Consider the following 72,089-nt stretch of genomic DNA (forward strand, 5'->3'; position numbering starts at 1 on the left):
TTCATTCCCTCTATGTACTAAAACGTGCACGATTACTTTTACATTTCATTGATTTGCTAAATCGTATGCACAATTTACTAATTCGTTCTCTTGATGTATAAATAGTGAACACGTTTTAGCAAATCGAGGGAATGAAATAGAAAATCGTGTGCATGAATTAGCCTAAATTTTTTTCTGCATGTCGTGTTATTAAAGCACATCACCACCAGACATTTATACCAGGAGCCTAATATATGACGCTCACAGTTTTACTTTGTGCAGTATCTCTGTGCAGTATCTGCTGAATTGTTTCATATCTATTTATCATGTATTTTTCGTTGCACTAAATTATGTTGTATCAATAAGTTTACTGATAATTATTTTTAATTTTCACTAATAACGTCATTAACCATCTCCCCCCTTCTTTAAGACAAAAATGTTCTATTGTTTATATTGTGTAATCTATGAATTGATGTGTTTAGTTTTCTGTGCTCATAACTTAGTAACATTTTGCATGGTTAAAGAACAGGTGCGATGTTCAAAATGTTTTGGCTTCGTATTTGTACAAAGTAGTGCTGAATAAATATTGATTTGTGAATGAATGCAGTGTTTTTGTCTATTTTATTTTAGAATGTAATGTTTTTGTATTTGTTTGCATTGCATGTATGTAATTAATGTATTAACTATGAATCCCCTATAATTAGATTACAATTAGATTTCATAAGGTTTATTTTTTGCACCAGAGATGGATTGAGTTTATTAGTTCTTTATGTATTTCAAGGTAATGGTGAGGTGAAAATATGAATTACCAATATGATCCTGTAATGTCACGTCCTCATAACGTGCCAGTTTGGTCGTCAGGACATACTCATCACGTTCCAGCGACGTTCCACTAAAACGTTGCCACGACGGATATGGGAATCACAAAGTTACGTCACTGTTACGTTATATGGTACGTCGCTGCCACCAATATGGTACTTTATAGTAACGTTCTCATAACGTGGCAGTTTGGTCGCTGGGACGTACTCCTCACGTTCCAGCGACGTTCCACTATAACGTCGCCACGACGGATATGGGAATCACAAAGTTACGTCACTGGAACGTTATATGGTACGTCGCTGCGACCAATATGGTCTGGTCCAGTTACGTCGTCACAACGTAACTGTGTTAGCTGGGCGGTTCTTGTCTCAAGAACGAGAACTGCTCCAGCAGTGGGCGTGTTTGTTCATTATCTGGCTCGGCTCGGTGTTCATCTTCAGTTCGGTCTTCACAGCATTTCATTCAGTGTACTGTTTGAGTAAATGGATTACCCCGGGACATTGGTTTATTCTGACTCAGAGGGAGTGTCAGTCACGTTAAAAAAGTTAACAGCTTAAGTAATTTGTGGATTTATGCTTATTGGAGACGTGAACCGTTTCAAACGATTCAGTTCGATTTGGTGAACTGGTTCAACCGGTTCACTAAGAAGAACCGGTTAAATTGAACGATTCGTTCACGAATCGGCCATCACTAAAACACATTCAGCCTACAGAATGTTCAGAAATATGACTGTTACGTAACACAGAGACAGGATGTAATCGCAAGGCGTGTTTATTGACAAATGACACAAAAGTCAGATAAGCACGACAAGTTCACAGGGAAACACAGGTGGGCGGACACAAGGCTGATGGCACGTTGACACAGGGAACTCGGTGGACAACAGATGATGGTGCTTGCTCCAGTGAAGATCCCTCGAATCCCGGTGAGTGTGTAATCCTCGTGATGGTGAACGGTAATCCAGTGCTAGGTGAAGATCCAGGAACAACAACAATAAGGAAGACTCAGGCAGGAACTAGGGACACAGGTACGGGAGCACACCGGGGAGAAACAACGATCTGACAACATGAAACACCAGTTACCGGACTTATATAGGAGACAAACAATTGAAACCAGCTGGTGCTGCTGATCATCGCTGATACGCTGATCACGCCCATAGACACACACACAACACCACGCTAGACGAGAGAGAGAGAGAGAGTGAATTCATGAACCGTGACTTTATGGTTCAGAAGAAGTTAATACAATTAGAAGTTTTTATTATTATTTTTATTTTAATCTTAACAATTTTATAAACATTGTTGAATTATTTTGATGGTATGTGTACAGAGTTTCATACTAATGCCTTTTTGAACAGATAAAAAATATTTTCACGTAATTTAATTTATGTCTTTGTAAATCCCAGTTTGTTCCTCACTTTTAGGATGAATCCTACATCATTTAGAATTCGATCATTCTTGCATTTTAAAAATGAAGCTTGTGAAAAATTAAAAAAAGGCAAAAATTAGTGGAAGACATATTGTTTTATTGCTGAATTGATTAAATAATATCCAGTATAGTTGAAACAGCTGTTCAGTTTTAATTTTTAGATTTAACTGTACTTTTATTTTGACTTCTCTTAATATTAATCAGATTAATAATGAAACCCTTTTCAGTCCTAAACACCTCAAGATCAGAACATTTACCTCTTAAAAATATGTTTAGAAAGCAGATGATAAGCCTGTAAAATAATTAAAGACTCACTGTAGAGAGTGTCCGTCTGATTTATAAAGCTCATTATCATCATAAAGTATTAAATCTTTTATTGTTTTGTGAATAGATCTGAGTCTGACAGCTGTCTGTTCTGTGTTTGAAGAGTATTTACATACAGAGACACTTTGCATGAGAGTGTTTATAGAGCTGTGAGTTTAACACTTCATGACTGAGAGCAGAACATAACACAATCTTCATCATCACACTAGACACAACAACAACAATGAACAACATCCTCATCCTCATCTGGACTCTGATGCTCTGCATTCACGGTAAATATCTTATAATAAATCACAAACTATACTAAAACATCTCATATTCTATGCACAAGTATGATATATTAGAAGGATAATAGTTCATCAAAATATTCAATAAACAACTAAAATGTCTTATTTCAGAGATCTGGGGACAAGTGACTGTGACTCAGAATCCAGCAATAAAATCCATCAATCAAGGAGAAACTGTTACGATCAACTGTAAAACCAGTCAGACACTTACTGGCTGTGGTAGCTGTGTGTCTTGGTATCAGCAGAAACCTGGAGAAGCTCCTAAACTCCTCATATATCAGATATCAAACCGTTACACTGGAACTCCTTCTAGATTCAGTGGCAGTGGATCTGGCAGTGATTTCTCTCTGACCATCAGTGGAGTCCAGACTGAAGATACAGGAGACTATTACTGTATGAGTGAACACTGTCCTAGTAGCTGTGTGTTCACACAGTGATAAAGAGTCGTACAAAAACCTCCGTCAGTCAGAGTCACAGTGACTGCACTGATACAGCTGAGAGACACTGCAGCTTGAGGAGATACAGTTTGTAACAAACAGCAGTTTCATCACAATACAATATAACATTGATTCTTGTTTTTTTTATGATATGATTTGACATTTGCTATTATAGCAAAAAATGCCATGATAAGATTAAGGCTTGATTAATACAGCACACATTAAAGCCATATACAAGAAGATGACATCCCTCAACGAATGTTTCCTTCTGGTATTTTTGAACATCAGAAAACAAATCACCTAAAGACAGATGCTTCATATAATGACTATAACACGACATGTTTCCATGTAGGACTGTAAAGGGTTCCTTCTTTTGAAAAAGCCATTGACAGTTTCTTTAAAGTACCTGAACATTGATGGAAAAAGAGGCTCTTTGTGGATTCTTTTATTGCTGAAAATAAAATAAAAAATAAATATTATTGAATATAGATCTACCAGGGACACACTATGTCTGATCCGGATGGATAACCTGACCCAACACTCCAGCCAATCTGTTACCCAATGCCTTAGAAAGTATTTTATAGTCGCTACAGAGAAGCGAGACAGGGCGCCAGCTCTTAATATCTGTAAGGTCCCCTTTTTTTGGAAGAAGAGTGATCACCGCTCTTCGGCAACTCAACGGCAACCCGCCCTTTGACAAGCTGTCCTTCAGTACCTCCAGCAGATCTACACCCAACTCCAACCAAAAAGCCTTATAGAAGTCAATCAGGAGGCCATCCACTCCTGGTGCCCTCCCAGACTCCATGCTTTGCAGGGCCTTATAGAGCTCTTCCAGGGTCAGCACTCCTTCAAGATCATTATTATCCTCCTCTGAAACCTTTGGTAGGCTGTCAAGGAAAATGCTGTCCACACAACACTCTGACTTGAGCTCACTCCTATACAGATTTTGATAAAACTGTACTGCCCTTCCCCGAATATCAGCAGGATCCAACAATAACACTCCATCTTCCGAGCGCAATCCATGAATAAACCGTTTCTGCCCGTTCTTTTTTTCCAGATTGAAAAAGTATTGGGATGGTGCATCCATCTGGTCTACGCTTTGAAAATGTGAACGGACCAGAACCCCCGGTACTTTATGCACCAGTAGATCAGCTACCTGAGCTTTCTTCTTTGAGCAGGCTTCTAAATAATGAATCTCACCTGTAGATTGAGCCAAATTTTGAAATTCAATTATCTTTCTTTCCAAAAACTCTAAAGAACGAGTCAGCTCCTTAGTAACGTTATGAGTATACTGTTGAGTAAATTGTCTCATTTTTACCTTACCAACATCCTACCACTGTTGCAATGAATGAAAAGAAGACTTCTTTGTTCTGTGAGTTTCCCAGAAATACTTAAATGATTCCTTAAAAAAATTATCATTTAACAAATTAGTATTAAAATGCCAGTATGCGCTTTTTGTTTTTATTGAGCTTAAAATAACCTTACAGTGCACCATACTGTGATCTGTAAAACTTACTGGTGTTATATAACATTTATTGAAAATACTAAGATGGTGATTAAAACTGTAAAATCTGTCCAGCCTAGCTAATGACATAACTTATCACGTGTGTGAACCCCAGTGTACTGTCTCTCATTATTATTTAAAGATCTCCAAACATCACATAAATCATACTTTTTAATGATATGAATAAGACGTTTACGTGAAGCCAAATGAGGCTCAATGTGATTTCGATCTAAATTATGCTCAGTACAATTGAAATCACCACCTAGGAACAAGAAGTCTTCAGGGCAACAGTTTTGTAGAGTTGAACACAGTATGTCTAAAAAAAACATTCTTTCAACTGGTGCAGTTGGAACATAAACACAAATAAAAATAAACACATAACTTTCAATAACAGCTCTAACTTTTAAAGCCTACCTTTTACTATTTCTTCAACATCATAAGAAATAGGACTAAAATTCTTTGTGAATAAAATGGCAACTTCCCCACTTATTGAAGTGTTATGGCTTAACACAGAGATGCCATCATACAAAAAAAGTCACTGCGATTTCTTGCAACAAAACAACATCAATATCTTTCTGTTTAAGTACTTCATATATCGTAGCTCTTTTTCTAGAATCTCTTGCACTGTTAACATTCAAAGTAGCTACATGAACTTCACTCATAGAAAAGAAAAAACACCCAAAAGCCAAAAAAAACATCAGCCATTCTACTTTTACAATTAACAGACATCATTGTTTATAGCAGTATTCAGATTCCTCAGAATTTTCTTAAGTCGATAGACTTCTTTGTTTGTAAAACAACTCTCTGCCATTAGGCTTCTTGCTTTTTCAGCAAACTGTTTGGTATCAGGAAAATATTCCTGCACGTGCACACCTCTTTTATTTTTTGTTGATCTAAGGAATAACTTAATATCATCAAGTCCTTAATCCTGACCAATGAACTACCCCTGAGAAAGCGTCATACTAGAGTCAGAAGACCCACCATCACTTTCTGTATCCTGATCCACATCGTCTTGCACTTCGCTCGTTTTACTTATTTTGGCATCAAATATTTTTTTAACCCCTTACTAGTAACCCCCGTTTTTTGGCATGGAGACAGAAATGACCCAAAATAAAAAGGTTTCTGCTCATGATTCTTTTTGACTTCAGGTTTGTCTCATTGATTTTTGTCCCAATAAAGATGCCACAGCCACAATGTCCTTCAATTCAGATCCAGCCACTTTAATCATGTGACCAAGCTTTACAGTTTCAGTGTCACACAATCTATGAAATAGATTTGGTACTTGATCTGTAATATCCAAACGAGCCCCCTTAATTAGCGGCTCTTCTAACAACCAGAACAGAGAAGTAGCATTTTCTGGTCTTTTAATAATGAAATATCCCCACACTTTAAGCAATCCTTAGTAGAATGAAGATAGCCCACTCAATTGTAGCTTTTTGGTATCAGTGAGGAACAAACCAGTATCTAGTCCAAGTCCATCCACTCTGTGAAGAATGTTTTTCACTTCTCTCCATATCACATCCAAAGAGCCTGTTAAAAACTTCTGAACGAACTGGAACCGGAATGTTGCATATCTGCTTGACAGAGACACCAAACCTTGTCCTCCCTCCTCCACTGGCAAAAAAGCACACTTTGAGGGACCCAGTGCAGCCTGTCCCAAAAGAAGTCCACTAATATTGTTTGTAAACGTGATAATAATCCTGTTGGAGGTTCCACACATGAGATCTTATGCCACATATTTGAAGCTATTAAATTGTTCAGTATTAGTACTCTCCCTCTAAAAGATAGTTGAGAGTGAATCCATTTCTTCAGTCTGCCCTCCATTGTTTCTATAATCCCAACCCAGTTTTTCTGCTGCACTGATTCATCTCCAAGATGCACACCTAAATACTTAAGCAGGGGGGGCCCTTTTCCAATTCAACCCACCAGGTAAAATTGGTAAACCATTCTTCCATTTGCCTTTTATCAGTGCATCACTCTTCTCCCAATTTACTCTTGCAGCAGAAATTAGACCAAGTTCACTAACAGTTGATGCCAAATTAATAATATCTTTATTTCCATTAATTAAGATCATGACATCATCTGCATATGCAGATATTTGGTATTGGGCACTGTGATTCCTTAGCTTAGAACCTTGAATACAAGAATGCAACTTGTTTAACATTGGATCTATTGCCAAGGAATATAACATTCCAGAAAGTGCACATCCCTGCCTTATACCTCTCCCAATTTTAAAAGGGGCACTCAAACCACCATTGATCTTCAGTACGCTCTCAATGTCTTTGTACAATACCTTAATCATTCCACTAAAATTAGACCCAAAACCAAAAGCATCAAGCTTATTCCAAAGATATTGATGCTCTATTCGATCAAAGGCTTTTTCTTGATCAATTGAAATAAAACCTATACCAAGATCAAGATAGCCAGAGACATCCAAAATATCTCTGATAAGTTCAAGTTCAAGTTCATTTATTTATATAGCACATTTAAACAGCCACTAGACAGACCAAAGTGCTTTACAGAACAAGCATATAAAAATAAAAGCAGCAAAACACACTTAAGCACATAGAGAACAACTAAGCTAAGATTTATTATAAAATCAAGAAGCAAATGTAAAATAATAAGAACAGTCTAAGATAAGTAATCAATATGCTAACGAGAATAGATGAGTTTTGACCAGAGACTTAAAAACAGAGAGGTTGGGAGCAGTTCTGATCTCTAGAGGCATGGTGTTCCACAGACAAGGCCCTGCCACCGCAAAAGCATGCTCCCCTCTACGCTTAAGTCTGACACGAGGGACAACCAGCAGCGCCTGGTGGTGGGATCTGAGACTTCTGGACGGAATGTACGGATGAATAAGTTCAGAGAGATAAACTGGTGCTAGGTTGTGTAAAGATTTGAAGACAAAGAGAAGAATTTTGAAATCTATTCTCTGCCGGACTTAGGCTTGGGTGGTATCCAAATTTTGATACCGTCAAACCTTTTACCTCGGTATACGGTATTACCGTGAATAATTTAAAAAAATATGACATAAGGCTGAGACAGCATCACCAAACTGTTGGCTTGTGCCTAAACCATTCAGAAACTGAATACCAAACACTAATACTGAAACAATAACAAAATGACATGCACAACAATATTAACAACTTTTATTAGCAACAAATAGCAATAGTCAAACATAATTAAATTAACATAAACATACAGAACAGTTTTTGCGCAGAGATGCGCACACAAATCAATAAAATCACTTGGGGTGTGCACAGATATTATTATTATATTCGTTCGGCTCTAATTATTCGATAAACATCAAATCATCAAATATGCCGTGGAGAATCACAGAAAGTGACCGCATTCAAGAACATTTTTCCGGCGTCTCTCAAGCAACAAATAAACACAGCTAACTTGGAGAATGCAGGGAAAACTCCTCTTCTCGCATCTGCCCTAGACCCTCGGCCCAAAGATCTCAGGTTTCTCGATGAAAACATGAGAGAAGTAAGAAAAAAAAACTTTTTGGAACATTATCAGAACATTTTCCTTGATGCGAGTGGTGCGTCACCAATGATGAAGAGGATGCAATGCCCACTCGTCGGAAAAGATCTTCTTCTTCTCCAGTTCTTCAGTGAAGATTACAGAGAGTCCAGCTGAGACGAGTGGGAACAGTTCTTGCTGGAGCCATGTATTCCACCAGATGAGGATCCCATTCAGTGGTGAAACGAAAACACGAAGCGCTTCACAAAACTTATTCGCTTAGCACACCGTTATTTGTGAGTCCCGCCAACGTCTGTGCCGTCAAAGCGCGTTTTCTCCGCGGCCGGCCTTATTTTTAACAGACTAAGGAGCCGACTTTCCCCCGATCATGTTTACATGCCCGTGTTTCTTAACAAGAACATGTAAAACAATAGAAAAAAAAAGCAAAAAAGATTTGCAGACAGTTTCAAAGTTACGTGTAAGCTACATTCTGTACAATGGCATAATTGCTGCAGGCTGCTTTACATTTTTTCTTTGTTCTTTTTTTTTTTTTTTTTTTTTTTTGCTTTTAATCTGTAGGCTACTTTTGTTTGTTTGAGTTGTTAAAATTTTTCAGCTACAAAACACGATGTGTAATGTTCAAGCTTATTGTGTGTAAGCTTGTTCCAAAATGACAGAAACAATAAATGTTGCTGAAAAATAACGTCTGTCTCATTAAACTTAATTTAAATAAACGAATATTCGAATATTTGTTTTTTGTGAGCTCAAAATTATTCGAATGTGATATTTGCGGAAAAACGCCCATCCATAAAAATCACACTGCACGAACAACTTTTAATAACAAAGAGCAGCTTATAAAAAAAGAGCGAATAGACCCACAACACTCAACCAGAGTTGAAAAAAAAAAAATATATATATAAAATAAAAAGTTATTGAAAAGCAATATGTTTAAATAAAAACAACTTCTTTCCAGTCTTCTTTCCAAAATAGTTTTTTGATGAAAACCAAATAAAAATACCCGAATCCATTAAATAAATTAATAATAAACAGTGCTAATAGGAACGAATGGCAAGTGGCATACAATCTAGTCAAGATTTTTCGCTAGGGCACGTTGTGGGCCGACAACTTCACCTGCGGTGCTGAAAACCTGCTTCGATGGTGTGCTTGTGGCACAGACGCACAGGTACTTTGGTGCCACTCGCGACATCTGGGGAAAACACCAGTCAGCATTTTTCCATGAATGAAGTGGGTCCTCGTCTCCTTGACTAACTGGCTCTAAACAGTAGGCTGTTATTTCCGCTCAGATTCGGTCCTCTACGTTGCCGATGCCGACAGGACCTGCCATTGCATTGGCCATTTCCAGAGTTATTGGAGTGAGAAAGCCTTTGATTTTAGATAGTAATCGAAGTTGGTAGAAACCAGAACTGACTACAGATGAGATGTGTTTATCAAACTTTAAAGACTGGTCAACAAGAACACCTAAGTTCCGCACTTCTGTAGATTTAAAGGGAGATAGACCTCCCAAATCTGGGCATGTGCACTGGGACCTTTCACTCGGGCTGAAAACAATGACCTCGGTCTTATCATCATTAAGGGATAGGAAATTTTGAGCTAGCCATGCCTTCACCTCCTCTAAGCATAGATGAAGAGAGTTTAGTGCTGCAGGATTATTGCGCTTGATAGGAATGTAAATTTGGGGGTCGTCTGCATAAAAGTGAAACGATACACAGTGTTTCCTAAAAATTGTGCCCAGCGGTAGCATGTAAAGAGAAAATAGAGAGGGAGCGAAAATAGAGCCCTGTGGAAGACCTCATCTCAGGGGTGCCATGGAGCTGGAAAAGTTACCCATTTTTACGAAAAACTTTCTGTCAGTAAGGTAAGACTGGAACCATGACAGGACAGAGCCTTTTATGCCCACCCACGTCTCCAGTCTAGCTAACAGAGTAGGGTGGTCAACGGTGTCAAAAGCCACCGACAGATCTAGGAGAACTAGAACCACAGTGTCTCCACAGTCAGTGGAGAGATGAATGTCATTTAGCACTCGCAGGAGAGCGGACTCAGTGCTGTGGGCAGTCCTAAACCCAGATTGAAAGACCTCATATATACAGTTATTTGACAAAAAGTGTTGGAACTGATCCAACACTATTTTCTCCTAACTTGGAAATGAAAGGTAGGACAGAGATGGGCCAGTAATTTTTTTAAAACAGAAGGATCCAGTGAAGGCTTCTTGAGCAAAGGAGTGACCGTAGCCACTTTAAGATTGGCCTGAACAGATCCAGTGCTTAGACACTTGTTAATATGCGATACCATACCTGGACCCACCGTGTTGGTGATTAATTTTAAAAATCTCGGGTGAATGATATCATTTGGGCAGAATGAAGGTTTGAGCTTAGCGCTCACATCCTTCAGTGTCTGGAGGTTAAGCGGAACAAAAGCCTCCCAAACACAGGAGGTACGCGGCATAATAGGGGGGAGAGTTAATTTAGGGCAGATACTGGTCCTTAATTTAGTAATTTTGTTAAAAAAAATCTCTGGAAGTCTTCACATAGAGCATCTGAGGCAACAGACAATTTAGCAGATGGGTTTAAAACAGAATGAATGACAGAAAACAAGACCTTAGGGTTAGAGTGATTGGATTCAATTAAGTTTGAGAAGTATGCGGCTTTAGCTGATTTAGCAGTGTTCTGGTAAGCTGTAAGTGAGTCTTTGAACATGCGGAAGGAGACACTTAGCCTGTCCCGTTTCCATTTGCGTTCGGCCTTTCTACATATTTGTCTTTGGAGACGAGTGTCAGAATTTTGCCACATATCTGATTTTGGTTTGGGTTTGTGAGGCTTAAGAGGAGCAGTCACGTAGAATCGTCCACTGCACTATTTTCAGTCTCATCACTCTTTCCAGCTTGTTTATCCGTCACCATTTCATCGCTTTTTTTCTCGGGGATTTCCTAGCACGTTTTCTCTTACTAGAGGGTGTTTTAGGCCGGTGACACACTGGCTGCGTGGCGTGAGCGGCGCGTGTCTGAGGCCGGTGACACACTGGCTGCGTGGCGTGAGTGCCGCGTGTCTGAAGCGTCCCAGAAGCGTGGTGGATTCTGTGTCTTTACACACCAGAAGCGTGCCTGACGCGGCGCTGGCGCGCTGCTGCTATAGAGGGAGACCGTTGAAAGACCAGGCTCTTGTCTGCATGACAACAATATCAACTTTTTTTTACACACCTACACCTACTGATAAAGGACACTGTCAAAAGTATTGACGGCGAAATAGATTATGTTTGACAGGTGCAATATTTGAAAATCGATAATTATTTATTTATTTTTTAAATTACATTTATATCTGAATTTATGTCAACCTATAGACTTTCAAATATCAAAATATCATGAATTCATATGTATTTGTGTACAAAATGACATAAAAACACATTTTCCTATTATATTTTGCCTGGAAACGCTTCCAACACGCGTGCGTGTCGTGGTAAAAATAGGCGTCAGTTCTATTTCTAGCATGCACGCGTTTGCCGTGCGGTTTGAGCCGCACCTGAGACACACGTCTCACGCAGGCGGTCTGTATGCTCTAACCTGTTAACATGGGAGCCGAATGTTAACAGGTTAGAGCATACAGACCGCCTGCGAGAGACGGTCTGTTATTTTCCCCCCCGAAGAAAATATTTGACACATGGCACTGACAATTTAACCAAATACAAAGTGTTTATTCAATTTCCATTTAAAAATGTTTGTGTGTGTGTGTGTGTGTGTGTTTGAGTTGCGAGTGTTTGTGAGAGAGAGAGAGATTATAACAGGTGTTGTTTGTTGTAAGTGTTTCTTGCCTTTTTGGACTCCTTTATCATTTGTGGTGTTGGCTCCCATTTGAAACAGTTCGGCTCAAGCCCAGCCATTTTCAGGGTCATGATTGAGGACAATGTCCCGTCCAGAGACAAACTGTTTCGTGTTGAGGATTTGTTCAAACCAACCATCGAAAATACCCTCTCAGCATCAGCATTAGAATGTGGAAGCACTAAAACCAAGGCTGCGATCTTTGATAGCCTCCCAAATTGGTTCAAGCCAGTCACCTTTGAAAAAAGGAACCAGGGGCCTCTATTTCTCAAATGTTTTCCCTTCATCGTAATTACTAATGGGCAAGTCATATTGTGTGCAAAATATTTCTTACCTTGTTCTTTGTTGTGGACATTCTTCCCCAAAACTCCTCAACATCAAAGACTGTTGGGTCCTGGGGCAAGGCAATGTCCATGAGTTGGTACTCCATAAACTCCTCAATTACTTGGTCTTGTTCCTTTGGGTCTTGAAAAGGAAGGAGTTCCTGAATTCTTAAAAAGGGCACATGTGTACAAGACTGATTAGAATACAGTGAGAGACAGATTTATTTTGTGATCATGACCATTAAACTTAAAAATATATAATCAGTATGTAAAAACCCTTGCCTGTCTACAAAGTATAGGGCATCTTCAACCCCACACTCAGCTCTTAGCTGCACATCAATAAATCTGGCATGCTTCTGGAGAGCATCTTTCAACGGGAGTTTATCCATGGCATACTCCACAGCTCCGACCAAAAAGGCCAGTGCTGCCTGCTGGAATTGTTGAGCCTTCTGTGATGTGACCTCTCCAGCCTCAAGGAGCCTGTTTAGCGTAGCTCTGTTGGTGAAACCCACATTGAGTTTTTCTCCTATCAGTGAGACAGAAGACATAGAGAAAGCTAGTCAAATACAGGCTTCTTATAGGATATGTCTGGGTTATACAAGTTTCAAGATTATTGTCATATACACATAAATAACATTTATCAGTCATGAAATTTGTTGTGCTCAAAGTAATTTTAACTTTACAGATAAAAAAAAAAAAATAGAAAGTAGATAAATAGAAGAGGTAAAATAAAAAAGGATTAATTTAGGTTGAAGGATTAATTCTAAAAAGTGACAAGTGTGCCATTTAGGAGAGTGAAGATGGTTGAGTAAAGTTCAGGATTCTGATGGCTTGAGGATAGAAGCGGTCTCTGAATCTACTAGAGCTGTTTCTGATGCTGTTATATCTTCTACCAAATGGCAGAGGGGTGAATATATTGTTATTGGGATACCATACTTTAAAAAAATTGTGTATACATATTCCATCATCAGAAAGACCACTCAATCCATAGAAAAGGTGTATTTGTTGTGAATAAGCATACAGGTTTATCTCCCTATGTGACTTCAAAGCATTACCTGGCAGTTGGTGCAGTGAGTCCTTGAAGGGGATGTCATGGACTTCTCCTCCTCGTAATGCTGCTGGTGTCATGAACCTCGAATGGAGTTTCTTGATGAATTTTGTCATTTGCAAAATGTAATGTCAAAAACATTAAAATGCATTATTAATGCAATTGGTACTCAGTTCAACGACTATGAGTAGATTTAAGTTTAGATAATTAAGTTATTTTTTCACTGTGTACAATAATTTATCAAGGGACACATGTATGTGTCATGATGTTGTCAGTGAACAGGCTGTAAAACTGTTGGCTAAGTAACAGACACTCATGAAAAACTGATGCTAATTATCTGGGAAACATTTTCTAACAGCAGTCAAGTTGTCATTGTTTGTGTCAAAAAAGTTGTGAATTTGTTGTAACGGGAGATCATTACTTACTTTGTGCTCAAAGTGATGCTCGGAGCTCAGTGGTTTCCTCTGTGTGGGTGAACGAGGAAGATGGTGAACAATTCCAGGATGCTTTTTTTTCATTGGTTGTTGCGTTAAATCTTACCCAGATACAATAGTGTTATTTTCTGATTGGCTATTGTGTAGCCTATTTCCTTTTTTTTTTTTTTTTTTTTTGATTGGCTGATAAGTGGCAGACTCGATTAAGAACTCCAGGGGAGACGCGCTTGATTACTTCCGGTTTCCATAGGGAGAGCGGCGCGACCAGATAACTTTTGGGCGCTGCGGCATATTAAATATATTATAAATCGTTTTTTCTGCATGAGAAATACAATGTGTGGCGGGAGTGCGTGACAAAAGACCGAAATGAGTGACTGTCACGCTCAATGCGTGACACTTGAGAGCCCTGAAAGATACACTTTTATTTCAATGGCAATTAAATGGCTTTTTTTTTATTACCATTTGTGAAATAACTGAACATTAATATACAAGCTTGATCAACTTAATTATACATTTTTGCCAAAACTTGATTTTAATTTTTTATATTTTAATTTTTCCTATAATTCTAGGAGAAAATTTCAATTGACACTTAAAGGCTTTTACATCTGATGTCTTCATTATATTTATAATATATAAACACAAACATATTTTCAAATACACCATGCATAAGAAATGGATTGTATACATATAAATACAAACATACTATATTTATAAATAAGCCAACACAAGAAACAAGTATCTTGTTAATTAAAGTTGTATTCTAAAATAAAACTATATACATGTTTACAGATTGTGAGCCCTACAACCTACTGCCACTTGAATGCTGCTGTGCCAATTCTTCGGCTGTATTTTGAAGATGGAGCTGACCTCCGCCCCAACCTACGACTTTCACGGCAGTCCATCCAGTCCTTGATTGCTGCATTGAAACCTGAATGCGACCATGGCTGGGAAAAGGATGTTGAGGTGCTGGTGTTCCTTTACTGGCTGGCCCATGCAGCATCATACCGGGTAGTGTCACTCGCCTTTGACATCCTAAAGTCTACTGTGCACGACATTGTGCACAGAATGAGCAAGGCAGTCATCGGGATTTTGAGGCAGCTCATCGCTTTCCCCAGTGCGGATGACCTGGAGGTGGTGGGAGCAGGTTTTGCCCAGCTGGCAGGGTCTCCAGCTTTCAAAGTAGTAGCTGGTGCTATAGATGGCTGACACATCGGCATCAAACCACAAGCAAGTGATGTGCAGTGCTACTTTAATCGAAAGCTCTTTAACTCTGTACAGCTGCAGGCCATCACTGACCACCAGGGGAAGTTCCTTGACGTTTTTGTGGGGTATCCTGGGTCTGTGCATGATGCCAGGGTGCTGAAGAACAGCCCTGTGTACACTGGCCGCCTGTTTCCACCTGCAGGAAAATGCATCCTTGGAGATGGTGGGTATCCTTGCCTGAGTGCGCCCATCTGCCTCATGACGCCAATCAGAGAGCCTGTACAGAATGCTGTACAGGCTCGCTACAACAGGAAGCATTCTCGTGCATGGAACATCGTGGAGAGGGCCTTCGGGATGCTGAAAACGTGCTGGCGTTCCATTTTTTTTCAAGGCACTGGAAGTCAGCCCTGCTTTTGTGCCAGAGGTCATTGCATGCTGCACGGTGCTCCACAACCTCTGTCTTATTAATGGGGACATAGTTGATCCAGAAGTTGCAGAGGATGATGAAGGCCCACCTGAACCCTGCAACACAGAAGCCAGCGCAGGAGAGCACGTGCGGGACAATTTAGCTGCAGCGGTGTCTGCACCTGGCAACTGTGTGCCTGCTCTTCATGAGCACGATTACCTGTAGGACACTTAACACAGGTTAAAATCAGTTATTGTTCTTAGACTGACAGTGTTCCAGCTTTTCTATGTTAGTTATTATGTAAATAGTTAGTTGTGTGTGTGTGGGCACAGCCCACAGGGTGCTGTGATGCGTACAGTGCAGTAGTAGTAGTTAGAGAGGTGCATGGCTATCTGTGTGCATCTTTCTGTCTCACAGCTCACTGCCGCTGGACAAAGCCTCTCCATCACCAAGACTCCTGTCGGGCCTCCTCGCGGCTGCACATGGTAACTGGGGATATTGCAGACCCAGGCTAATTGACAGGGGATCTCGGAGCTACAGTGGTCCTTAGAGGTGACACCCACCAACCACTGGCACACTGCCTTAGGCTGAGTGTGAATTTGTTTACCAAATCTTTGACATTATAACTACATATCACATACTTGATCATAATTACAAATTATTTACTTCAAATCCAAATCCAAAATTCCCCAAGTTTTAAAGTCTTCAACTTGTACACATGTTTTGAAAAGAACATACATTGAATTATTTTAAAGCGATGCCCTACAAATGAAATTGCTAGTATCAAAGTCCCTTTAGATCTTTAAGAAACCTGTGAAAATTACCTTACTGAAGCTGCTGAAGTTAATTTTCTTTCCTCATCATGACACTATGATAAAAATGTTTTTAATACTTTTCCTTTTGGTGGTGCTTTAAGCTCTATTATACTACTTTGCCAAAATTATGTGATTTTGTTTTAAGCTTTGTATTGTGTATCCATTTAAAAGTTAAATACACAAAAATAAAACAAATACATTTTACCGGTGTCTGGAGTGTGTGGGCATTTCTCTACAGTGCGGCACTTGTTTCAAAAACATCTGGAATCTGCTACAAAATACACATACAAATCACTTAAAAAATATTAATTACTCAATGACGCATATTAAGCACTTTACAACTGACAATCTAGCTACTGAAAATCCCTGGGAATTAAGTGTTTTGTAATAAAACTTGCAAACCCAGCATGACACAGTGAACTTACTAACAAATAAATGAAAGAGAGTGTGTATCATTTGATTCCTTTATTTTTTTGCAATTATTTCTAACAGCTGAAGAAATCTTTCCTCTCTCTCTTTTGTCTCCCTTTCTCTCTCACACACTTCTCTGTCTCTTCTTTCTTCAATTTATCTGGCCTCCTGTTCTAGTCTCTTCTCATGCTCTCTTCATTCTCTTTCTTTTCTTTCCTTCTTTTCCTCCATCTCTCTCCATCGCCTTTCCTCCCTTTCAATGGCATCTCTTTCTCTTTCAGCTTCCCTCTCCTCCATCTCTCGGATCAGCTCCTCAAAATCTTTCCTTTTCCTCCCTACTCTTTCAAGTTCTAACCTCACTGAGGATGGAGAGGTAACAGCAACATCCTTGAGAGCTTGAGTAGAAATTTTAACATCTACAACTAACTTACCATTGAATCTACACTAGAATAAATTAACATATTAAATTTCTGCCATTTTCAAATGTAACGACGAAAACTCCTCCCCCGTGGCATCATGGGATAGTAAAGTGTCCATCGTATGCGCACTTCGGAATCTCGCCGGAAGTAGTAGGTTATCCGGGTACTTTTCGCCTACTGTTTTTCAAATTCTATGATTTCGGACATACTACTCTGCTCGCGTACTGTTTTTTGCATACTACATAGTAGGGAAGTATTCGATTTCAGACGCAGCTTCAGTAATAGCTCTTTTAGTTTTTAGGAAGGTTTGTGAGGGTTTGGTTCACCAAAAACTTCTGAAAAAGAAGAACAGCATTATCTGCAAACAATCCTGTAAGACATTTTAGATTTTTTTTTCTCTCTCTGTATTACCCCTGTTGACTTGTTTTTTTTTCTGTTGTACATTGTTGTTTTTTTTCTAAAAAAAAAAAAATCCTGTAAACAGAAAGGAAAGAAATATTAAATTACATTCAACTTGTACATTACACTGGGTTTTGTTTAGACCATAAAAGCAGCCTCTGTAAAGATGCTGTATAATTAAATGTTAAATGCATCCATTATTGAAAGCAAGTAATTAATAGCAAGCTATACTCATATGAATTCTTTTGATAGTGTCAGATGAGACAGTCCTGGGGCTTGTACAATATCATTGTTAAACTGAATTATTAAGACTGTGATGTGCAACTGTGTTTAGGGATCATTTTTAAGACTTTGACCCTGTCCAGATACCCACACTTGCAGTCTTGGCCACTTGAGAGTGTGTGTACATGACAGTGTGTGAACGAGACTGTCCCCGGTCTTAATAATGCCAAAGCACAGCGTCCTTAACACACACTAAACCTCTCCAATACTGCTCCAGAGCACTATACAACGCTTAGTGTATCCCATGTTTTGGAATAAATCGTCAGACTTTTTGCCGAGATCTCACAAGGGGTCACGGAAAGCTGTCCAATGTACACTATGTGAAATATTGATAATTAGATATTAAAAATCTCTGTAAACACATAAGGCAGTGGCTCCCAATCCTGGTCCTGGAGAAGCCCAACACTGCACATTTAAGATGTCTCCCTGATCAAACACACCTGATTCAACTCATCAGCTCATCAGTGAAGACTCCAAGACCTCAAAAGTGTGTGTGTTAGATAAGAGAGACACCAAAACCGTGCAGTGCTGGGGTTCTCCAGGACCAGGATTGGGAACCAGAGTCATCAGGTCATGAAAAGTTTGACACACACTTGTGGTCATCATGCTCACTCGAACACTCGGCCAAATACAGGAAATATGTCAAATAAGTAATCAAGTGGTCAAGTGCAAAGATGGCAAGTGTGGGTATTTGGACAGTGCAACAGTTTAAGAAACAACAAATGCTGTTTCAGACTTAGTGCTGCAAATGTCTGCCTCCGCAGCTTTCTGTCTTCTCCATTTCTGAAGGAATACCTCTTCAGAAACACCACTGGACTGACTGCCTTTACGTCTTTTCAGCTAAAAAAAGAAAAATAAAAATAATCAAAAAAGGGAGAGAAAATAAAATTGAATTGTATACAGAATGTTAATAATGGGTACTTCCGGCATGCAGTTGAGTGAGTGAGGCGCGCCCGGGGGTTTCTCCGTAAATTTTATTTCTTTTCAATAGTAAACGGGAACATATTCATAACATATACATATTCATAATAATTTAAGACGGCATATACAACGCTGGAGAGAATTTGATTGTGTGCTGTAGCCCGTTATTTCCGTTGCTATGCCTAAATCTAAACGTGCTTCTCCCGCTCCCGATGAAGCTGACGAAGTAGGCAACATGGCCTCGGCCGCTTCAGGTTTAACGCCTGCTCTTTTAAAAGAGATGCTTACCACAACAATTCGTGAGGAAATCGCGTCTCTAAGGACTGAGCTTCTCACTGAAATACGCGCCTCCACAGTTACCCTCCAAGCTACTATTTCCAGTCATGGCTCCAAAATTAAAGACATTGAAGCATCAATGAACAGCGTGGACGAAAGGCTCGACGTTTTAGAGCGCAAATGTCAGTCCCTGGAAAGAGATAACGAGGAGCTAAAGTGTAATATGGATGATCTCCGAACAAGCTATAGATACAATAACTATAAGGACACCATGGGTGGACAGATCAATCCGTGCAGCAGTAAACAAACGCACTGCTGCTTACAACGCCGGTCTTCTATCGGGAAACATGAGCGAGTACAAAGCATCGTGCTATGCTCTCCGGCGCGCAGTAAGAGCCGCCAAACACAGACACAGGGAACGCATAGAGTCACATCCAGCTAAATGACTCCCGACGCATGTGGCAAGGACTAAGGACCATCTGTGACTTTGGAAATAAATCCTCTGCAGAGGCGAGAGCAGATCCGTCGCTGGCTGACGAGCTAAACACTTTCTACGGCCGCTTTGAAAGCAATCGAAGCAGTGCGAGTCTACCGATCAGCGCGTCAGGAAGCAGCAGTCAGAGCAGCGATCATCATGCGATCACCGTGTCAGAGGACGAGGTTCGGAGGGCACTAAATAGAGTGAATGTAAGGAAAGCAGCTGGACCTGATGGGATTTCTGGCCGTGTTCTGCGGTCCTGCGCTGATCAGCTCGCTGGTTTGTTTACATCCATTTTTAACGAGTCTCTTGCTACATCGGTGGTTCCCACCTCACTCAAAAAATCGGTCATCATCCCTGTGCCTAAAAACAATAAACCCTCTTTTCTGAATTACTATCGTCCAGTTGCCCTCACATCAATAGTCATGAAGGTCTTTGAGGGACTGGTTAAAAACGTCATCTGCTCCTCCATCCCGGATACTTTGGACCCTCTTCAGTTTGCTTATCGCCCAAACAGATCCACAGATGATGCCATCTCGCACTCTTCTCTCACACACATCGACAGCAATAACAGGAACTATGTAAGGCTGCTATTTATTGACTATAGCTCAGCTTTTAATACTATAGTCCCCATAAAGCTAGCTTCCAAACTCATAGAAATTCTTCACTCTGCGACTGGATCCTTGATTTCCTCACCGGCAGACCTCAAGTGGTGAAACTAGGCCAGTACACCTCCAGCTCCATCACCCTGAACGTAGGAGCCCCGCAGGGCTGTGTCCTGAGTCCCCTGCTCTACTCTCTCTACACACATGACTGCGTGTCTTCGCACAGCTCCACATCCATCATCAAATTTGCTGATGATACTGTGGTTCTGGGCCTCATTCACAACAATAATGAGACCGCATACTTGAATGAGATAGAGAAATTGACATCATGGTGCCAGGACAACTGTCTTTCTCTGAATGTGAGCAAAACTAAAGAACTGATTGTGGACTTCCGGAAGAGACAGCAGCAGCCCTATACTCCTCTTATGATCAGCGGGACCCCTGTGGAGAGGGTGAGCAGCTTCAAGTACCTTGGTGTAAACATCTCGGAGGACCTCACTTGGACTACTCACATTCAAACACAGGTTAATAAAGCCAGGCAAAGACTGTACCTTCTGCGACAGCTGAGGAAATTCAAGGTCTCACCAGCAATCCTGAAAACTTTCTATTCTGGGGCTATAGAAAGCGTATTGACTCAGTGTATCTCAGTGTGGTATGGGAACAGCTCCAGTCAAGACTGCAAAGCCCTGCAGAGAGTTGTGCGCTTAGCTGAGCGCATTTCAGGGTCTGCTCTCCCCTCTCTGCAGGACATCTACCTCAAACGCTGCAGAAGTAGAGCTGCAAAAATCATCAAAGACTCCACCCACCCCAGTAATCATATTTTCACTTTGCTGCCATCTGGTAAGCGCTTCCGTAGCCTGATGGCAAAAACTGAGAGACTCAGGAGGAGTTTCTTCCCCCAAGCCATCAGGCTCTTAAACTCTATACCAGCTTCTTAACATCCTCATGCCTCCACTTAATGTTCACTTTATCTTTTTACTATATTCCCTACCTCACATAGACACTACACACTGACAGTGTCGCCCTGTTTTGCACATTTGCTTCTTGTACATTCCTGGGTATCTTAATATTTAAGTTTACAGTAAAATGCATATATGCACATTGTACATCCCTGTACATCTTAATATTTAAGACTACAGTTTACACTCATGCACATTATTTAGCGTTCTATATTTAATTCTACAATATACATTTTTTATATTTTATTCTTATATTTTTATTGTTTACTTTTATTTCATTCTTACATAGCTTTATTTATGTATATTTTCATCTGTGTTGTTTTATTTAGTAATTGCACTGGCCATGGAGCGGACCTGACTCACATTTCACTGCTGGTTATATATGCTATATATAATTTTGTATGTAACGAATAAAAATCTTGAATCTTGAATCTGGAAAACCACTCGCGTCGGAACAATCTTCGTATATTAGGTATCCCCGAGAATGTTGAAACGTCCAAACCCTCTCAGTTCATGGCATCCTTCTTCGCAGAACTTTTCGGGGATAAATTACCTCAGACACCGGAGATTGAACGCGCACATCAGTCCCTCACACCTAAACCACGATCGAACGCACCACCGAGACCAATGATTGTACGCATTCTTCGTTTCCAAACCAAGGAAGAAATTTTATGGTTGTCACGCGAGCATGGAGAGTTGCGCTACAAGGAATGCAAGATTTAGATTTTTCCTGATTTTTCTGTGTAACTCAATAAACGACGTGATCAGTTTAAAGCAGTCACGGTGGAATTACATGAAGCTGATGTCAAATTCAGGATGCTGTATCCCTGCAGACTTCTGCTTTCATTCAACGGCGAATCGCACAGCTTTTACAGGCCCGAGGCTGTGTCTACGTTCATTGTCACCGTTGTTAAACCTAAGCAGTCAACCGAAGTAGCTGCTGTGGATGCAGGTAAATAACCTGTATTGGACAAGGTTCTACTCTGAGTATAAGTCCTATTTGAGCCAGGTATGCGGCCTGATCAGTAGTAGTATTGTAGCACTGCGCTGTAGCAGACTTTATGGACTTTTTGCATTATAAACATGTACAGACCATGCATCTTTTATTATTATTATTTTGCTATGCAGTCTGTGAACCTTTTGTTCCCGTTTTATTTATATATTTACGATATGTTACGGAGCTCTCTCCGAAAGTTCAGCGGAGAGAAGGTTTGTGTTTTGTATTATGGTTGATGTTCGTTCTACTTATGTCTGGGTGGGGTTTTTTTTCTTTTCTTTTTTTTCTTTTCTTTTTTTCTTTTCTTTTTTCTCTTCTTCCTTGTTTTTTTTTCTTTTCTTACACGTTATTTCATATGCGTCAAGACGAAAGCCGTATTCATGTTTTTTTCATTTATATATTTTTGTGGTGGCTATTATAACCAATGACCACTAGGTTAAGCAAGGCTCAGCCTGGGGATTCATGTGTAAAGTTTACCAGTTGGAATGTCAAAGGTTTAAACAATGTAATAAAACTCAACAAGGTCTTATCACATTTAGAACATTTGAATACTCATATTGGTTTTTTGCAAGAAACCCACTTAAAAAACCCAGATCATGCCAGACTTTGTAAGAAATGGATTGGTCAAGTATTTCATTCCAAATTTCTCAGTAAATCTAGAGGGGTGGCAATTTCTCCTTCAAAAACTTTAGTTGATTCCGGTGGTAGATATATTATTGTTTCAGGCCTTCTTTATGGTTTAACAGTGACTCTTGCAAATATATACGCACCAAATCATGATGATGAAAATTTTATCCAGAAAATATTTTCTTTACTCCCCAACTTAAACTCACACTATCTCATTATGGGAGGTGATTTTAATTGTTCTCTGAAACCTTCTCTAGATCGTTCATCTACTAAATCTGCCCAACCCTCTAAAATGGCAATTATGCTCCAATCGCTTTTGACGACTTGTGGTCAGACAGATGTATGGCGTTTTTTATATCCCACAGCACGACAATACTCCTTTTTCTCTCATGTTCACCACAATTACTCCCGTATTGACTACTTTTTCATAGACAAGAAATTGCTGTCTAAAATAAAGGCCTGTTCTTATGCCAGCATTGTTATATCTGATCATGCTCCACTTTTACTTTCTCTTCAGTTTCAGGATAAGATGTCGGGTTCTCGAAGTTGGAAATTTAATTCTTTACTGCTCTCTGATAAGGCTTTTTGTGATACTTTAAAAATTCAATTAGATATATTTTTGGAGATAAACACCATCCCTGAGACCTCACCTTCCATAATTTGGGAATCTTTTAAAGCATATGCTCGGGGTCAAGTTATTTCATACTCAGCCTGTGTAAATAGACAAAGAAGGAAATTATCTGTGGAGATAACTCGGCTTGATTCAGCCTATGCAGCTTCTCCAAATCCTGAAATTTATAAAAAGAGACTCAAACTTCAATCTGATTTTAATATATTATCATCCCATCAGGCTGAAAGGTTATTGCTGAAGGCCAAACATGCATTTTTTGAACATGGTGACAAGCCAAGTAAACTACTTGCACTTCAGTTAAAGGAAAAGTCAGCTCAAAATGTAATATCTAAGATTCGGTCCTCCGATGGCCATTTGATCACTGACCCTGTTAGTATTACTAAACAATTTAAAGATTACTACTCTTTGTTATACAAGTCAGAACCCCCCACAGATAGGTCCCATATGGAAAATTTATTTGAATCATTATACATACCTACAATAACAAACGCAATGAGAAAAGAGCTAGAATTACCTTTGTCCACAGAGGAGGTAGTACTAGCAATTGAGACCATGCAGAATGGCAAGACCCCTGGGCCGGACGGGTTTCCTGTTGAATTTTTTAAGATGTTTTCTCAAACACTTAAAACACCACTCCTAAACATGCTGTTAGATTCACTCAATAACGGTTGCCTGCCTCCAACCCTCCGTCAGTCTTGTATTTCTTTGATTTTGAAGAAAGAAAAAGACCCGCACGAATGTGGTTCATACAGGCCAATTAGTCTTCTGAATGTAGATGTAAAGATTCTGGCTAAAATGCTCGCACGGCGTCTTGAATCAGTTTTACCAGCAGTCATACACGGTGACCAAACTGGGTTTATTAAAAATAGATTACTGTCTCATAACATTAGAAGGGCATTTAATATAATTTATTCCTCTAACTCTCATCCATCAGAGGCTCTTCTTCTGCTTGACGCGGAGAAAGCCTTTGATCGGGTGGAATGGGATTACCTTTTCTATGTATTACAGAAAGATTTTACTCGTTGGTCGGCTCTTCCCCTTTCATTGGCTGGACACGTGAGTTCAGTGAAAATGAACGTTTTACCTAGATTTCTGTATTTATTTCAGTGTGTCCCAATTTTCATACCCAAATCTTTCTTTAAGACTCTAAATCAAAATATCTCATCTTTTATTTGGAACAAAGGACCAGCCAGAATTCGTAGAGAAATACTTCAGAAACCAAAGCATGAAGGCGGGCTTGCCCTTCCTAATTTCCTGTTTTACTACTGGGCAGCAAATATACATTCTACATTATTCTGGTTCCAAAGTCATTTTGGGCTCAGTGATTGGGTCCCGTCTTGGGTCAGTATTGAAGAGGGTTCCTGTTTTCCTGCCTCGCCTGCGGCACTATTGTGCGGCCCTCTTACTGTCATCTCGCGCTGACCTTATGGTAATTCTATTGTCCGGCAATCATTAAGAATTTGGTTCCAATTCCGAACCCATTTTGGTCTTCAGCGCTTACCATTGGTTTCACCTATAAATCGTAACCCCTTATTCCCCCCTTCACTTAATGACAAAGCATTTAACATTTGGCAGAGAGCAGGGATTTCAGTTGTCAATGATATTTACATGGATAATATTTTTCCCTGTTTTTCTCAGTTGACACAAAAATTCTCTCTCCATAGTGCACAATTTTTTAGATATTTGCAACTTCGAAATTTGGTTAAAAACTCATTCCCTGATTTTCCTAATCTTCCCCCAAAATCTACGCTCGATCAGATTCTTGAAGTAGCCTTAAATAAAAGAGGTGTGTTGTCTACGCTATACAAGCTAATTTCCTCCATTTCCACTTCCTCTCTCTCTTTCATTAAACAACAATGGGAGTCGGATCTTTGTCGTACATTTGATGATGACACTTGGAACCAGATTCTATCCCGTGTTCATACCTCCTCTATTTGTGCACGTCATAGTCTTATCCAGTTAAAATTTATTCATTGAATTTACTGGACAAAAGTGAGATTGGCAAAAATCAAGCCTGGTATTGATCCTCTCTGTGACCGTTGCCATCAGGCCCCGGCAGACTTAATGCATATGTTTTGGACATGTCCATCATTAAATTCTTTTTGGCTATCAATCTTTAATTGTTTTTCTTTAGTGACAAAGAAACAGATTGAGCCTTGCCCGTTGGTAGCACTTTTTGGACTTTCGTCAAATGTCACTGATTTGCCTGGAAATACTGCAAAGTCCTTTGCTTTTTTAACATTATTAGCCAGACGGCGCATTCTCCTGCTGTGGAAACAAAAACTCCCTCCATCTTTTTATGTCATGAGTTTCATTCATTTGGAAAAAATTAGGTATACGTTAAAGGGTAACACTGGTATGTTTTCTGAGATCTGGAATCCCTTTATTATGTATTTTTCTGAATTTAATTTTACTTCTAGAATTTCAAATTAAGGATTAAGATTTTATTTTTTTGTGATAATGCTTGACATTTTCTATATTACAGTATGTATTGTGTTTTTGTTTTTTATGTCCTATTTGGTTTAGCTACATTTTAATTTATTTTAGTATTATAACTTTTATCTTAATTTCTTATTATTATTTACTTTTTTCTTTTTTTTTTCTTTTTTTCCTAGGGGGTGGGAAGGGATATAAAAAAGTATATGTATTATTTCAGGATTCTCCTGTATCTTTATCCGCTTATTGTAAAAGTTCAATAAATAAAATAATAATAAAAAAAAAAGAATGTTAATAATGATCTGTGAGCAAAATATTTAGATATAAACTGATATGAATGAACTGCAAGATGGAAAAATACATTGTTTTATTATTTATTTATTTTTAATTAGTTTTTTTTTTTTTTTGGATTTACATTAAAAGGTATTAAAAGCGTGGTACAGAACATATGATTACTGTGATATCTGTCATATAAAAGCACATAAAAACACTAACATTACAGTGATACAAACATAGCTGGTTTGGTGATTATTGTATTGTTGTATTGATTATTAATATACCATAGTAAAACTACAGTTAAAGTTACTAATGTCCTGTTTACTGTGTTTTAACTTCACATTTCATTTATTACTATTGTAAGTGTCGTGATTTCCATGATTTTACTACAAATACAACTTTCATCATTGATCCTGAAATTAATATAAAACGGATCGAAGGCCTATGGCATGTCACGTGACAGATAGAATTTAATCACACTAATTAGCAGCTGTGTTCATTTATTTAAACACAATGAAACTCAAAGACAGCCGCGGTTTAAAGCGATTAAACATATGGCGCTAATCTGATTAATAAAGAAGACAGAATACATTTTATAAAAGGCATTAAAAGAGCATATTTACGACTACTCACCCAAACTGTGGAACTGACAGCAAGTATCGTGATGTGTGCTGAATGAGACTTCTTGAACGTGATTTCATAGCGATAACCATCTCATGTCCTCGCGTCGAAATTCTGATGCCAAAAGTTTCCCACTGAAAGCAATGAAGGTCGTAGTGCGTCGTTATTTCAATGCCGAGAGGCACATTTGGCGTCATAAAAATGACGCTAGGGGCGCTTGACCATGATTCGGTTTTTGACGCCTTTGGAGTGAGAATGGGTTGACTTTATTTACAATGTTCATTTATATTACTTAGTTATCTATCAAGACTTTTTTGTGTGTTATTAGCCTCTCTCTCTCTCTCTCTGTCTCACTTTCCGGTGTGACTGTTGCGCGAGGGTGTGGGTGCAGGTGCAGGTGCGTGGAGGAGAGCGGTTTGCGTGAGTAAATGTGTGGGTGTTTTTGAGCGCTTGTGTGGGGTATTGAGAGTGTGGTGAGTGAAGTGGATTTTTGTGTCTAAAAATCTTTGCTTTTTTCGCCTTTTTTTCTTTGTTTCTTTGTTTGTTTGTGGTTGTTTTTTTTTTTGGTGTGGTTTTGGCCGCGAGCCCAGCTTGACGAGCCCAGCTACACAGGTTTTGTCTACACTCACGCGACGCAATGCGGTCAAAGTGGCGTTGGCGGCGAGTGTAGAGGACATTTGTTTAGCGATCGGCGAAGTTGTAGGACATGGTTGTATTCTATCCGCATCGAGAATGAATAACGCTACGGTGATTTTTCTTAGTAATGTTGAAAAGGTGAATGAAGTAGTTGAGCGTGGGATTGTAATTAGTGGCGAGTTTGTTCCTGTTCTTCCCCTTTCACTACCTTCTAAGAGGGTTACCTTATCTAATGTTCCCCCCTTTCTCAGTGACGAAATAATAACAGAAGCTTTATCACGATATGGAAAATTGGTATCCCCAATTAAAAAAATCCCGATTAGCACGGATTCTCCCCTTTTGAAACATATTGTGTCGTTCAGGAGATTTGCGTACATGATAATTCAGGATGATGAGGAATTGGATCTTAAACTTAGTTTTAAGGCTGATGAATTTGATTACATCATTTTTGTAACAACTGCTAAAACCAGGTGCTTTTCTTGTGGAAAAACGGGTCACCTAATTCGTAACTGCTCAGAAAAGAAAGTCACTGAGAAAGGAGACATGGTCTCCAATCCAAGCACGAGTAGAGAAGCTGGTATAGTTTCACTGAGCTCAGAGGTGCAAGGTGACCACAATAAGGAGACTGATGTGGTGATTTCCAAGAAGTTAGCTGGAATAAAAACTGTTGATGTGACTGGTATAGATTCAGAAAAGAAAGACAAAATTGATATGATATCTGATGTAAAACAATCAAAACTTCCTGAAAAAGAAAGAGAAGGTGGTACTACTGGGACTGATGTTAATCAGGCTAAGAGTGGAATTTATTGTGTGGAAGTGGAGATGGAGACAGGAACAGAATTGTTCAAAACACCTCAAAAAAGAAAAATGAGTGATAAGTCTCAAAATAAGAAAGTTGTGAAGAAAGCTGACTTATTTGGTAGCGATGATAATGAAACAGAAAGTGAAGGTGAATCATCAGATTCTAGTGTGGCGTTGTCTCTGAGTGATTTCTCTGTTCGTAGCTATGATGCTGAAGAGATCAAATTATTCCTTAAGTCAACGAAGAACAAGAGAGGGGTGTGTGTACAAGAGTATTTCCCTAATGTAACACAGTTTGTGGAGAAAACAAGGAATTTAATGGCTGAAGGTTGCTTCACAAATAAAGAAGTTTATCGTTTAAAAAAATTGGTGAGGAATGTAGAGAAACTCAAGAATGATGTTGAATAAGTTAAGCTCATGTTCCACATTAATGAGTGTGGTTTTTTGGGGGGGGTTTTTTCTCCTCTCTGTCATGAGTGAAGTTCGTCTAGCAACCCTGAATGTAAATGGTGCTAGAGACATTAAAAAAAGAGGAATGATAAATGAATTAATGACACAGAAGAATCTTGATATTTTATTGTTACAAGAAACACATAGTGACGGGGGGAATGCAGCAGATTGGGAAAAAGAATTTGAATTTTAAGCCATAACACTTCGATAAGTGCAGGAGTTGCAGTAATTTTTTCTAAGAGTTTTAATCCAATTTCTTACGTTATTGATGAAATTGTGAAAGGAAGACTAATAAAAATCAGAGCTGTCTATGAAAGTTATATTTTAATTATAATCTGTATTTATGCTCCAACAGTCCCTATGGAAAGATTGTTGTTCTTAGACTTATTGGGTACTACTTTACAAAATTGCTCGGAAGAGGAATATTTGTTTTTGGGGGGAGATTTTAATTGCACAGAAAATATGATGGATAGGAACCACGTAGAACCCCATTTGTTGTCTCAGAAACGTCTTATTAATTTCATTAAGAAGTTTGATCTTTGTGATATTTGGAGACAGTCAAACGGAAATATAAGACAATATACATGGGTTCATGTGAGGGAAAACATGGTTTCCCTTGCCAGATTAGATAGGTTGTATGGTTTTACACATCAGTTTAATATTTTCAAGAATTGCTCTATAACCCCAATAGGTTTTTCTGATCATAGTATGGTACAATGTAATTTTATTTTAGATTCTTTCAAACCTAGCAGCGCCTATTGGCATTTCAATATTTCTTTATTGAATGATAGTTTTTTTAGAGATTCTTTTAAATATTTTTGGCAGAATTATAGAAAATCAAAGACTAATTTTAGATCAATACAACAGTGGTGGGACATTGGTAAAGTTAAAATTAGACAGTTTTGTCAACAATACACTCGCAACGTCACTATAGAGTTTAAAAGATCTCTGGAAACTTTGGAGAATGAATTAAGTGAGTGTCAAAAAATAGCTGAATCAACTGGGACAAGTAATCATTGGGAACTATTTTTTAAAAAGAAAGCTCAGTTAGCGGATCTGCTGGAATACAGAACACAGGGCGCATTGGTCAGATCAAGATTCCAAAATATAAATCATATGGATGCACCGTCAAAAAAAATTTTCTGTTTAGAGAAAAAAAATGGGCAGAAGAGATTGGTTAAAGCCTTGCGATCGGAAGAGGGTCAATTTTTGTTGAACCCTAGTGATATTCGAAAGAGAGCAGTTGATTTTTACAAAGATTTGTATAGAAGTGAGTGTGTAATAGAAGGTGATGAGGACAGTAATTTTTTTAATTCCCTACCAAAGATGTCAGAAGAAGGTAATGTGGCTCTTTCAGGTGGGCTTAGTCTGGGAGAGTTATATAAGGCCCTTCATGACATGGAGTCGGGAAAAGCTCCTGGGATTGACGGCCTTCCAATTGACTTTTACAAGTCTTTCTGGGCAGAGATGGGAGCGGATTTGTTACAGGTGCTGAGTGATAGTCTGGCAAAAGGTATGTTGCCGTTGAGCTGCAGGAGAGCAGTGATAACGCTAATACCAAAGAAAGGAGACTTGACAGACATAAAGAACTGGCGCCCTGTATCACTTCTTTGTTGTGATTATAAACTGCTCTCTAAGGCTTTGGCAAACAGATTGGCCGAAGTAATAAGGCAAGTAATACATCCAGACCAGTCTTACTGTATTCCGCGCAGATCCATTGTTGATAACATCTCTTTAGTTCGGGATGCTTTCGAGGTGTCAAAATTGCTGGATTTGGATTTTGGAATGATTACACTGGACCAAGAGAAAGCTTTTGATAGGGTTGAGCACCCCTATTTGTGGAAAACTTTAGCAGCGTTTGGTTTTAAAAAAGATTGTATTATGATGGTCCAGGTACTCTATAGTGAAATTGAAAGTGTATTGAAGATTAATGGCGGTTTATGTGCTCCATTTCAGGTTAAAAGAGGTGTAAGACAAGGGTGCTCTCTATCTGGAATGTTGTATGCCTTGGCCATCGAACCTTTATTACAAAAAATAAGGGAAAAAATCGATGGATTACATTTGCCTAACTGTAGAAAAAATATATGTTTATCTGCTTATGCTGACGATGTAATGGTGTTTGTAAGTGGACAAAAAGATGTGCAAAGTTTATTTAATCTGATTAATGATTTCACTCTTGTATCTTCGGCAAAAGTGAATTGGAAGAAATGTGAAACACTTTTGGTTGGTAAATGGAAAAATGGTAAACCAAAAATACCAGAAGGTTTGGTCTGGGGTGAAGGTGGTTTAAAATATTTGGGAGTTTTTTTAGGTGATGACACGACTCAACAAAAGAATTGGGAAGGAGTTGTTGAAAAAATCAAAGGACGTTTGGAAAAATGGAAGTGGCTGCTCCCTAAAATGTCATATAGAGGACGCATTCTTGTGATCAACAACCTGGTCGCGTCTTCACTGTGGCATAAGTTGGCGTGTGTTGATCCTCCTCCTCAACTTCTAATGAAAATACAAGCGATTATTGTAGACTTTTTCTGGGATAAATTACACTGGATTCAGCAGAGTGTTCTTTATCTACCGAAAGAAGGAGGACAAGGGCTGATTCATTTACAGAGCAGAACTGCTGCTTTTCGTTTGCAGTTTCTGCAGAGACTTATAGACGGTGCATCAGATGTCAGCTGGAGGGTAATGGCCCACATTGTCTTGCAAAGCTTTGGAGGTCTCGGACTAAACAAACACCTGTTTCTACTAAACCCTTTAAAAATGGACTTGTCTGTTTTTCCACCTTTTTATAAGAGTCTTTTTAAAGTTTGGAGTCTCTTTTATATTCAGAAATCTGAAAACCCGTACTCACTTCACTGGCTTCTGGAGGAACCTTTAATTCTTGGGGCTCGGCTCGATGTGAATGACAATAATTGTGGTTTTAAGCTTAAAGAATCAAAAGTGATTATTTTAAGACATTTGCTGGACATAGCTGGAGAGAAATTGGACAATGCTGTTAAAGTAGCTGATTTTTTAGGCATTAGATCTGTTCGATTAGTTGCAATGTTTTTAGCTAAGTTAAAGTCTATCCTCACAACAGAAGAGGTTTTAATGTTGAAAGATTATTTTTCTGGAGTGTCCATTCCTGATGAAAGTGATTTTTTCCCTTGTTTGATGATCTCACCAAAGTTGGATGGTTTTAATGGTTTTCCTTTTAAAACTTGGGACTCCCAGTGGTTGGACGTAATATCTACTAGAGGAAAAATACTGTACACTGTAAAATGTAATAAGTTGAGTTAACTTAAAAAAGTGAGGAAACCGATTGCCTTAAATTTATAAATAAACTAATGTATTACTTTTAAGTTGGCAAAACTAAATAGTATTTGTAAACTAAACTTATTCATTAAGTAAAGTATAGTATTCATTTTAAGTTGGCAAAACTAAATAGTATTTGTAGACTAAACTTAAACATCAAGTACAATTAAGTACTGGTGACTCAAAAGCATTAGTTGAGTTAACTTATTATTAGTGTTCACTTTACTAGTAAATTTAAGGAAACCGTTTGCCTCACATTTTTAAGTAAGCTCAACTAACAAAAACGAGTAAAGCAAAAAACGTTGTCAAAACATTCATTTTAATGTAACAGTGTACAAAATTGTTTTTTAAAGCAAAAAAGGGTTGATGGTGAGTGATTAAAAGAACCAATTAATCAACCCTACAATAAAACATTTGTGTTACTGCAAACACACAGATAACCGATTAAAACATTTTTGTTGTGGGTATAGGGATTTGTCACCCATCAACCTGGATACAACACCCTAAATGCAACAGACACAATACGAAATCTTTGTTATTACTAACCAACATCTTGACTAAAAGTTTTGGTTTTGCATTCAGGTTGGAAGGTGTCCGATTAAAACTATACCAAAAAAATTAAACAACAGACCTAATGCAACACGGTCTTGTTTCTGCCATCAGAAACACAAAGAACACACCTTGACCAAAACATCCAATTTATGCAGCAATTAGAGTTTTGTTTTTGTTCTTGTTTCTGCAAACACTTAAGATTTTAAATAAAACAGATTTGTTTTAATCAGTCATCCATCAACAACATTGCAAAAGTGCAACAACAGACCTACAATCACATGGTCTTTTTCTGCCATCAGAAGCATAAAACAAAAACAGATAAAAACATCAAGGTTAAGTTGCAGGTATTAAGATTTTTAATCAGTCACCCATCAATCTGGATACAACACCCAGAAGGCAACAATAGACTAATTGGTTTCTGCAATTAAAAATATATTGAACAAATTCTTGACTACAAAGCTTTTAGTGACTGGAGTTTTTGTTTTGTATCCAGGTTGGCAGGTGACTGATTAAAAATAAATAAAAAATGCTACAACAGACCTACAGTAACATGGTATTGTTTCTGCCATCAGAAACATACACGCAAAAAACAAACCTACAGTAACCAGACTTGTTTCTGCAATCAGAAACAAAAACAAAAACAAAAAACATTAAAACAGTAGGTTTTTTAGTGATTGCAGTTTTGGCTTGAGAGATTTGTGCCCCAGGGAAAGAAAAACCCTTTGAATGAACTCAAAAGTGTATTTAAGCTGTGAAGGGTACTCCATATTTAAAGCATAGATCAGTCCAAAAACAAAACACATGGCATGTGGAACATTCTCAAGTCCATCCATTGCTATAAGACCCTCCAAAATGATTGCTGTATCAGTGACCTCCAATGGCAAACCTTGTGGAGATATGGGGCTGTCCTCTGGCACCACAGTGAGAATTCCTATTGATACTTGAGGTGTGACAATATCAATATCCTAAGAAAGAAAGAAAGAAAAGCAATATTAAAATACATTCTTATATTGCAAACGCAAACAAGTGCATGTTCCTTTTAAAAATTTAAACTGCTTAAGGCGCTGTTATTAGTTCTGGAAGTAACTATTTGTAACAGGGCTTCAGTGGGAATTGTCAGTGATAATTTGGACCTTTTCAGCAAAAGCATCTTTGAAACATTTAATAACAATATCTTTTTAGTAAAACAGTTACATCCATCCCATGATCGGTTTGGTTTCAAACATTCCTCAAAATGTCCTCGTGTTCATCAGAACAAAAATGTATACAAGTTTGTAACAAAATGAGATCCTTTCCCTATCCTTTTAATGTTTAATTTATTATTTAACAATAATTATTGGTCATCGAAAGGAGTTTGTTTTTGTTGTTACTGCTGAAACCGTATATACCAGCAGAGAGTGAGGCGATAGAGTGGAGAAGGGATGCTGCTAAAACTGTCAAGGGACATAGGGACCACAAGGGACCTCTTTGCGCAGAGTAGTTGGATTGAAATTGAATTGGAAAATTCAAGACACTATTCTATATGAGATTTTATACTTTGAAAACAGTTTCATCCACATTTTAAGATTTGATCAAATGTTATGGAAAACAAAGAATATATTTTACTATTTTTTTATTTATCTTCTATGTACTTTATATAAGATCTCTTAAATAAACGTAATGCTGACACAAAAATTGGGAGATCTTTCTTGTAGCATTTTTTAAAATATATTAAATTAGAATACTTACAAAACATGTTTTGAAGAAGTCTGTAGTGTCTTCTCCAAGAAGGACTGCAAGACCACGGAGAACTGCTGTCCGTCGAGCAGTGACATCAGTGATGTTCTAACAAATAACACTTAAAACATCAAGATCAAGAGTGAAAACGGATCACTTTAAACTTGACAAAAAACACTTACTGCAGACTTCATTTGTATTAGATACTCTGAGAGCTTTTTTCCAGCTGTGCCTTTCAAAAATTCAAAAATCTCCAGAAAACGAGAAGTATTTTTATCAAGGGCTGAGAAGAATTCTTGCTTGAGGTTTTTGCTTGTTATCCGGTTGAACTCAGCAATAATCTATGAAAAGGAGAACAAAAACACATTAAGACTTGAAACATTTTTACATGCCCTAGATAAAATGTGTCTTAATTACCTGACTTTCCCTGAAGAGTGCTGGCCATCTTTGTAAAGTCTCTTTTACTGAAGGCTCCTTTTCAACCAACTCTTTTCTTCTTAGTGAAAAAGTTATGTCCATGTACTGTGCTATCAGTGTAGAACTTGGATGTCGTTTCTTCATTTCCTCCACAATTTCTAATCGTTTTGATTCCATGCTGCTTTCATTTTCACCAGCAGGCATATTGGGTAGAAAATTTATCTCGAATCGTTTGGGTTTCTTGACATTTCTTGGAGAATCTTGGCTCCCTCTTTTCATTGAATTAACAAGAACATCGGTGCATCCAGCTCTCCTTAGTTTGCTCCTGTAATTACCCATTTTAAACTTTATACTGTTTTTCCATCCGTTCCATCCAGTGGAGGAGCCTGGTTCAAAAAGGCATGGATGTTTTTTGACAAGTGCCGATGCAACATCATTGAAATCTTCTTCACGGGGATATGCTTTAAATTTGTACATGGCCTCGGCAAGCTTTTCAAGTACTTCATGTTTCATGTCCCTGGGAACTTGCAAGTACGTCTCATCTCTCATAAACAAAAGGTTTCCCTGGCGCAGTCTGTATTCCACATCCACGGAAAAGCTGGGAATTTCAAATGTTTCTGGCCATGGATCCTGGCGTGTAAGAGGTGACTCTTCTTGAGAGGTAACAGACATAATGTCGGTGTCAGCCTGGCTCGGTGTAAGTGATGTCACAAGAGAGATTACCTTCAAAGTGGGCTTCTCAGGTAAATCTGCAATGTCAGTAAGGTTAACAAGTGCATTGTTAAAATCAGCGTCTTCATACTGAAGAGAGAACGTGTATGGAAGATCGAGGTGCTGCCCAAGCTGTTCAATCAGGGAGTCCAGGGTTTGTGGTTTGCTAGGAAGTGTGACCTTCCGTATATCATTGTCAGTCACAATCACTCTTAAAACAGTTCTTGTCTCCATTATGTCATGTGGACCTAAAAAATAATTTGAGAAAACAAATGATTTAGACACGTTCCACAATTTTCAGTATTAGACCCCAGACAACATTCAGCACAAGATGAAGTGTTTAATTGTAACAAATATCCTGCCTTGTATTTTGTAGGTTGGCAGTGGAAACAAGTCATTCAAATCAGACAGCTTAATGACTGACATAAGTGGTACATGGCTGGACAATTCATAGGAACGCAGATGCTCAGTGTACCACGCTGTCTGTTCTTTGCACACAAACAAAACATCTGTGTTGATGACTACAATTTTAACAATTTGCCTGAAATCAGGAAGACCTGAACAGGAGCCGACAGAAACAACTACATCAGGACAGTACTTAATACCATCAATGCATACTGAGGATGTAACAAGGACAGTGCTTTGAGCACCAAAGTTGTTCTGAAGAACATTCTGAACATTCTCAGGAAAAGATGAAATCAGTGTAACTGCAACTTTTTCCATCTGCACAGAAGGCTTGAAAAAAGAAATTGAATCCATGTGGTACGCCATCATTCTTTGATGTCGGACTGCCAGAGTTTGAGGGACATTTTTGAAATTCTTTGTGTCACAAATTATTTGCTTGAAGAACTTATGTTTGCCTTCAAAACGCATTGTCCAGACATCTCTTAAAGGCCCATACATTCGTATAAGTTGTGGGTAATGCTCAATGTAATGGTGTTTGGGACGGAATGCAAAATGAGGAAATGCTGTTAAAAGCAAACCTCTATGCTCTGAAATTTTATCCCCAAGGAAATCAATAGTTTCCTCAGTGAATCTGAAGGACGTCGCCAGTTCCAAAATGTCTTTCAAAAGCATTAAAATCTCCCATGATGGATTGTTCTCTGGGATATCAAATCCAATCATGAGGGGAAGAAGTCTTAGAAGTGCCCAATTTTCATGGCCATTACCACCAATTGTGCCTCTAGAGGCAAAGGCAACTGGAATAGTTTGAGGCTGATCAGTCTTGTCCATGAATTTGTATGGAAACTGCTTGATTGTTCTGTTTAAGTAGTCAAGAGTAATGTACTTTTTGTTGATCAAATCATTAAGACACATTGCCATTTCAACGGGTATGACACCCTCTAAGAGATCATGCATGAGGTCAGGTGGAAAGCCGCCGATAGTGTGAAAATAGTCTAGCTCTCTGAAGACACAACTACCTTTCACACCATACTGTTTAACCAAACTCTGATCTTTTAAAACTTCCTCAACTTGCCTTTCGTGATTTAGCTTGGTCCTGGATTCAAATGCTCCTGTCCGTACCTCTCTTTGTTGGATTTCGCTCTTCTTCACCATACAGAAGCGACAGGGGTGTTCCACAATGAAACTCTCTTGGAATCCTGCCAAGGAGTGGGCACCAAGGTTATCAGCAGACACACAGAGAACAGTTCCCAATAAACATTCTCCTAACCGCTCTACAAAGACGCCATGTTTCTCTAATGTTTTCAGATCTTGAACAAGAGGGTGTAGGACTTTTTCATATCCACACCGTTTCACTGCACTAGCTTTGCATAAGATTGCCAACTGAATTGCATGAAGAGAAGACAGATACTTAGAGGGAAGATTGGCAAGGACCCAGTAAACACTGAACATCTTGTTTCTTTTTTGAAGTGCCAAGAGGGTTGGCAATTTCAAATTCATCAGTGTAGAGGGTAAGTAAAATCCTACATTTTTCTGTCTTCAGAAAAGGATTCTCAGAGTAGTTAGTGCCATCTCTGTAGGAACTAATTCCACATGCACTTCCATCGGGAGCAAGAACTTTATCAAGGACCTCTGATCGGTTTAAAAGCAGCTGTAACATGTTCAGGATTGGCACATATGCAAAAGACTGTGATTCTTTGTCGAGTTTGTATTCTATTGGCATAACTATTGGAAATTCTTTCTCAAAGTATGATGCTCTTTTACTGATGGTAGATAGAGGCTCACCAGACTCAGTCATTTTTAAGAGCAGATTATTTTCTGTGACAACTTTCACAACTTCTTTCAAAACATTATCACTATAAGTGATTTCATGTTGATTTAAAATCTGTTGAATGCCATTACTCAAAAGTGGCCTTGACAGAAGAAAAATCTGAGTAATTTGTTGTATTACTTCTTGTACTGCTGCATCAGATATATGCAGAATGGTTTGCATCTTAAGGAAAAGCAATCCTAAATTATGCTTTAGTTGTCTCTGTAAATCATCTAGACTTTGATTTGGGTCACCTTCATATTCATCCTGGCCAAACTCTGTAGAATCAATTGAATCATAGCAAGAAGCTGTACTTTGTGTAACATCTTGCTGTAAATCGGCAGCAATATTTTGCAACTCCACTAAAATGTTGGGCTTTAAGTTCCTCTGCATGCTAAACTGGTGTTGCTTACTTTTATGAGCATTAAATGTGGAATAAATTCTGCTTTCAAAATTGCAGTCTTTGTATGGGCACTGAACCATTTCATAATTTTTCAGATGTTGACGCAAATGGCAGAAAAACAAGGATTCTGTGCAGGGTTCTTTAAATTCACAGAGAGGACAATGAAATATCAAAGGTGCTGGTTCTGATCCACTTGTTTGTTTTGCATTTTCAGAGTGATTTCTTGTTAAATGCACTTTTAGAGCATTGAATGATTTAAAAGAACACAAACAGTCTGTGTGAAGACAAGGAATTTGGTTGGTTCTTGTGTAGCTTCCATGTTTAATCCGATAATGCTTCAATAGCAGAGCTCTCTTTTCACAGAAATAAACACAGAACTTACACTTACACTGCATGTCCACTGCACTCTTCAAAGAAACATTCTGCAAAAAAGTTAACAGAGTTAACAAAGTATATGGATTAATAACAAGCAATTTGTAAAAACAATTTTTAGCATCCACTTTAAACACTTGTATAAAATATTGGTTTCTTTGCAGCACCTCTTATTTAACATTCTTTTGCATTTTAAGGCATTAAATTAATGGTTTTCGTGTCGATTCGTTTGAAAAGACAACAGAGAAAGACGATTTAAACTGGCTCACGAATCACTAATTTGTTCAGTATATGGTCTGAAGGCACGTGAGGTGTTTAAAATCAGAATGAGTTTTTAGTCTTAAGAAAAAAAACGTCGCTTAGACACACGTGCTTACAGAATATATAACCTTACACATTATTGTATTTATTTTAGAACACAAGGCAAAAATCATGTATACTATGCTCAAATGTTCAATTGCAGGTATGAGTAACGTTACACGTGTAAAGAGCTTCTCTCGTCCATCCCTAATCTGAAAACCGTTGTTTATATATAAACGACATCAACACTAATTATAAACGTGTTACTTTTCCATTGCATACATTTTACTCAAGTAATTATTAAGACTATAGCTTCAACTAATCATTTACACAGTAACTTGTATTTTACTTAAGTTTTTGTTACTCTATCCACCTCTGAAACTTGTCTGTTGACCTAAAACACGTTTATCTTTAAAGCGAGACGATTACCAATTATTAGATTGCTAAGAGCAATCCAACGTCATCCATCGATTTTATATAAATATTTTAACAAAATATTACTGTTTATGAACTTTGATTGATATATTATTATTTTGTAATGAAAATGTAGCAGTTAAACTATAAAAAATGAGACTCACCTTATCATTCTCTTATCCAGCCACGTGCAAATTAATGAACCTGCTATCTGAACCAAGTAACTAGCATGTGCAGTCTTCTTCTTCTTCGTCCAATTAATGATCTCTCACTCCTTTGGAGTATTATCGCCACCTACTGTATATCTGGTGCATTCACAATACTTAAACTTTTAAGTTGAGCTAAATGAACAAGTTGAGTTTAAGCACTTTGAGTGGGGAAAAAGTTGGAATTACTTAGTTAAACTAAGTAATATCAAAAAACGTAATAAAGTAAGTTAAGTTTACTTAATCATTTTAGTAAGCTCAGCAATTACATTTTACAGTGTATGGAGCCTGTGTAATGGGGTTTAATAAGAATCATTTGGCAAGAAAAACAGATACAACATGGAGATCTTTTTGTGGCTTAAAGGAAAATGAAAAACCAGAATGGAGAGTACTATATAAACCGCCATTATCAAAAAAGGTTGGGGATTTGCAATGGAGAATTCTTCATGGAATTTTAGCGGTTAATTCTTTTGTTTCGATTTTAAATGTGGAAGTTAATGATGATTGACCCTTCTGTTTACAAAGAGAAACAATTTTTCATGCATTCGTACAATGTGCTAGATTAATACCTTTATTTGTTTTTTTAGAAAAATGTTTTTGTGGTTTTAATGAATTGTTTACGGAAACTGTGTTTATTATGGGGTTTAAATATAGTAAAAAAAATAAGTACATTTGTCAGTTACTAAATTTTATAATTGGGTATGCAAAAATGGCAATATATATTACTAGAAGGGATAAAATTGAACAGAAACATGGGCAAAACATCATTGACACTTTTTTAACATTGGTAAAATCAACAGTGCTGATTGATTACAAGTTTTATAAAAATATGAATGATCTGTTTACTTTTGAGAAGATTTGGTGTTGCAAGGGAGTTTTGTGTACCATCTTGAAGATGATTTAATTTTTTTTTCCGTAATTTGTTTTTTTTTCCTGTTGGCAGTTTGTTAATGTTTGTGTGTATGAAGATGATTGTGAATTAAAGTTATTTTTCAAATTCAATTCTCTGTATATATATAAAATGTCCTATGTGTCTGTAATCCATGGGGCAAGAAGTTTCTAAGTCTTACTGGACTGTGAAGTTAAGTGTATTTGTGGTGTATGTTATTGTGGGACAGAAGATGAATTTCCATATGTGTGGAAAATAACATATGTTTAAACATTGATGCGAAACTGATAATCATTGGTTAATTTTATAGATTACTTTCCCTTTCACATGTAGTGTGATAAGGCAGTCTTTAAATTCTACAGTGTCTGAATTCCAAGCTTTCAGCTGCTAACAATCCACTTGTGACAAACTCTTCTGTTTCTCTGTCATTTACAGGCTAAAGTTTGCAAATATGCTGTTCACTTCTGCATTTTATATTTCAGGAACCTGTTTTGATGCTTATATCTGATGATCCATAGTGTTATTTTCAGTAATACAGGTAATGAATGAATGAAATTTTCTACATATGAATAAAAGAGTTCTGCCAAAGCGTTTCACTGATCTTTCATTCATATGTGTTTTAGTCAAACTATTATATATGCTGCTGTACCTTTTTAATGTACTTAGCATTCAATGTTTTTGTTTAATCGTTTATTTTGAATGATTTTTTTTGGACATTTTGTACCATTTTGAATACTGAAAAATGTTTTGTTATTTGAAACATAAATTAATCACATTAAAATTAAGTATTAAAATAATATTTGGTCCATTGTCATACTTGGTGGCTTTAACTACTATGTACTTACAACGAAAAATAAATAAATACAATGCACTTATTGTGTTTGTATTGCAAAGCTCTTTTGCTGATATTGAGGTGGGATTTGGCTAAGGTTAAGGTAAGTTGTATATATATATATATATATATATATATATATATATATATATATATATATATATATATATATATATATATGTGTGTGTTTACACAATAAGAGCATTGTATCAAATTATTAATTTTAAAAGTAAGTACATAATAGTTAAGGGCATCTAATATAAAGTATGATTTAAAAAATATTTTAAATGAATTGTGAAGAAATACAGTTTATCACAACTAATGTATTTAAGCTATGTATTGTAAATAGCGTAAATTTGTACTGTTTATTTATTTATTATATTCTTAAGATATTTATTGATTCAGAATAATAAATTCAATATGCATTTAGTATAACATAATGTAGATATATTAAGTATGTCCAAAAATGCACAATTTAAATATCCTTTTCACCTGGGCTGCAGGACTACAGCAGAAGTGAAACTGGTGTGTTTCAGTCCAGATCATGTAACCAATCAAACAGTGACTCTGGGAGTGTGAGCTGAAAATCTCATTTGCATTGTCAGGGTGGAGTGATTGTGATCCTCTCAGAATAGAGCAGCTCTGTCTCCAGAGACCATGTTCAAACCCCAAGAGCTTTATTTGACTAGATTTACTGCTACTGATCGAGCTTCTGAAAAACACCTGGACAAACACTACATGCATCTTCATCTGTTAGTTGAATGATGTTGTCAGACACAAATGGAGTTTGTTGAGAAGCTTTATTGAATGTTGCAGCAAACACAGCAGATTGAAAGATCAGCCAGTGCTTTGACACTAGAGCTCTCTTTCAGTATTGAGTTGTAAATGACTACAGCTGCAGCACTAGACTCATGTGAATCCTGCCTGACACAGGACACTCAGATACGCTCATCTTCAGGAGAGAGCAGCGCTCACTGGAGAAACATCAGCACTGCGAGCGACTAACAGCGACTCTTGTGGAACGAGGCCTCATGAGGAGCTCCATCATGTGTTACTCTGCAGACGTACTGCTCTCCCGCTTCCCAGCGTGCTTTGCTGAGGGTCAGGACACTACTGCGGCTGTAGCGGCCGTCCTGCTCGCTCTCTGCGCTGGTCACAACCCCCTCGGTGACCTCTGAGCCGTCCAGTGTCCAGCTCACCAGCGCCCCCTGTGGAGAGTAAGAGCTGAGCAGGCAGAGCAGTGCGGCTGAGTCTCCAGAGATCTGCAGAGAAGAGGGCGGCAGCAGAGACACTGAGGGCTTCACTGTGGGACCAGCTGCAGGAGACAAACACAACACATTCACAAACACTGAGAAAACACACTGCAGCTCCAGCACTCTTCTGCCCTGCAGCATTCACAGCATTTCAACAGGACTTTCAGCAGCAGACATGAGGAGTGCAGTCAGAACCATAAACATCTCATCATTCATCTTATTCAACATCACTACAAGTGATTAATACACAATATACAAACTTTATATATAATCACTAGATACATTTAAATGAAACGTCATGAAATGAAATGATGTACATGAACGCTGACACTGTACAAAGACACTGAACGCTTTAATTCCAGTATAGTCTCAAATCTCATCATAAAGTTCTTACATTGTCTTACTTGAACTTAAAATGTTCTTACACTGTTAAATATTTTTTTTACACTTTTCAAAATATAAAAGTTTCAAGCTGCTATTTTATTACTATACCTCACACCAAATGCAAATTATTTAATAATAATAATAATAATAATAATAATAATAATAATAACAACAACAATTTAATCAACTTTACTAAACATTCACATATTTAGTATTTTGTATGTTTTTGAAGCATGGTATATACAAAAGAGATTCAAAATCATTGACTGAACTACAAAAAGTAACTTTATTTACATTTTGATGTTTTCCATGCATAATATCTATAATAAAATATTAACTTTATATGAAGTGTAAACATTAATGAAAATAAATCTGTAAATTAAATGAACTGATAAAACTCAAAGTGAGACACATCATGTAAATGTATTTTGGACAATATTTGTTTCCTGAGAGTTTAATTCAGTTCTTTTGAGACTTTAAATGTGATGATAAAATAAATAAAACGTTACAATCTATACATTTTAAAACTTTTTTTTAACCAAGACAGTTAAAAGAGAAAAACTTACCGAGCACCAGTTTAGTTCCTCCACCGAAAGTGTACCACAGTGATCCAATCTAATGAAACACTCGTACAAAAACCTCTATTCCACTCGAGTGAACACACACTCCAGCAGAGAGAGAAACAACACTTCTACACTCGGTCATTTAGGTTAAAAAATGTTTTTCAAAAAGTAAGAGCAAAGACAAAGTATTTTCAAAATGTTCATTATTAACTGAAAAATAATTTAGTTATTTTCATAATCAGTTAAAGAGTTTATTAATCTCATATATGATAGACATGATTCACTTTGACTTTAAATCCTGTCTGTCTCTACAATCTCTAGCTGTCTGCTGATTTTGAACTTTCTAAAGAAATATACAGTAATTGATGACCTGTGACCTCTGATGTGACCTTTGACCTCTTCTATCATGACAATGTAAAAAAAATCAGCTTTGCATCACAGAAATAAATGATAATTTAAAGTATAATACATTTAAAAACAACTATTTAAATTGTAATAATATATCACAATATAAAAAAAAATTCTGTATTTTTGATCAAATAAATGCAGGCTTGATGAGCAGAAGAAACTTCTTTCAAAAACATTAAAAATAGTAATGTTTCCAAACTTTTGGTCTGTACTGTATATATATAGCGACTGAAATAGCCTATATAGGCCTATATAAAAAAAATATTTATATATATATATATATATATATATATATATATATATATATATATACCGGTAACCAGTAACAATAGTTGCCGGTGGGCAAATATGTTGTATTCACCGCTTCAATGTCAAATTTGAATAGGAGGAGAGCATTTGGCATCTAACTCAAAATAACTCCTTTCAACCAGGGCCGGCGCAAGCTCAAATGCCGCTCTAGACAGAGCACGATTGTGCCGCCTCCACCTCACATTCAAAATTAGGTATCCTTAAGATGCATTTAAAAAAAAAAAAAAAATTATCTATGAAATTACACTAAAATAAATACGTGCAAGCATGTTTTCAGAGTTTTTTTTTATTCTGCAAAAAGGTGAAAAAGGTACACAATGCAACAGCTGCATATCATTTCTGTTTTATAGGCTAATAGATAGTGTACAGAATAAAACTAAACATATGCACACAACTTTTTAGCTCACAAAACTGGAGGTTTCTTTTTTTCTTGACTGATACACACATTCACACACCTACATTTCAGAAGCGTTAACAAATGGCTGCACCTGCTCTTTACATAATTTGGAGAAAATAAAAAAATATTTTTTGAAATCACATAAATAGCTGAATGCTACTCTTTTTTTCTTGGCAACTTCATTATTATCAGATGCTTTCACTTACAGTTTTTTTTACAATTTATGTGACAGTTTTTTCAATACATTTAACAAGTTTCCTAAACTCTTAACGCACCAACACACACACACACACACACACACACACACACACACACACACACACACACAAAAACACAATTAGCAAAACGGTTAATTTTATGCTCAAAATCACACTTTAAAAACTAAACCCCAAAACTAATTTTCTAAATACAATAATAAACTAACTCAATACACTACTGTATGTCTAACAAAACACTGCAAACATGTTTCAAAATCAAATAATTATTCAAAACACTAAAACATGTTCTCTTCCAACAGGAACATTTAGTCAATCATAACATGAAACATAAAAAAACACTATCATCAGCTGAAATTACAGAAACTGCACTATTTTATAATGCATATACTTATTTATATTACATTTTATATATATTATTTTGTGTCAGGTCTGCCCTTATAGACAGTATATTGTTGATCATAGATTGTGTTTTTCACTGTAGTTTCTTTTGAAGCCTCTCTACATTTTGGTTTCATTGGGTTTAGTAAATGCATGCATTGTTTCTTTTGCTGCAGAAATTCAATACAAAAAAAATTATGACCATCTCAGAGTAGCTTTATAAAGTGTACAGTTTATGTAAAAAAAAAAAAAAAAAAAAAAAAAAATCCAGACACAGATTTGCTCCAGTAAAGACTTTATTTACAACAGGACATCAGAAAAGGAAATAAAACAAATGCAAGAAAAAAATGCTATATAGCTAAATAAATAAAGTTTGGCCACGTTCTCATCCACATCACACCTGATATCTTCTCTGGCAAGGCATCTGGGGAAGTATCTTTTGGTATGCCTCATCTTCTTCTGGTATTGTTCAGCTGTAATGCCTTGGCATGCAGCATCCATTGTATCCTGGCATCTCCCTCAGTGGGGTTGAGGAAAAGGGAGTAAGGGCCAAGGAAAAGAGACATCATTGACTGTCTGATCTGGGAATGGTGGGATGCACATTGTTCCATGTGACACATATATTGCCAAATGGTCCCCCACCTGTCCCCTTTCTCTGGCATCAGTCTTTGGTACTGATCCTCTAATATCTCACATTTACGCAGGAGTGCACTTTTCCACACAAGATCAGCCCAAATAGGTTCTCTTTTACTGTATATAGAATGATCATGCGAACACTTGAGTGTGGTTCCTGGATGGGAATCAGCTGTGATTTATATACTTGCATAACTGCAATAAGCTGTTTCTCATTAGCAATGGAATAAAATACAGGGAATATATTTGTGTTTCAATTCACAATATAAACAGCTGTTCACTTTGACTTTAACCTGTAAGTTAGTCTTGGAACATGATGTTATCTGGTCTGGCATACAGTGTGAAAGCATTTGTAAATTTCACTGTAAAATTACATTGTTTTGGTCTTGGTTGAGCTTGTGTGTAAAAGAAGTTCAAGCATTTTAAATTGGTGTTGACTGTATGCATTTTGTATCAAAGCAACAATAAATGTGTTAATTGTAAAGCCTACAAAGACGGATGTTGTGCTAACTGTGTTAAGAGTTTAGGAAACGTGTTAAAGGTATTGAAAAAACTGTCATAATGATTGTAAAAAACTGTAATAGACAAATGAATCATGCATGACTAGATTATATGAATAAGTTATGAATATGTTATTTCTACAGCAGAACTGGAAACTGAAAGTGTTGCATCTACACTGATAGCGGTATAATGTCTAAGACTATATAAATATATATTTATTAGCAGCTCAAGCTGTTGTGAATCCTGCCCACTTCTTTGCATGGTCAGCACATGCTTCAGTGCTCTGAGAGTGTTTATAGAGCTGTGAGTTTAACACTTCATGACTGAGAGCAGAACAGAACACAATCTTCATCATCACACAAGACACAACAACAACAATGAACAACATCATCATCCTCATCTGGACCATTGCAGCTTTTATTCAAGGTAGAATTATCATTTGTGACAATACTATTATGCTGTTGCTGTTTTATAGCATTTTAATATGCCAATATTATGCTATAAGTGAAATTTACATGTTTATTGTTTTTCTTCAGAATCCAGAGGAATCACTGTGACTCAGCCTAAAGTTAAAACTGTCCAGCTCGGTCAAACAGCTACAATAGAGTGTAACATAGATGTAGGAATATATAGCAACGACTTATACTGGTATCAGCAGAAACCTGGAGAAGCTCCTAAACTCCTCATTTATGGCATACAATACCTCCAGTCAGGAACTCCATCTAGATTCAGTGGCAGTGGATCTAACTATGGAAAAGATTTCACTCTGACCATCAGAGGAGTCCAGACTGAAGATACAGGAGATTATTACTGTCAGAGTGTACACCTGATCAGTAGTAGCTGGGTGTTCACACAGTGATAAAGAGTCGTACAAAAACCTCCGTCATTCAGAGTCACAGTGACTGCACTGATACAGCTGAGAGACACTGCAGCTGCTGATGGAGGATGTGATTTAACACATTTACTTTATTTATTAAGTACTTTAAGGTTCTTTAGAGATTCAAAAAGTTCTTGATGTGTCATTATAGGCTCTTCAAATCAGTGCACGGAAAGTATGGACCATGTAATAGCACACTTGAGGAGATACAGTATGTAAAACAAAAACATATTTTCATATATAATTTATTTTCATTATTATGATATGTTTTGACATTTGCCAATAACTTAAAACATGCATTGATAATATTACAATTTGGTTACTACATCTTAGTCATTTGCCATATCACAAGAAGGTGACACACATCCAACATCTTTTTCTTCTGGTACAGCATGTGGTATTTTTGAACTCAAGCACACAAACCACTATTGGACACATGTTTCAATGTAGGACTGAAAAGTGTTCCTTCTGGCACTATTGGTGGTTTTCTCGATGTACCTGTACATTGATGGAGTAAGAGGCTCTTTGAGGATTTTCCAACTCAACCGACTCATTTCAGAGAATAAAGAGTCAAACAGTCAAACTCATATTTGAGTGATTGTGTTCCTCTCAGAATAGAGCAGCTCCATCAGCAGATGTTCAGCGTCCTCACAGGAGCTTCATGATACAGCTGTGTAAAAGCACACATGCACTCTTTTCTGCTGTTGTTGGTGAAAGCAGAGCAGATGTCAGATGAGAGAGAGTAAAGCTCAGTGTGGAGAATGATTGGAGTCTCTCATGTGCTGTTGGTCTCTATGTGAGACATCAGTGAGAATCCAGAGGAGAGAGTGAGTGGATCTGCTCTGAACAATGATCTCTCCTCACTTCTCATCACGAGAGAGTCAGGCTGCTGCTCCAGATGTTCAGACCGTCCTTCTGCAGGACTCCAGCACTGCTGTCCTGAGACCTGATGTTCCCAAACACCTTCAGCTCTGGCTCCAGTCTGAAGAGAAGCTTGAGTTTGTCTCTCACATCAGTTCTACTGATCTTTGTGGAAATCTCTTCACACTTACTGCAGGAGAAATGATGCCTGACAATCAGAGAACACATCATCTCAACACATCAACATTTATATTACATTATTATTTATATTTATATTATAACACATTAATAGTGTTTGGCCTTTACCTCTCTGCTCACAGCAAGTAGCTTAGGAAACAAATAAATGATGTAAATACAAGATTTAATACCTAATTAAAAGTACTATAGCTGTGGAAAACATCATGGTAAACTTTTGAAACGTGTAAAACCAGAAAATCTTACCAAACTGTGCTGCAAGAAACAGCTATTTTGTAAGAATTAGTTACAATATTTGTGTTAATATCTTTTAAAATATATATTTAAAAATGTTTTAAGTTCAAATCAGTTTTCATTCATTTTAAGAAAAAAAGAATTTAATACACGTTTGTAACATAGCTGCAGTTAGATCCATCTTATAAAAGATACACATCTTTCCAGAAGAAATTAAACTGAACCATGCTGTACTGTATTTTATCACCAAAAAAAATCTATATATAAACATATCAATCGTGATAAATTTTCAGCCACTAATAATTGTCAAATGTTTGTCCAACACAGTTGAATGTCCAACAATAGCAAAACCAACATTCCAAACCTTAGCTGCAGTATAAAAACCTCTGCAGCGAGAGGTGCAGCGATTATAACACCCATCCCTAATATATATAATCTGGTTACGTGATTACCGCTAAATTGCCATCACCTGCTTTTAAATTGAGTGACATTTAAAAGCAGATGATGGAGATTTAGCGGTAATCGCGTAAGCAGATTTACTGATGCGCATGGTCATATCGTTGGATATGTTGGATAACCTAACCTCAAGGTTCAAGGTATCTTTATTAGTACCCGAAGGTAAATTATTTATTTATTAAGTTGTCAATTTTTAAAAAAAAATGTTTGGACCCACTTTATATTAAGTGGCCTTAACTACTATGTACTTACATTTTAATTAATGATTTAGTACAATGGACTTATTGTGTACATACATGTTTTTACAATGTACTCATATAAAAAAAAAATGCATGTAATTACATCTGTATTTTATTTCTGTAATTACATTTATAATTACACTGTTGACCCATACTTTACACCTTAACCCACCCTTAAACTTACCCATACTTCCAACCCTCTCCCTAACCTTACCCCTATCCCACCTCAATAGCAGCAAAAGTGTTTTACAATACAAAATGAACACAATAAGTACATTGTACTTATTTTTTATGTAAGTACATAGCAGTTAAGGACACCTTATATAAAGTGGGACCAAAGTTAAGACTGAATCATTTAAATATTAAAATTGATATTAAATCTTGATCAAAACTTTTTCAAACTCTTCCTAACCATAATTTCAGTCATTTGCATATTGTATGTGGGGGAATTTAAATATTATCAAAGTTCAACATGTCGCTGATCTAAAAGAGAGCTGAAGCTTGATCGTTGAATGTGCTTTGCATCGGCGCATGTGCAGATGTTACCTGCTGACCAAAAAGAAGTACTGCAGAAGTAACAAATCAATTTCATTCAATTCACTTAAGTGAGCTTTGTAAATTTGACATATTAATTTTTTCTACTTTTGTCATCACAACTTTTTTTTTTTTTTTACATTTAACACACAAACTAAATTATTCAATTTAAATACATAGTAATATTATTTGGACCAACACCAACCACATTTCATTTTTGTTTTTTTTTTGAGTGTAGGACACACGTGCAAGACACCAGTGTTGAGTACTCGAGACTCGGACTCGGTCTTGGACTCGGTCTCGAGACCGTATTTTAATGGTCTCGGTCTTGTCATGGACTCGTGTGCATTTTGACTCGGTATTGACTCGGACTCGAACATATTAGGAATCGGACTTATGCCCGAGTCCACTCGAGTCCCAATCAAAATATTTCATGTGACATGAGACGTTAGGCCAGCGACACACTGGATGCATGGCGCAAGCGTCTCAACTGCGTGGCGTGTCTGTTTTTAATTCGGCTCCCATGTTAACAGGTTAGAGCTTGCAGACTGCCTGCGTGAGAAGCGCATCCCAGGCGCAGCTCGAGCCGCGCGGAAAATGCGTGCTTGCTAGAAATAGAACCGACGCCTATTTTCACGCGAACACGCGCGTGTTGGAAGCGTTTCCAGGCAAAATAAACTAGGAAAATATGTTTATATGTCACTTGTGTCATTATGTACACAAATACATATTAATTCATGACATTTTGATATTTGAAAGTCTATAGGTTGGCATAAATTCAGATATAAATGTAATTTAAAAAAATAAATAAAAAATAAACGATTTTCAAATATTGCACCTGTCAAACATACTCTATTTTGCAAGAGCCTGGTTTTTCGGCGGCCTCTCTCTATGTCATCTATAGCAGAAGCAGCGCGCCAGCGCTGCATCAGACACGCTTCTGGTGTGTAAAGACACAGAAAACACGAAGCAGACACCACGCTTCTAGCATGCAGCAGAGACGCCACGCAGCCAGTGTGTCACCGGCCTAAATTACCCTCCTGCCATCCGCCTGTAGTGATCCCGCTTTCCAGAAAGCCACATTGCTACATTATTTCTCTCAACTGTGTTATTTTTACAAAGTAGGACAAAATGGTCACAGAAAAAAACTAATATTGTTTAATTAAGTTATATAATGAATACAGACACAGACTGACTGTCTCAACACTAAACATCTCCCCCCAAAAAATTTTCTGACAGAAGGCATTGAACTTATATGGCATTTCATCCAGCTTTCTTCCCCTGGCACATACACACTTTTGCATGAAATTTTCCTGGACAGTCAGTCGGCTCTTGTGTGTATGCCCTCCGTAACTAAAAAAACTTCGACTAGTGTGTATTTTACCCTGCATTAAAACCCACCATCCAGTGAAATTAGCATTAGATTATCCGTTGCTGTTACAGAAAGTGATGAAATGGTAACTTTTGTCAGTCACCGCTTCCTCTGCACCAATAGAGAGAGTTTTTAGTCTTTGTGGATTGATCATGAGACCACACCATGCTTGGTTGGGTAGCAGGATGGTCTCCTCACTTAATTTTTTGAAAAGTAATTATGCCCATCTTTAATCTTCACAACATCTAAAGTGCACATAATCCAAGACATTTTCAGGATATTAGTCATTAGCTAAGCTTCAGGGTTAAAAGTTATGTGAAAGCTGTTACAGTTGAACATGAACAGGTATAGTGGTACAGTAATGTTACTTGTACTAGAAGTGTTATGTGGAATTACAATATAGAGTCGTACAGTAATGTTATGTGTACTAGAAAGGTTATATGGATGTGTATAGTGGTACAACGATGTTATGTGAAAATGGGCACTTAATATTGACAAGTAACAATTCATAATTTGGTAACACTTTAGAATAAGGTTCCATTAGTTAATGTTAGTTAATGTATTAATTAACATGAACAAACAATGAATAATACATTTATTACTTTATTTATTAATCTTCGTTAATGTTAGTTAATGAAATTACAGTTATTCATTGTTAGTTCATGGTAATTCACAGTGCATTAACTAATGTTAACAAGCACAACTTTTGATTTAAATAATGCATTAGTAAATGTTGAAATTAACATGAACTAAGACTTATAAATGCTGTAGAAGGATTGTTCTTGCTTAGTTCATGTTAACGAAAGTAGTTAACTAACATTAACTAATGGAACCTTATTCTAAAGTGTTACCCATAATTCTAGTAAAATTACCTTTACACCACATACTATGTGGCCCTTTTACCCTTTATTGTTTCCATCATACATTTTACATACTCTTGAAGATTTCTTTAGGTCTTGTCAAAGACCCAATCTCTCTGGTCTCGGTCTTGACTCGGACTCGACCCTTTCTGAACTCGGTCTTGACTCGGACTCGACCCTTTCTGAACTCGGTCTTGACTCGGACTCAACCCTCTCTGAACTCGGTCTTGACTCGGACTCGACCCTTTCTGAACTCGGTCTTGACTCGGACTCGACCATCTCTGGACTCGATCTGGACTCGGACTCGAATGAGCCGGTCTCGACTACAACACTGGACCATGCACTCTCACTCTAAAAACGGCTGGGTTATTTTTTAACCCAAAATGCTGGGCTGAGTCTGTTGGGTCATTTTGTCGGGTTATTTCATTTCTTTTTAAACACTTTTGGGTAGTTTCAATTTACCAGGTGTTGGGTTAAACCTGCTGGGTTATTTAACGTGCCATGAAGATGTTCAAATCGCTCCCCAACTCTCATTTTGGAAGAACAATGGGGCAAAACCACGGCTTTCAACTGTTTTAAAGGTGCCATCTGTAATGTTTGGCAAAAAAAAAAATCAAGTCATACTCCACATTCCATAACAAATGGGGGCAGTATGCCTCAATAAAGTGAATTGGTCTACTCTAGAGTAACAAACGAGAAACGGCATAGTCTCTATGCTCCGCCCCTACTTTCACAACAACACTACAGCCATAGCCGAAGCCTAACTGTGCGTTCACACCACCGGCGTCTAGAGCGTCAAAAATCGCTCTTGCCACTCTGCTCACGACGCTGCAGAAAGATTTGTGAGCGCTCAGATGCTCTAACGTAGATCGAATGCTTATTTTGTATTTAAAGCGGCCGCAAAGCAAACAAGCTTGTTCATCTCGTGCAGACTAACCACAAGGAGTTATAAGTTAACCTCATTAAATATTGTTGTGGACGAAATATTAGGATCCTTTACTTAAAATGAACAATCTCAGACACCTTGGTCCACGTATCACTTTTAATTAAATTTGTATGTCCCTGTATGCAAACAGGGACACATCATAGTTAATACAAACGCTAAACAGCAGTGATCAACCTGTCCTTTATTCTGCTTGGGAAATAATGTGCCAACTCTCAAGGCTTCAGCGTGAGACACACGCAATTGACTCTTTTCACACGCTTTCACACCACACATAAATTTTTTCACGCACAGAAAAACCACGAAGCAAAGAGGACACGGAGACCAACATACTAGACAGAGCAGGTTAGTTATGATATAATAAAATGGCTAACGTTAAGTTATAGCTAGCTAATTATCAAATGCAGCTACGGTTAGCCATCGCTAACATTAGCACGTTTATCGAACAGCCTTCGATACATTGCTATGTTATAACTTCCCGAAAACAAATACACAAACATATAAAACAAACTTCTAGCGAAATACTAACAGCATCTCACTTACTTTTAGAAATGTTGCAAGTTCGGAGTCGAGCCTCATTTCTTTCAGGTCCATCAGTTGTCTCCAGCGATGGAAAACAGTGCCGATGTTTGATCTGGTTCGGCTCCTTTTCTTATCAGATTTGATTTGTGATTCCGAGCGCGGTTGTTTCCCTGTAGCGGGTGGTGGTGGTAGGGGTCTCTTGCCAAGGGCTTGAGACATCATTTCTCTCTCTTCCCTGAACTGAAATGAAGTAGGGGGCTGTACTTTCCACACGATTGACATCATGTTCAAGTACACGGCCACAAGCCGTGCGAGTTATTAGTGTATTGCAGGTTGGCTGGTGGTTATGTTGCCCGCATACCGCCTCCCATGGCCGAAACTGGTATTACGACACCTGTCGGGCTGGGGCTAGTAATGCTAATTAAGGTTGATATCTCTGCAGCACTATAACTTGACATATTTTTTATGACATCATCGCCCTTATTTCTTCTCATTCTTTTGATGCGTGTAGGTCATGTTATGGCACCTTTAAGGTAAGTTTATTTAATGTTTTCATTAATAATAATTTTAAATTGGCAGAATTATAACTTTTTTTGCAGCAATAATACTGTTGAACTTCTACAGGCCAACATTATTTATGTTAAATGATGAACAGTTTACCTCAAACAGCCAACCTACATTACGTAACTCGCATAATCATGTTAAGGTATCTGAGATGACAGATTAATACAATTTTATTAAGTTTCAGACATGGTAATTAATAACACCATGTACTTGTTTTTATGATGCATTTATGCTAACATTAGTCTGTTTCTCTCTTATTCCAAGGTCACTGAAGCCACCCGGATCCAGTACGTATCCAGACCAGATGGTGGATCAGCACCTAGAAAGGACCTCTACAGCCCTGAAAGACAGCAGATACCAGGACAACTAGAGCCCCAGATACAGATCCCCTGTAAAGACCTTGTCTCCGAGGACCACCAGGACAAGACCACAGGAAACAGATGATTCTTCTGCACAATCTGACTTTGCTGCAGCTTGGAATTGAACTACTGGTTTCGTCTGGTCAGAGGAGAACTGGCCCCCCAACTGAGCCTGGTTTCTCCCAAGGTTTTTCTCCATTCTGTCACCAATAGAGTTTTGGTTCCTTGGTTTTCCTTAGTTGGGGACAATTAATATCAAGCGATATCATCAGCTTGATTGCACAGAGGTACATTGATACATCACTGAATCAATGATGAACTGACTTTAACTGAAATATGAGTCTTTACTGTTGTCCCTTAGCATTATTACACACTATTTTCCTATTTTATACTGTGGTTGCTATGATACAGTATTTGTTCAATATGACAGGCTTATTACTCATAATACATGGAAAATACAGCTGCAAACGGACTGTTTTCCATTTGAAATTTGGCAGTCACTGTGCATTCATGAAAACTAAAACAGTAATTTTTGTTCAGTGTTTTTGAAACCGTGTTTTTGTTCAAGATTTGCAATTGTGTTTGGATTATATCACGTTTTTGTCGGGTCTCGGGGCTAATCACCTGCCTTTTGTGTGTGTTTGGGTCTCTTGTCAGCTCACCGCGTCTACCTGTTTGAGTTTTCCCCGCCCTCCTTGTTTCAGTGTTGTGAACCCTAATTAATCACCACCTGTTTTCTATGTTCTTCTAATTTTTTCCCCTTATCAGTCCCCGTGTTTCTCTGTCTATTGTCAGACTGTTGTTACTCGTATCAATAGCTCCGATCTTCTAGCTATTCTTGGCACTCACCTTTGTCGTGTCTTGTCCTCAGGCTCCAGTGTGTTTAGCTGTTTTCTCTGCCCCCTGTTCCCCAGCGCAGAGCTCTTGGAAGCTTCAGTGTCATCCCTCCGGTCTCAGTGGTCGTACAAATAACTGTGGAACGTTACTCATCGGTTTGATTCATCTGCTTCGACTATTCTTCCAGTCACTACGAGTAATCCTGTGAACGTGACTCATCTGATCTGCCTCCTCTGCTTTAAATAAAGCCTTGCGTAAACCCGCATCTGAATCCTGCCCATTTTCTCCTGACAGAACAGTCTGACCAGATCATGGATTCAGCGGGATCTGATCCACTCCGCTCGGCTCTCGTGCAGCAGGGAGTTTTGTTAGGACAGCATGCCACCCAGCTCAACACCACCGCGCAGGATGTGGACGCTCTCAGTGCCCGAGTCTCCGAGCTCCTCACACGGGTGGACGACCTTCAGCGAGAGGCAACAAACCGGGGGTCCATTCTTCACACCGGTATGGCCCACGAGTCCGAACCTCATGCCAACAATCCGCCGGTCTATGATGGCGATCCTAACGCCTGTCAAGCGTTTCTCTCCCAGTGCTCGCTGGTGTTTTCTCTGCAGCCCCGGCGTTACGCAACTGAGGAAGCCAAGGTAGCGTACGTCCTTACACTTCTTTCGGGCCGTGCCCGCGAATGGGGAATTGCCGTATGGAGATCGCGGGCTCCCTGTTGTGCTACCTTCACTGATTTTAGTCGAGAGATGGCAAAGTTATTTGATCGCTCAGCTCAGGGAGACGAGGCGGCGGCCCAGTTGTCGCATCTGACTCAGGGGAGGAGCTCTGTCACGGATTACGCCATCCAGTTCCAGACTTTAGCGGCGGCGTGTGGCTGGAATGAGAGCGCGCTGCGCGCTCGTTTTCTTGAGGGGTTGGATTTTCAAATTTCTGATGAACTCGCGGCCATAGAGCTCCCGCTTACACCACAACAGAAGCAGGAGCGTCTGTCATCGGGGGCGTGTCTATACTGCGGCAGGGGAGGACACTTCGCCCTTAACTGTCCGTTAAAAGCCAGGGTCCACCAGTGAGGCGGAGAGTCCTGGTGGGCACGGTTCTTAATTCAAGCTCTCCTGCAGCACGGACTCAGCTGCCGTTCCAACTCTCTTTCCAGAGTCGATCTCACGCTGGGCTCGCCCTTGTGGATTCAGGGGCTGAGGGGAACTTCCTCGATGCTGCTTCTGCTCAACGTTGGAAAATACCGCTTATTCCTCTGGTTAGTCCCGTGTCAGCATGGTCTTTAGCTGGCCGTCCCCTCACCACCATCACTCACATCACCCCCAAGATAAGCCTTCATATTGCTGATAGCCATAGCGAGCTGATTGAACTGTTTATTATTGATTCCCCTAAGGCTCCTTTAATCCTGGGGCATCCGTGGTTACATAAACACAACCCACACATTGACTGGGTCAACAATGCTGTTTTAGCCTGGAGTCAGTCTTGTCACGTGTCATGTTTGGGTGCTGTTTTTCCTCCTGTCTCTGTGTCTTGTGTTCCTCAGGAGGATCCCTCTGACCTGTCCGGTGTCCCCGCGGAGTACCATGATCTTCGGGCGGTCTTCAGTAAGGCCCGGGCCACCTCGCTACCCCCGCATCGCCCCTACGACTGTGCCATTGATCTTCTCCCGGGCGCTTCTCCGCCTAAGGGTCGGTTATACTCCCTTTCGGATCCTGAGAGAGAGGCCATGGACAAGTATATACGTGAGTCACTCCAAGCTGGGCTCATCCGCCATTCCTCCTCTCCCGCTGGTGCAGGTTTTTCTTTGTTCAGAAGAAGGACGGCTCCCTGCGCCCCTGTATTGATTACAGAGGTTTGAATGACATTACTATTAAGAACAGGTACCCCCTACCTTTAATGTCCTCTGCTTTTGAATTATTACAGGGAGCTCGGGTCTTCACCAAGTTAGACCTGCGCAACGCCTACCACTTGGTGCGCATTCGGGAGGGGGATGAGTGGAAGACGGCATTTAACACCCCTTCGGGACACTACGAGTACTTGGTTCTTCCGTTTGGTCTTACCAATGCTCCAGCCGTTTTCCAGGGACTCGTCAATAGCGTGTTGGGTGACATGATCAATCAATTTGTCTTCGTGTATTTGGATGATATCTTGATTTTCTCCTCTTCTCTCCAATTACACACCCAGCATGTCAGACGGGTTCTCCAGCGGTTGTTAGAGAATCAGTTGTTTGTCAAGGCGGAGAAGTGCGAATATCACGCTGAGTCTGTTACGTTCCTTGGCCACATTATTTCTACGGAGGGGATCAAGCCAGATCCCGCTAAGATTGAAGCTGTTGCCCAGTGGCCGGTTCCTGACTCCCGGAAGGCTCTGCAGCGATTCCTGGGTTTCGCCAACTTCTACCGGCGATTCATCAGAAATTTTGGTCAGATTGCTGCACCGCTCACAGCCCTAACTTCAACTAAGGTGTCCTTCAGATGGAACCGGGAAGCGCAGGTAGCCTTTGACATTTTAAAGTCCCGTTTTGTCTCTGCACCTGTTCTGTTGGTTCCAGATCCTGAGGCCCAGTTTATTGTTGAGGTTGATGCTTCGGACGTCGGGGTTGGCGCAGTTCTATCTCAGCGTTCCCTCCACGATGGGAAGCTCCACCCTTGTGCATTCTTCTCTCGTCGTCTCAGCCCTGCAGAACGTAACTATGACATCGGCAATAGAGAACTGTTGGCGGTACGATTGGCTTTGGGTGAGTGGCGTCACTGGTTGGAGGGGTCAGTGCAGCCCTTCTTGGTCTGGACGGATCACAAGAACCTGGAATCAGTGTTAATTTCGTTGACTAAATATTTTCGTCATTATTTTCGTCACGAATATATTTTTGCCGACGAAAACGAAACGAAAACTAAAATAGAAGGCACTGATGGAGACTAAGACTATGACTAAATTGATTGACATTATCGTCAACGAATAAAGGACGAGACGAAAATAGACTGTGACGAAAATCAAATCAGCAGACGGGAGAGATGCGAGGAATGAGCAAAAGAACCGGCAAAACAGAACAGACTGCATGAGAGAAGAGAACCAATCAGAGCCTGACTTATTGAGACGTGAAGCGAAGGTTTTCAGTTTTTATGAGCTCCCGGGAAGTCGGCATTCGAAGAGGTGATAGGGACTTTAAGCAACAGCCTCTGGTGGAACGGCAACGCCATTCTGGCGTTGTATTGCGCCTGCGCGAATTTAACTGCTACTTTGTGACGTTCTAATTTAACGGTCTACTACGGGAGAACAGCTGATTTGCCAGAGTCGCTACAACGTGAGAGGTTAGGTAAATAAATGTTATGTTTTTAGACTTATTTACATCATACAATATTAAAAACTCCTCTTCTGACAAAAGATTGTCATTTAACGCCAAAAGCAATCCTTCTCTTGCTTTTTTAAATTATATATTTTTTTGGATCTCAATAAATGAATTAATGCTGCGTTGCGCTGTTCTGTTTTACCGTTGCTTAGTGACTTTTACGCTCTTGGCTACAGCGGTGTGACGGCAAACTTCCGGTCGCTGTAGCCGTTCCATTCGCAGCTGTTGCTTAAAGTCCCTACTGTCTAAAAGAGCGACAAAATGTCCACAGCTCACTTCACGTTTGACGACGAACAAAACAAAACAAAGTGTAAAGCACGCAGAGCGCTCATTCGTGGCAAGAACACAACCAATTTGAAAAGACATTTACAGACGAGCCACCCGGACATTTTCTCAAATGTAATTTTACAACGATGTTCTTTTGTTTATTGATCTAAGCAAAATTGGAATAGTGCAGTGCGTAGATGTTGTAGCATTAAATATTACGAACTGAAAAGTACTGTAAAATAGCCCCTTCTTCAATTTAGATAAGAGCACAACACTAATACGTAATATCATGATAAATACATTTGATTAATACTAATGTTTAGTATATTTTATAATGTTCCACTTGTTGACAATATCACAAATATTTCTATATTAGTCATGTGAAACATGAATGTTCACATCCTATCATTATACATACAAATCTAGCAATATTGTAGTATTTAAAACATACAATATTGCTAGACAAATGAATACCTTATAAAATCTTGTTACTTTTTTTTATCCACCTAGCTGCCAACTTATTAAATATTTACTTTAAATGTATGCACTTATGTTCAGCTCAGCTGTAAACTTTAAGGTCCTGGACCTAACTTTATTTTTCTTTTATTGATGGTCAATTGGCAGCTAGTTATTGTTTACATTATCATGACAGTGTTTGTTGCTGCATAAAAGCTTTTGAATCGAAATAAAGACACAGTTGTGTTGAAATAAAGTTGAATTTGTGTTTTATATATTTTGGTTAAGTTTGTTTCCTATACCAGCTGTAAAAAATTGTCTAGTAAATCTGTTATTGATTTTAGTCTTATTTTAGTCGACTAAAATACCAAGCAATTTTAGTCGACTAAAATACCAAGCAATTTTAGTCGACTAAAATAAGACTAAAATTAAAATAAATCAGATGACTAAAACTTGACTAAAACTAAAAAGAATTATAGTCAAAAGACTAAGACTAAAACTAAATTAAAATTTCGTGTCAAAATTAACACTGCCTGGAATACATCCGTTCAGCCAAGAGGCTGAGCTCGCGCCAGGCCCGTTGGGCACTCTTCTTTGCCAGGTTCAACTTCACCCTCTCGTACCCGCCGGGATCTAAGAACACCAAACCCGATGCCCTCTCTCGTCTGTTCGGTGCTCCAGGGGGGGAGGTTGCGGCCGAGGCCATCCTTCCTGAGGGGGTGGTGGTCGGGGCTCTTTCATGGGGTATCGAGCAGCGAGTTGAGGAGGCCGGTCGAGGGGTGCAAGTGCCAGGGGAGTGTCCGGCGGGCAGGTTGCCGGTGCCGGCTGCGCTGCGCTCTGAGGTCCTTGAGTGGGGTCACTCATCCAGGTTAGTCTGCCATCCAGGGATTCGGAGGACGTTGTCTGCCATCCGACAGCGTTTCTGGTGGCCTACTATGGCCGCAGATGTTAGACAGTTTGTGTTGGCCTGCCCCACATGTGCCCAAAGTAAGCCGGTCAATCGCCCTCCTGATGGTCTGCTAAACCCTCTCCCTATTCCTTCCTGCCCTTGGTCACACATTGCCCTTGATTTCGTCTCAGGGCTTCCTCCGTCGAAGGGTAACACTGTTGTTCTCACAGTGGTGGATCGCTTTTCCAAAGCGGTTCACTTCATCCCCCTGCCCAAGCTGCCCTCCGCCCGGGAGACCGCCCAACTGGTGGTGGACCACGTCTTCCGTCTCCATGGGTTTCCGGTGGATGTGGTTTCTGATAGGGGTCCCCAGTTTGTCTCCCGGTTCTGGAGGGAATTTTGTAGACAGATTGGGGCCTCTGCTAGTCTGTCTTCAGGGTTTCATCCCCAGACCAATGGGCAGTGTGAGCGGGCCAACCAGGATCTAGGAAGAATGCTCTGCTGTCTAGCGTCCAACAATCCGAGTTCCTGGTGCCAGCAGCTCTCCTGGGCAGAGTACGCTCATAACACGCTTCCGGTGGCCGCGTCAGGTATGTCCCCCTTTGAGTGTTCTGTTGGTTATAACCCACCTCTGTTCCCGTCACAGGAACCCGACGCAGCGGTTCCATCCGCCCTGGCTTTCGTCCAGCGCTGCCGTCGCACCTGGGAGAAAGTCAGGAGGATTCTGGTCCAAGCCTCTGGCCGAACCAAGACCGCAGCTGATCGTCGCCGGTCCTCTCCTCCTGCCTATGTGTGTGGTCAGCGGGTTTGGCTTTCTACCAAGGATCTGCCTCTCCGGGCGCCTTCTCGTAAGCTGGCACCCAGATTCATTGGGCCATTCTGCATCACCAAGGTGGTTAGTCCGGTGGCGATCAGGCTCAAGCTCCCTCCCACTTTTGGTCGGGTTCATCCGGTGTTTCATGTTTCCAGGGTCAAGCCGGTTTTCTCTTCCCCCCTTAATCCTGCTTGTAGTCGGCCCACCCCCCCGCCCCCTCGTCTTGTGGATGGATCTCCTACCTATACGGTTAAGAGATTACTCGATGAGCGGCGCCGCGGCAGGGGGTTTCAGTATCTTGTGGACTGGGAGGGGTATGGTCCAGAGGAGAGGTGCTGGGTGCCGTCCCGGGACATTCTGGACCGCTCGTTGATTGAGGACTTCCGGCGGCATCGAGGTAGGCCCCTTCCTAGAGCGTCAGGTGACGCTCCTGGGAGGGGGGGGTACTGTCGGGTCTCGGGGCTAATCACCTGCCTTTTGTGTGTGTTTGGGTCTCTTGTCAGCTCACCGCGTCTACCTGTTTGAGTTTTCCCCGCCCTCCTTGTTTCAGTGTTGTTATCAACATGAAAACTAAAACAGTAATTTTTGTTCAGTGTTTTTGAAACCGTGTTTTTGTTCAAGATTTGCAATTGTGTTTGGATTATATCACGTTTTTGTCGGGTCTCGGGGCTAATCACCTGCCTTTTGTGTGTGTTTGGGTCTCTTGTCAGCTCACCGCGTCTACCTGTTTGAGTTTTCCCCGCCCTCCTTGTTTCAGTGTTGTGAACCCTAATTAATCACCACCTGTTTTCTATGTTCTTCTAATTTTTTCCCCTTATCAGTCCCCGTGTTTCTCTGTCTATTGTCAGACTGTTGTTACTCGTATCAATAGCTCCGATCTTCTAGCTATTCTTGGCACTCACCTTTGTCGTGTCTTGTCCTCAGGCTCCAGTGTGTTTAGCTGTTTTCTCTGCCCCCTGTTCCCCAGCGCAGAGCTCTTGGAAGCTTCAGTGTCATCCCTCCGGTCTCAGTGGTCGTACAAATAACTGTGGAACGTTACTCATCGGTTTGATTCATCTGCTTCGACTATTCTTCCAGTCACTACGAGTAATCCTGTGAACGTGACTCATCTGATCTGCCTCCTCTGCTTTAAATAAAGCCTTGCGTAAACCCGCATCTGAATCCTGCCCATTTTCTCCTGACAGAACAGTCTGACCAGATCATGGATTCAGCGGGATCTGATCCACTCCGCTCGGCTCTCGTGCAGCAGGGAGTTTTGTTAGGACAGCATGCCACCCAGCTCAACACCACCGCGCAGGATGTGGACGCTCTCAGTGCCCGAGTCTCCGAGCTCCTCACACGGGTGGACGACCTTCAGCGAGAGGCAACAAACCGGGGGTCCATTCTTCACACCGGTATGGCCCACGAGTCCGAACCTCATGCCAACAATCCGCCGGTCTATGATGGCGATCCTAACGCCTGTCAAGCGTTTCTCTCCCAGTGCTCGCTGGTGTTTTCTCTGCAGCCCCGGCGTTACGCAACTGAGGAAGCCAAGGTAGCGTACGTCCTTACACTTCTTTCGGGCCGTGCCCGCGAATGGGGAATTGCCGTATGGAGATCGCGGGCTCCCTGTTGTGCTACCTTCACTGATTTTAGTCGAGAGATGGCAAAGTTATTTGATCGCTCAGCTCAGGGAGACGAGGCGGCGGCCCAGTTGTCGCATCTGACTCAGGGGAGGAGCTCTGTCACGGATTACGCCATCCAGTTCCAGACTTTAGCGGCGGCGTGTGGCTGGAATGAGAGCGCGCTGCGCGCTCGTTTTCTTGAGGGGTTGGATTTTCAAATTTCTGATGAACTCGCGGCCATAGAGCTCCCGCTTACACCACAACAGAAGCAGGAGCGTCTGTCATCGGGGGCGTGTCTATACTGCGGCAGGGGAGGACACTTCGCCCTTAACTGTCCGTTAAAAGCCAGGGTCCACCAGTGAGGCGGAGAGTCCTGGTGGGCACGGTTCTTAATTCAAGCTCTCCTGCAGCACGGACTCAGCTGCCGTTCCAACTCTCTTTCCAGAGTCGATCTCACGCTGGGCTCGCCCTTGTGGATTCAGGGGCTGAGGGGAACTTCCTCGATGCTGCTTCTGCTCAACGTTGGAAAATACCGCTTATTCCTCTGGTTAGTCCCGTGTCAGCATGGTCTTTAGCTGGCCGTCCCCTCACCACCATCACTCACATCACCCCCAAGATAAGCCTTCATATTGCTGATAGCCATAGCGAGCTGATTGAACTGTTTATTATTGATTCCCCTAAGGCTCCTTTAATCCTGGGGCATCCGTGGTTACATAAACACAACCCACACATTGACTGGGTCAACAATGCTGTTTTAGCCTGGAGTCAGTCTTGTCACGTGTCATGTTTGGGTGCTGTTTTTCCTCCTGTCTCTGTGTCTTGTGTTCCTCAGGAGGATCCCTCTGACCTGTCCGGTGTCCCCGCGGAGTACCATGATCTTCGGGCGGTCTTCAGTAAGGCCCGGGCCACCTCGCTACCCCCGCATCGCCCCTACGACTGTGCCATTGATCTTCTCCCGGGCGCTTCTCCGCCTAAGGGTCGGTTATACTCCCTTTCGGATCCTGAGAGAGAGGCCATGGACAAGTATATACGTGAGTCACTCCAAGCTGGGCTCATCCGCCATTCCTCCTCTCCCGCTGGTGCAGGTTTTTCTTTGTTCAGAAGAAGGACGGCTCCCTGCGCCCCTGTATTGATTACAGAGGTTTGAATGACATTACTATTAAGAACAGGTACCCCCTACCTTTAATGTCCTCTGCTTTTGAATTATTACAGGGAGCTCGGGTCTTCACCAAGTTAGACCTGCGCAACGCCTACCACTTGGTGCGCATTCGGGAGGGGGATGAGTGGAAGACGGCATTTAACACCCCTTCGGGACACTACGAGTACTTGGTTCTTCCGTTTGGTCTTACCAATGCTCCAGCCGTTTTCCAGGGACTCGTCAATAGCGTGTTGGGTGACATGATCAATCAATTTGTCTTCGTGTATTTGGATGATATCTTGATTTTCTCCTCTTCTCTCCAATTACACACCCAGCATGTCAGACGGGTTCTCCAGCGGTTGTTAGAGAATCAGTTGTTTGTCAAGGCGGAGAAGTGCGAATATCACGCTGAGTCTGTTACGTTCCTTGGCCACATTATTTCTACGGAGGGGATCAAGCCAGATCCCGCTAAGATTGAAGCTGTTGCCCAGTGGCCGGTTCCTGACTCCCGGAAGGCTCTGCAGCGATTCCTGGGTTTCGCCAACTTCTACCGGCGATTCATCAGAAATTTTGGTCAGATTGCTGCACCGCTCACAGCCCTAACTTCAACTAAGGTGTCCTTCAGATGGAACCGGGAAGCGCAGGTAGCCTTTGACATTTTAAAGTCCCGTTTTGTCTCTGCACCTGTTCTGTTGGTTCCAGATCCTGAGGCCCAGTTTATTGTTGAGGTTGATGCTTCGGACGTCGGGGTTGGCGCAGTTCTATCTCAGCGTTCCCTCCACGATGGGAAGCTCCACCCTTGTGCATTCTTCTCTCGTCGTCTCAGCCCTGCAGAACGTAACTATGACATCGGCAATAGAGAACTGTTGGCGGTACGATTGGCTTTGGGTGAGTGGCGTCACTGGTTGGAGGGGTCAGTGCAGCCCTTCTTGGTCTGGACGGATCACAAGAACCTGGAATCAGTGTTAATTTCGTTGACTAAATATTTTCGTCATTATTTTCGTCACGAATATATTTTTGCCGACGAAAACGAAACGAAAACTAAAATAGAAGGCACTGATGGAGACTAAGACTATGACTAAATTGATTGACATTATCGTCAACGAATAAAGGACGAGACGAAAATAGACTGTGACGAAAATCAAATCAGCAGACGGGAGAGATGCGAGGAATGAGCAAAAGAACCGGCAAAACAGAACAGACTGCATGAGAGAAGAGAACCAATCAGAGCCTGACTTATTGAGACGTGAAGCGAAGGTTTTCAGTTTTTATGAGCTCCCGGGAAGTCGGCATTCGAAGAGGTGATAGGGACTTTAAGCAACAGCCTCTGGTGGAACGGCAACGCCATTCTGGCGTTGTATTGCGCCTGCGCGAATTTAACTGCTACTTTGTGACGTTCTAATTTAACGGTCTACTACGGGAGAACAGCTGATTTGCCAGAGTCGCTACAACGTGAGAGGTTAGGTAAATAAATGTTATGTTTTTAGACTTATTTACATCATACAATATTAAAAACTCCTCTTCTGACAAAAGATTGTCATTTAACGCCAAAAGCAATCCTTCTCTTGCTTTTTTAAATTATATATTTTTTTGGATCTCAATAAATGAATTAATGCTGCGTTGCGCTGTTCTGTTTTACCGTTGCTTAGTGACTTTTACGCTCTTGGCTACAGCGGTGTGACGGCAAACTTCCGGTCGCTGTAGCCGTTCCATTCGCAGCTGTTGCTTAAAGTCCCTACTGTCTAAAAGAGCGACAAAATGTCCACAGCTCACTTCACGTTTGACGACGAACAAAACAAAACAAAGTGTAAAGCACGCAGAGCGCTCATTCGTGGCAAGAACACAACCAATTTGAAAAGACATTTACAGACGAGCCACCCGGACATTTTCTCAAATGTAATTTTACAACGATGTTCTTTTGTTTATTGATCTAAGCAAAATTGGAATAGTGCAGTGCGTAGATGTTGTAGCATTAAATATTACGAACTGAAAAGTACTGTAAAATAGCCCCTTCTTCAATTTAGATAAGAGCACAACACTAATACGTAATATCATGATAAATACATTTGATTAATACTAATGTTTAGTATATTTTATAATGTTCCACTTGTTGACAATATCACAAATATTTCTATATTAGTCATGTGAAACATGAATGTTCACATCCTATCATTATACATACAAATCTAGCAATATTGTAGTATTTAAAACATACAATATTGCTAGACAAATGAATACCTTATAAAATCTTGTTACTTTTTTTTATCCACCTAGCTGCCAACTTATTAAATATTTACTTTAAATGTATGCACTTATGTTCAGCTCAGCTGTAAACTTTAAGGTCCTGGACCTAACTTTATTTTTCTTTTATTGATGGTCAATTGGCAGCTAGTTATTGTTTACATTATCATGACAGTGTTTGTTGCTGCATAAAAGCTTTTGAATCGAAATAAAGACACAGTTGTGTTGAAATAAAGTTGAATTTGTGTTTTATATATTTTGGTTAAGTTTGTTTCCTATACCAGCTGTAAAAAATTGTCTAGTAAATCTGTTATTGATTTTAGTCTTATTTTAGTCGACTAAAATACCAAGCAATTTTAGTCGACTAAAATACCAAGCAATTTTAGTCGACTAAAATAAGACTAAAATTAAAATAAATCAGATGACTAAAACTTGACTAAAACTAAAAAGAATTATAGTCAAAAGACTAAGACTAAAACTAAATTAAAATTTCGTGTCAAAATTAACACTGCCTGGAATACATCCGTTCAGCCAAGAGGCTGAGCTCGCGCCAGGCCCGTTGGGCACTCTTCTTTGCCAGGTTCAACTTCACCCTCTCGTACCCGCCGGGATCTAAGAACACCAAACCCGATGCCCTCTCTCGTCTGTTCGGTGCTCCAGGGGGGGAGGTTGCGGCCGAGGCCATCCTTCCTGAGGGGGTGGTGGTCGGGGCTCTTTCATGGGGTATCGAGCAGCGAGTTGAGGAGGCCGGTCGAGGGGTGCAAGTGCCAGGGGAGTGTCCGGCGGGCAGGTTGCCGGTGCCGGCTGCGCTGCGCTCTGAGGTCCTTGAGTGGGGTCACTCATCCAGGTTAGTCTGCCATCCAGGGATTCGGAGGACGTTGTCTGCCATCCGACAGCGTTTCTGGTGGCCTACTATGGCCGCAGATGTTAGACAGTTTGTGTTGGCCTGCCCCACATGTGCCCAAAGTAAGCCGGTCAATCGCCCTCCTGATGGTCTGCTAAACCCTCTCCCTATTCCTTCCTGCCCTTGGTCACACATTGCCCTTGATTTCGTCTCAGGGCTTCCTCCGTCGAAGGGTAACACTGTTGTTCTCACAGTGGTGGATCGCTTTTCCAAAGCGGTTCACTTCATCCCCCTGCCCAAGCTGCCCTCCGCCCGGGAGACCGCCCAACTGGTGGTGGACCACGTCTTCCGTCTCCATGGGTTTCCGGTGGATGTGGTTTCTGATAGGGGTCCCCAGTTTGTCTCCCGGTTCTGGAGGGAATTTTGTAGACAGATTGGGGCCTCTGCTAGTCTGTCTTCAGGGTTTCATCCCCAGACCAATGGGCAGTGTGAGCGGGCCAACCAGGATCTAGGAAGAATGCTCTGCTGTCTAGCGTCCAACAATCCGAGTTCCTGGTGCCAGCAGCTCTCCTGGGCAGAGTACGCTCATAACACGCTTCCGGTGGCCGCGTCAGGTATGTCCCCCTTTGAGTGTTCTGTTGGTTATAACCCACCTCTGTTCCCGTCACAGGAACCCGACGCAGCGGTTCCATCCGCCCTGGCTTTCGTCCAGCGCTGCCGTCGCACCTGGGAGAAAGTCAGGAGGATTCTGGTCCAAGCCTCTGGCCGAACCAAGACCGCAGCTGATCGTCGCCGGTCCTCTCCTCCTGCCTATGTGTGTGGTCAGCGGGTTTGGCTTTCTACCAAGGATCTGCCTCTCCGGGCGCCTTCTCGTAAGCTGGCACCCAGATTCATTGGGCCATTCTGCATCACCAAGGTGGTTAGTCCGGTGGCGATCAGGCTCAAGCTCCCTCCCACTTTTGGTCGGGTTCATCCGGTGTTTCATGTTTCCAGGGTCAAGCCGGTTTTCTCTTCCCCCCTTAATCCTGCTTGTAGTCGGCCCACCCCCCCGCCCCCTCGTCTTGTGGATGGATCTCCTACCTATACGGTTAAGAGATTACTCGATGAGCGGCGCCGCGGCAGGGGGTTTCAGTATCTTGTGGACTGGGAGGGGTATGGTCCAGAGGAGAGGTGCTGGGTGCCGTCCCGGGACATTCTGGACCGCTCGTTGATTGAGGACTTCCGGCGGCATCGAGGTAGGCCCCTTCCTAGAGCGTCAGGTGACGCTCCTGGGAGGGGGGGTACTGTCGGGTCTCGGGGCTAATCACCTGCCTTTTGTGTGTGTTTGGGTCTCTTGTCAGCTCACCGCGTCTACCTGTTTGAGTTTTCCCCGCCCTCCTTGTTTCAGTGTTGTGAACCCTAATTACTCACCACCTGTTTTCTATGTTCTTCTAATTTTTTCCCCTTATCAGTCCCCGTGTTTCTCTGTCTATTGTCAGACTGTTGTTACTCGTATCAATAGCTCCGATCTTCTAGCTATTCTTGGCACTCACCTTTGTCGTGTCTTGTCCTCAGGCTCCAGTGTGTTTAGCTGTTTTCTCTGCCCCCTGTTCCCCAGCGCAGAGCTCTTGGAAGCTTCAGTGTCATCCCTCCGGTCTCAGTGGTCGTACAAATAACTGTGGAACGTTACTCATCGGTTTGATTCATCTGCTTCGACTATTCTTCCAGTCACTTCGAGTAATCCTGTGAACGTGACTCATCTGATCTGCCTCCTCTGCTTTAAATAAAGCCTTGCGTAAACCCGCATCTGAATCCTGCCCATTTTCTCCTGACAGTTTTGTCACATGTGGAAAATGCAATTGAAAATATAATTTGCAATTCCTTTTGAATATTGTCAATCCATAGACAGGCTCTGTACACTGCTCTCAGGTGTAGATCTTTGCTTCAAACTTTAAGTGTTTGACAATAGTTCACCTAAACATTTAATTGTCAGTAATTATTCAACCTAGTCTGAAAGCTCTCAAATTTCATCGAAAATATCTTAATTTGTGTTCTGAAGATGAACGAAGGTCTCACGGGTTTGTAACGACATGAAGGTGAGTAATAAATGACATAATTTTCATTTTTGGTTGAATTATATGTTGGACTACCCTAAGCAGTGCACATCTACCTACATAGGAGTCTTTATATACTTGATATAAATTTTAGGACTTCTTTAAATGATTTTACATTTAAATTTAAAAAATGTTAATTGTCATTGTCATTTAACTGTGTGTTTAAATAGCTAAACATGTCAAAACGTAATAGTTAAACAGCTAGACACAGGTCTTTCAGAAATAATTTTCTTATTTATTGCAGCTGTATTTCTGTGTTTTTTATTTTTGCTTTTGCTGGAAAAAAAAATGTGCACGTTTGTCATTGGTACAAATTTGTGAATGTCAGATGGCATTAAAAAAATTATTTAACAGTCTAAATAACCTGTATTCTTTATTTATTAATCCATGATTGCTTCGTTAAGCAAAAGTGAAATTATGAGAGTAACCCAGCAAGAATAACCCAGAACCATAAAAATGCAAACACACAAATGGTAAAAATGACTCTATCTTGGGTTTTCTCAACAACACAGCATGCTGGGTTAAAATGTGTAAACCAGCATGTTGGGTTACTTTAACCCAGCACGTGTTCTGTCCAATATTTACCCAGCGCTGGGTTGCCAATTGGGTTATTTTTAACCCAGCCATTTTTAGAGTGTAATCCTCTAAGATCTGGCAAAAAGGAAACATAAGATTTTAGCAATGTATATGGCACTAGCAGAGATCGCAGCACACAATAGGTCTTCAGTTGATCCAATGTTAATCCTGAGTCCGGCAAGTGCAGTAGCAAGGTCCAGACAAGCAGGAAAAGTGGGAAAAATGTACAGCGTAAGACATCATATATGAACCCACGTTTTGTTGTCTTCATGAGAGAGTTCACTGACTTTGACTGGCAAAATAGAGATAGAGGTGAGATTCTGATAGCATAATGGTCTTTTAAGAATTCCTTCTAATGGAATTTATCCATTAAGAGTTTCTATTACTTCCAGACAGTTTTTAGTTGAACTACTTCCCTCTGAAGAAATAGCCCTTATTTGAATTGAATGGTACTGACATAAACATTTTTATAATTAATTGTAATGTGCAAACTGTAACCTGTATAACCATGCACAACTTTTTCCTCTCCACTGACAGTGGGATACTTTTGGTACACATGTTGGAAGGGAGAGACTAATGATACCCCGAACTGGGAATGATCCTCAGCATTCCCACATTTTTTATTCAAAATAAAACCTTTTTGTTTGAACTCTATTCTCCTATGTATTTTTGTCTTGGTGTTAGCTTACACTTGTCCTCATTTAGGGGTGTGTGAAGTCAGTTTGTCACAAATGTATTAATGCAGTGTGATGACTTCACAGTATGAAGTTCAAACCGTATTATGGGGGGCGGGGGATTCATTTTATAGTTAAAACAGTATTGCTGTAAAAAGAAGTGCTTTGAAGTTTCATTGTTGCTACTGTAATTGAACACACAGTGAAAAATAGTTATTTAACCTACAGTAGGTTACTTGTCACTTGCTGCCAGTTAATTACTGTAGTTCCTTTCTACAGTAAGGAATGCCGGGAAGAAGATACAGAGATGGTGGAAGAAGGTGATGAATCCAGATGACGGTGGTGAGTTGGCAGCAGGAGAGGGTGGCACAGGAACTGCGGGGAATCGAGACGAAGGTAAGTTGTGGTGCTTGTGGTGGCTGCGAAGAGTGGACGAGGTTCCTGGGGAAGACACAGACATCCAAACGCAGAACAACACAAAAGCAAAGCACAGTTATCAACATGAAACAACGCTCTCACAAACACAAGACATGAGACAAGCCATTATATAGGGAGAGTAATGAGTGACAGCTGCTGCTGATGACAATTATAGAGATGCCCACAAACTAATCAGTGCAGACGCGAAACACACAGACTACACCCACAAAGTGCAACACCAAGAAATCACGGTTTACCAACCGTGATGAATTTGCAACCTTATAAATTAATTCTTCTACTTCCATTATATATTAAGTCATCATTAAACTGAAGAGGTCCTGTTCCAGAGACAGCCATGCATGCCCAGGCCATGACACCACCTCCACCAAGCTTTACAGATGAGATTGTATGATTAGGATCATTTGCAGTTGCATTTTTTCGCCACACTTTTGCTTTCCAATCACTTAGATAAAGGTTAATCTCTGTCTCATTGGTCCATCAACTCAGATCCAAAACTCTAGTGGCACATATTTGTGTAGAATCTTGCCTTTCTATTTTTGGGATTAACTGGAGTCAAATTCTGTGTGGAATTCTCCTGCGGACTGTAGATTGACCGAGCATCACCCCAGCTTTCTGGAGGTTGTTGGTGATTTTACAGACATGTATTTTGGAGCTCATTTTCACAGATATTATGATTTGTCTGTCATCATCTACTGTTGTTTTTCTCAGCCGATCAGGTCGTTGGCTGCTGATGTCACCTTTAGTTTCCAAACTCTTGATTTCTCCATTAAATTTGTTTTTGCTGTAGTTTTGCTATAGTTCTAATCCTCTTTTCTTTTAGCATCCAAATTGCTTGCTTTTCTTTCAGAGTCGGCTTCCTCGTCTTCATCCTGTTTTTTGTGTGTCATCATCAAATGCAAGACTTAGAATGCAGAAGCAATGGATTTAACTGATAAGTGTCAAGCTGTCTGGTCTTTGTTTCCCAGGGTGTCCACTAGTGGTCTTACTTCCCCATAGGCACCTCACCGCAGGCACTACATTTCCCACAAAGCCTTGTCCCTTCATCACAGTATTTGCACTCCTGTTAATTGCACTCAGGTGTCTTCACTTGATAGTCATTACCCTGCCTATATAATCAGGTCTGTTTCCATTTTGTTTTCATGGAGTCCTTTCATTCCGTCACCCAGTTTCCTCCCATTCCGAGTTTCTAGGTTTTATTCCTGTTCCCGTTCCTGTTCCTATTGCTATTCCTTTTCCTGTTTATTTGTTTGTTTGTTTGGATGGATTTTAGGTTTTGCATGTTGGATTCTGAGTTGGATTACCCTAATAAACCCACACTGCGTTTGGATCTCTCGTCACCTGTGTAAAAGAGAAGTGAGTCAAACCAGACATATTAAAGAGTCTATCAAAGCTGTGTGTTGAAACACGAGCCGAATTCCTCAGGAAGTCATAAATCAGTTCTAGTGCCACAAGAAGCAAGCAAGATGACCAACCAACTTGTTCACACAACAGCTTTCAACATTAACACCACTGGAACAATTATTTACAATTTCAATTCGAAGAAGAGAAATTTGGTGTCAAATTTGTTGTTCGTAAGTGAAATGCAACGCTGGACATCACATGGAAACCCATGAGTTAAACACTTCCATTGACTTCCCCCCACCTAGCAGAACCAGACTGAAATTCCTAAGGGGGAAGGGATTTTTTCTCCACAGAAGTATTTGTCAAGAGAATGGCAAAGAAACTGCTTTTTGTACATGTATATGGACCAGAATGAATGCAAAAAGACTTATAAATGAATCAGTCCATCGCTTCACCCCATATTCATTTATGTGTAACCCACACATTTGACTATCATGTTATAATCACTTATTGTGTATGTTTTTTTAATAACTATGGGATAGCTGAAGGATACATAGTCATGTCTGGTATGTGTGTGATTGAATTTTCTTGCTTGATATTGTCCTGACAATCATTTATTTGTAAAAT

At 39.8% G+C, this 72,089-nt stretch overlaps 1 long non-coding RNA gene and 3 gene segments (V, D, J or C); 3 read left to right on the top strand and 1 right to left on the bottom strand.

Annotated features, from left to right (window-relative positions):
• Nucleotides 1-581, top strand: part of LOC128013807 (uncharacterized) — a 2,371-nt gene extending 1,790 nt beyond the window's left edge. Inside the window, exon 2 of the long non-coding RNA XR_008183412.1 lies at nucleotides 1-581. This exon is cut by the window's left edge and continues 781 nt beyond it. This is a non-coding gene — a long non-coding RNA (uncharacterized LOC128013807).
• A 949-nt stretch (nucleotides 582-1,530) lies between these two features.
• On the top strand, nucleotides 1,531-3,422 carry LOC128013778 (immunoglobulin kappa variable 3-11-like). The segment is given in 3 exon segments: nucleotides 1,531-1,720; nucleotides 2,651-2,819; nucleotides 2,946-3,422. Coding segments are annotated over 2 exon segments (375 nt in total).
• A 38,204-nt stretch (nucleotides 3,423-41,626) lies between these two features.
• Nucleotides 41,627-42,322, bottom strand: LOC128014066 (immunoglobulin lambda constant 7-like). The segment is given in 2 exon segments: nucleotides 41,627-42,156; nucleotides 42,256-42,322. Coding segments are annotated over 2 exon segments (381 nt in total).
• Nucleotides 42,323-46,107: 3,785 nt separating this feature from the next.
• LOC128013780 (Ig kappa chain V region K16-167-like) lies at nucleotides 46,108-46,759 on the top strand. The segment is given in 2 exon segments: nucleotides 46,108-46,311; nucleotides 46,422-46,759. Coding segments are annotated over 2 exon segments (372 nt in total).
• The last annotated feature ends 25,330 nt before the right edge of the window (nucleotides 46,760-72,089 follow it).

The sequence above is a fragment of the Carassius gibelio genome, chromosome B25, assembly GCF_023724105.1.
Source record: "Carassius gibelio isolate Cgi1373 ecotype wild population from Czech Republic chromosome B25, carGib1.2-hapl.c, whole genome shotgun sequence".
NCBI classification, from domain to species: domain Eukaryota; kingdom Metazoa; phylum Chordata; class Actinopteri; order Cypriniformes; family Cyprinidae; genus Carassius; species Carassius gibelio.